The 72,089-nt window shown below is 34.6% G+C and overlaps 2 protein-coding genes across 3 annotated transcripts in view; both read right to left on the bottom strand.

The window, feature by feature from the left end:
- The window catches only part of LOC139891550 (nuclear pore complex protein NUP98A), an 8,658-nt gene extending 1,489 nt beyond the window's left edge, over positions 1 to 7,169 (bottom strand). The window contains exons 1-12 of one of the 2 annotated variants that reach the window (XM_071874525.1): positions 7,070 to 7,169; positions 6,786 to 6,862; positions 6,618 to 6,699; positions 4,493 to 4,795; positions 3,109 to 3,717; positions 2,402 to 2,629; positions 1,362 to 1,999; positions 1,060 to 1,135; positions 936 to 978; positions 706 to 844; positions 208 to 324; positions 1 to 95 (exon numbers count right to left, since the gene is read on the bottom strand). The exon at positions 1 to 95 is cut by the window's left edge and continues 74 nt beyond it. In XM_071874525.1, the coding sequence (XP_071730626.1) occupies positions 1 to 95; positions 208 to 324; positions 706 to 844; positions 936 to 978; positions 1,060 to 1,135; positions 1,362 to 1,999; positions 2,402 to 2,629; positions 3,109 to 3,717; positions 4,493 to 4,795; positions 6,618 to 6,636 (2,267 nt within the window). In that variant the 5' untranslated portion in view covers positions 6,637 to 6,699; positions 6,786 to 6,862; positions 7,070 to 7,169. The remainder of the gene's footprint in view (positions 96 to 207; positions 325 to 705; positions 845 to 935; positions 979 to 1,059; positions 1,136 to 1,361; positions 2,000 to 2,401; positions 2,630 to 3,108; positions 3,718 to 4,492; positions 4,796 to 6,617; positions 6,700 to 6,785; positions 6,863 to 7,069) is intronic. The other variant, XM_071874526.1, reaches the window with a different exon arrangement.
- Positions 7,170 to 48,129: 40,960 nt separating this feature from the next.
- On the bottom strand, positions 48,130 to 48,872 carry LOC139888407 (uncharacterized). Its single transcript, XM_071871416.1, has 2 exons — positions 48,749 to 48,872; positions 48,130 to 48,695 (listed from the first exon to the last, which is right to left on the bottom strand). Exons 1-2 carry the CDS (start codon positions 48,870 to 48,872, stop codon positions 48,130 to 48,132), a joined length of 690 nt encoding a protein of 229 aa, XP_071727517.1.
- Positions 48,873 to 72,089: the final 23,217 nt, after the last annotated feature.

Below are 72,089 nucleotides of genomic sequence, written 5' to 3'. Positions count from 1 at the left end.
CGAATCACGAGAGCCCTCGGATTCTCCCTGGGAATAAAAAGAGCGTCTGCTTTGGGTGTGCTGGTAGTATCTTCCTCATCACTGAAAAATGAAACCTGCATAACCAATCGCGTTATTAAAAATTGATTATTTGTCCTGAAAACAAATTTTGCTCATGAAAAAAGGGATGATGAATTTGAATCCTAGTTTAATAGAGGCAAGGTTCACCTTAGGACCATCATTTTTCGGATTATATTTCCTTGCAGGCAACCTAATCCGCCTTTGAGAAAGATGTCGAGAAGTCAACACAGATGATATCCTCATGGGCGCAGGCTTGTCAACAACCTATAGGAACAAATATTGTTAAACAAAACGCAAAATTCAGGGAGTTTGGTTGCTGTTTCGAAGCTCAAGTTATTGGCAATTACAGCTGCTACTTGTTGGATGATTTAGAGGGTCAGGAATTGCATTCTTTTTAATGACTCGTCTGCCAAAAAAAGTAATATTGTAGATACCAATGTATTTCTTTCATTTTTAATGTTATGCTACTGTTCCACAACAACAAAAATATTTTGAAAAAAAAAAAAAACTAAATTAAAATTGTACTGGATGTGAACCTGTAAAAAGGTGTCTGAGGTGTTAAAAAGTTTAAACAAACATAAGATATAGAAAATTGGGCACAGCTCAAAACAAGTAGCTGTAGTTAACTTATTAAAACATACTTACCGGCAGGCTAGAAATTCCATATTGAATTGAAGGTGCATTTCCCGCGCGACCAATTGACATCTGAGGCATTGCTGGCAGGGTTCCAAAAGGATTGGTAATAGACTGCGCTTGTGCAAGTGCAGGGCTCTGATTGGCAGACCTGTCACATAAAGGATAAAGATGGTTTGAGAATTTACATATGAAATTAAATGTCGAGGTAAAAACGTAATAGAACGGTAGGTGCAACATACGGTTGTCCAAAATTATTCTGCCCAAAAATGTTTGATGTGCCACCTGAGAAGAATGGTCAGGAATATAAGAATATGGATGAAAAGCTAATGAATGAATCTAAGAAAATGAAATGAATTGGATTACCTGCTGGTGCTCCAAAACCAAATCCACCAGAATTTTGAGTTGGTTGAGCGGATTGAAAAGGCATTGAAAGGGATGGCTACATAAAAAAACCAACATGAAACACCAGTCGAATAAGAAACTTAAAATATCAACATCCATGTCATCAATTCGTAACAAAATAAGCGTATTCAGAAAAAAATCAGTTGTCCAGAAACGGGCATAACCAAAAATGAAAAAAGTAAACCTTGAACACGATGACAGGCATTCAAATAGATTTAAAAAGTAACACGCATATTTAACTAACAGTAACAGAAGGAACTCACAGTTGTCTGATTAAATCCCATGCTTGTACTTGGGGTGCTTGAAAACAAGTTTCCTCCAAAAGCGCTTGTTTGACCAAAAGCCGGAGTACTCTGCCCGAAGGCTGGGGCAGCCTGCCCAAAAGCTGGGGCAGCCTGCCCGAAAGCTGAGGTAGCCTGCCCAAAAGGCGAGCTAGTTTGTCCTAGAGAGGGTGTGCTTGACTGGAACAAGGGGGATGGTTGAGTATTGCCAAAGTTTAAGCCGCTAGCAAACGATGAACTTGCTCCTTGAGCTTGAGTTGTACCAAATAATGATGATGATCCGAAAGTTGATGTATTGGGTGTACCAAAAAGGGAAGCAGAAGTTGAAGATCCAAAACCAGGAGTTGAACCAAAAACAGATGGTGTCGGTGATGGTGTTGAGCCAAAGGGGTTAGACGTTGCAGTACCAAAGGGCGAAGAACCAAGAGCGGGAGTTGAGCTCCCAAACGCTGGAGTACTAAAAGTTGATGTCTTAGGGGCAAATGGGTTGGTAGATGTAGTCGAAGAAAAGGGATTTGCAGGCTGACTAAATGAAGGTGATGCAGAAAAAGGGTTTGCCTGTGTGTTGTTAGTATTAAAGCCCATTCCACCAGAAGACTGAGCTGCAGGATTTGGGCCCCCTGAAACATAGATTAAAAAAATTTAGTATAAATTAATTAATCGGGAAATGATGACAGGTTAATTAAACGCAAATTCAAGAATTAATCGGATTGCACTTTTTATACATTGAAATAATTTCAAAATTATATGTGTGAATATAAAAGAAAACCATAAACATAAACTTTACCATGATTGTCCAAAAACATAAACATAATCATTCATTTGTTCAAAAACTCAGAATTTTTTTAGTTTAAGTTCATGTAAAATGTTGACTACTTTCGACTTTGACCAACCAATTCGATTTAGACCAATTAACCGACATTGACCGATAAATTAAACGAATTTTCGAAAATCAGATCGGTCCATTCTTAAAAAGAGGTAATCAGGGTTTTTAACAACAGTGAACACCACAATAACATTACCTTTATCTCCTAGTTGATAGTCCTCCCATCTAAGTTCTTCGTGACTTTTTTCTTTGTATGCAGGCATGGCTGATATTGATTCCAATTTTCCGGCAGCCTGTGTACCGCTACCACTGTCTGCCTCCGGTGTTTGAGAATAAGGAGTTACTCTAGTTCCCCCACGCTGGCCTCCAAAAGACGATTGTCCGAAACCGGGGCTCCCAAACGCTGGTGTTGTAGTCTGAGCTCCTGCATTTTTTGTAGAAACAAATTGTCGGAAAATGAAAATTTTCATTGACCAGTAAAAAAACACGAGTTTCCTCCTTTGATGCCACAAACCAAGGTTGCCAAAATCGCTACTCGGGACTACTCGGTCGGGACTTTTTAGGGAGTACTCGGCAACTCGAGGAGTATTCGGATGTTGACCAAGTTTAATTTTGAAAGATTTTGACTGAGTTTCGACCTATTTTGACAGAGTTTTGACCAATTTTGGCCTAGTCTCCGCGTTTTGACCGAATTTTGACTGATTTTCCGAGTAATCCCAAGTTCTAGGCGAGTTTGACCGAGTTTTTAACGAGTTGACCAAATTTGACCAAGTTTGACAGAGTACTCCCCGAGTTGCAAAGACCGAGTACTCGCTGAGTAATTCCGAGTTCTGCAACACTGCCACAAACAAATTATTATGTAAAGAATTGAGACTTCTAACACAACCGGAGAAAATAGAGTACCAAACGGAGAACTTTGAGCCCCAAAGGGTGTGGTGGCAGTACCGAACGGGGTGCTTCCAAATGCTGGCGTTGATTGACCAAATGCTGGGCTTGAACCAAAATTGAAAGGAGAGCTAGTAGCACCAAAAGCAGGCGTAGGTGAAGAGCCAAATGCTGGTGTACTTGATGCACCAAATGCAGGAGTACTTGAAGCACCAAACGCTGGTGTACTTGATGCACCAAATGCGGGGGTGCTTGATGAACCAAAGGCTGGAGTGCTTGATCCAAAAACAGATGAGTTAGAAACACCAAACGCAGAGCCTGTGTTCCCAAATGTTGGTGTCGTTGTAGAACCAAAAGCCGGTGTGCTTGTAGCACCAAAAGCGGGGGTGCTTGTAGAACCGAAAGCAGGGGTGCTTGTAGAACCGAATGCGGAAGTGGTTGTAGAACCGAATGTTGGTGTGCTAGGAGCACCAAAAGCAGGTTGACTAGAAGCTCCAAATGGTGACGAACCAAATAAATTGCTTCCAAAAGCAGGTTGTGATTGTTGAAATGAGCTTCCAAAAGGACTTGATGGAGTAGTGGATCCAAATCCACCAAATGCAGGTTTTTGCCCAAATACAGATGATCCTGTAATAATGTGAATTAAACAAAATGAGTAATATTCCACATAAGAAGAAATAAAAGAGAAAAATGTTAAGTGACCATACACAACAATAAGAAAACTAACAAATGAATGTGCATAATCAACAGATGACAATACTACAAGAAGAAAAAATAATAAAAAAAAAAAAAAAAAAAACTGCGTCATACTATTCAAGATGCGTCGATTACACCTTGAGAAGAAAAAAAAACTACACTTTACAAGCTCATGAAAAAAAAAAAAAAAAAAAAACTTCAGCATTAAATAATATTGAGCGAAGAAAATCTTAAAGTAAATTGAAAATTGGAGAAGTCAAGGTTATGTTTCCTACATCTGAAGTTGGTATAAGGAAGATTTTACGATATGCTAATAAAAAGGGAAGAAGATGCAAAATGCATCAGTTGATCCATAGGAGTCACACTCAAGCAACATAGGAATGCATATGACAAAAGCTACCTTGAGTCTTTACTTGCTTACTGATCTCATGTACTAAACAAAGACCATTATAAAACAAAACAGAAATATTGACTATAACTTGAAGGGGCCATACAACAATACCAGATATCCTCTCTCGTAATTTGAACTATTAAAATATACCTAATGTTGTTACTAGCAACCTCTGTTTTTAACTACACCAAAACATCTGTGCAACATACTCAAATATTCTTCACATAACCAGCGTTGATATTAATAACGAAGTTAAATCTACATTGAGTACACTATTTGAGATGTAAACGTATAAACTTTCATAGCTGTGCTTACCACCAAACGCTGGGCTTGATGAAGCCCCAAACGCTGGGCTTGCTGAAGCTCCAAAAGCAGGCGTCGAACTCCCAAAAGCAGGAGCTGATGATGCACCAAAAACTGTTGAGGATCCTATCGGTGAGGAAGCTTGGGTACCAAATACACCAGTTGAAGTGCCACCAAAAATAGAACCTCCTGTTTGAGCACCAAAGGGAGATGTGCTCCCAAATGGTTTTTGAGCAAATGGATTGTTATTTGCATTATTGGTCTGACCAAAAACTGATGGGGACCCAAACGGGCTATTAGATGACTGCCCAAATGCTGTTACAAACAATCAGAAACAATTCGTTAAATTAGTTGCTGACAATGCAAACACAAAAAAGAGAAAATGCAAGTTTTAAGAATCAGGCATCCATCACAGCGCAATCAAGAACAAAGATTATTCAGTCAGCAAGATACAACATGGCATGCATGTCAAGAAGTGCGCTTCATATGCCCACATTCGATATTGCTAACTAATAATCATGCTTAAATCGTATAAATCATTGTGCAGTAATATTCAGAGATGGTATTTGTTAATCTTTTCTTCATTCAAACATGTAAACGGAAAAGGTTATCTCTATTCAGAAGATCATTTCTTCATTTCATATACATATATTTGTCAGCAATAGTTTCAAGCCTTCACTTGCTTTATATAGGCTCCACTCTTATGAATTTGTATGCTATTACTTGGCTCCTAAGGGTTTGCATGAAAATACAATATAATATTTGATAAGTCTTTCAATAATAATTTGCAACGATCTCTTAGCATGGAGAGTGCCACTACTAAAAGATCTGCAAGTCTCAAAGAGGCTAACTACCCTTAACGTACATTGCAACAAGTGCCTTGTGTGTATCCTCGATAAGGGAAGCTCAGTTAGCATTTTAGCTGTTGAGCCAATATTACACCAAACTCAAGTCTAAAATTGACATTAACTGAGTTGGCTTGGGTCAAGGTTGCCGTATTTTGTAACCAGCTCAGCTTATTATTAGCCCTGGGTAAAACCAACAAATGTACCTTTGGTTTTGATTCTATTTCCTAACTGTATATATTCCAACAAAATACAATCCCTAACCTTACTTATCCTCGTATTTAGGTTAATAAGTAGTGATACAGTCAACAACGCATCTCATGGGCCCCAAATACATTCAAGTAGCACCCAAGGTTGTAAAACTCGCGACTCGGGGAGAACTCGGAAGGATGTTTTTGAGGGGTTCTGGGCGACTCGGGGAGAACTCGGATGTTGACTTTCGTTGACTTTTTAGTTTTTAGTATATTTTATATATATTTAAGTTTATAATATTATTTATTAACTTATATAGCTCATATATGTTATTCTCATCCCATTTATTTATATTTTTAACTCTTTCTTCCTTGACTCAAATTCCGGTAAATAACTTCCAGTTTCAGCCATCAAAATTCATTTTTTAGCCCCCAAGAATATGAAAAAGGTGAGAAACAAAAAAAAAAAATGTAATTTTTGAAGGTTTGACCGGTGTTGACTGAGTTGACCGAGTTTTGACCGAGTTTGTGGCCGATTTCTCGTTTCCTCCGATCTGCCGATTTCTCACCGAGTACTCGGCCGAGTCGGCCGAGTTTTGCAACACTGATGGCACCTACTACAGAGATTAACATATAGTAATCGTACCCCTCCAAACCACTTTTAAATATTCACCAGCAAACAAATGCAGATGACATTTTATAATGTTAATCTGCACGACACCAAATTAGTGAAAAATTCAAAACTTCAACCGACATGACAATACAATTTATGATGAACTTATGAAGTTTTGATTGAATAATTGCAGACTAACGACTCTTGAATAGAAATCGGAAATAAAGCATAATACTCCATAACTAAGTACACCGCTGCAACATTTTCCTATAATTATCATAATGTACGACACTTTCACAACAAAGGAAAAAAAAAATTTACTCCGTAATTGAAAGCATAAATACAAATGGTGTTTATCGGAGATGTCCAACTAGAGAAATGTAACAAATGTGCATAAAACCGCAAATATAACAAATGTTATATTAGTGTTCAAAATAAGTAAATATAACAAATGTGCATATATAATCATCAAGTCAAAAAATACTTACGGTTACTAGCACCAAACATTGTTCCTTCCTCCTTATTAGTCTTCAAAATACAAGTCCAACAATAAGCTCCTGATCTCAAACTCTGAAAAAATATTATATTATATACACGTAAATTACAAATCATATTAGATACAAATAACTTCATACAGATAAAAACAAAATACTTACAAATTACGCCCTGACAGAAAACAGGCATAAGCTTGCAAATTCGTATCCACTATGCAATTTCAAACAGCTTCCAGCGTCTATGAGAATTCAAATTCAAAGTATTCATTCATTAAATCAACAATTAAAATGGATAAAAAATCATTAAAGCTAGGGTTAATAATTAAATTAACAACGAACTTAATACGAATTGCTAATAAATAATAGGTAGTAATAAATAGATATAGAAATAAAAGATGAATATATACGTATGTATGTAGATATATAATCTAGGGTTAGGATTGTACCTATAGATGCGGATTGAAGACGAAGATCGTGGATCTGTCGCCAAAGAGGATAGAGACAGAAGCGATTGTCTGTATAGGTCACACTGGTAGGGAGGGGTATACACAACCATTTAACCAAGATTATAACATTTAATTCAGTTTTTAGCCGTAAAGCTAGACGGGTCAAGGTAAAATTAGCTTAACCCATCCGCTATTGTTAATACAGTACAAATTTTGGATTAATTAATTAACAACTTAAAAAACTAAAAAAATTTATGATGATGATGTCGTATTATATATTAATTTAATAATTAGAAAATAATACGAAATCTTTTATAAAAAAAATATTAATTTCTCTTAAATTGTAATTTTAATTTTCTAAAAAAATTAAAAGGCATAATTATTATTATTATTAAAATATAAATACTCAACTTTAAGCGAACTTTATTATTATTGTTTACTTTTAATATAATAATTATAATTATAATTATAATTATTATATTATTAATATTCAAATATAGATTCTTTTTACGAAATTAATTACGTTACATATGTATGCGACAATACATGTCTCTATATATTTGTAAAAACAATGACAAGTTTCTCAGTCAAACGGGTCATTAAAATAAATGACTTTAGCATTTACATTCACTTAATACATAAAACATGTTATTAAATTGTTTCGTTTAAACAAACCCGTGATTTCAGGGGTCATTTCACCAGTATCTATCTATATCTATACTATATACTATGGTATACGTTAAAAAAAAACCTTAATTAAGATATCCTAATTTTCAACTCCTAATCTCAACCATTAGATCAAAGGATTTACCACAATCTACTCCTAACCTACACCATTGGATTTAGTTATAACTCAATAACAGTTACGCTAAACACAACTATACCTACAATACCTCGTATGAAAACACGGGCATAAACATAACACAGGAAAAACCAAGAATGCAAAACCTCGCTACAATCGCCTCTTGGTCGACATTCACAATTGAAAGAGCAAATCGAGAGCATAGAGATTTGATGAAGCATTAAGGTTCGCAATTCAAGGAGGAATCAGACTTCAACATGTATCTATTCCACTATAAATTGGAAATTAGGGTTACGGATCAGGGTTCGCACATGTTGAATCGATTTCCTCATATCTTTATGAATTAGAAAATTGAAAGCAGAGAATTGACGAAGAATTATGGTTTGCGATTCAGAGTATTGATGAAGCGAATGAGATTCTTCTATCTCATATTAGCAAATCGAGAGAAGACCTCTAAATTAAATTATGGATTGATATTCAAAAAAATTAATGGAAATTGGAAGAGGTATTACATCTTTTACATTATATGTTTGACTATTTCTACATTTTTTACTCAAACTCTCATTTTACATCTTTAACATTATGCTTTTAACTCTTTCCGTAAGAACCGTATTATGGATGGTATCACTACTAATTCCTTTTGTTGTCTAATACAAGTTGTGTCTATACAAATGAAGCTTACATATAGGGGCATCAAATAACAAAGAGGGGCGAGGGACGAAAACATGGATGATCGTTTAAGTGGTACATTTATGGTTTTAGTATATATGTAATGCAGTTGCCATTGTTTACCAAATTTAGATAATCTTTGTTAATTGCGATTTAGTTCCTTTTTTATCAGTGCATTTACTTTGTGTTTTTTATACCGTCAAGGTTTTAATCTGTTAGTTTTAATCGATGAAGATGAAGATTTATGTTGCTGCTATTCTCTTATTTAATCTGAAGATGAATTAGATTGTCCCCAAAAAAATTTGTTCCATTTTTTGACAATGATGGTTTATTTCACCACCTACTATGGACAAATTGTTAGTAGAGGCCCCATGTTAAAATTTCGAAGATTATGGCCCAAAACAAATTCTTAATGGACAAATTGCTTACGGTTTTAGTTAGGGATTTTACTGAGGGTGATTCAGGGTGAAACAGAAAAAAGGAAGAGATGGAAGCAGCGTAATGAATGATAATTAACATTTAATGGTGATGAATTGGGAAGCAGCGTGATCTTGGACCCGTATTTATTCCTCAATACGCAAGTGGCAACCTAATTCGGTCAAATTCATTTCTTTTCTTCTTTTTTTTTTTGTTTCAAGGTGTGTATAAATTCTTGCCAAGATGGAGGCTATTTATCAATGATACATGACACTGAAATGGATTCATCCATTTTCAAGTCACGTTAAGCAAACTGTCCAAAAAATCCTAAGGATTTCATGGAATTACTCCATTACCGGCCTTTTGTCAACCATCTTGTAATTATTAAAATTACTAACTAAGAGCTTCTTGCTAGAAGCATCTTCGACCATATACTTGGCCTCCAACAAATCAGGGGATTCCTTAGCCGACCCAACCAAATGATAAACATCAAATAAGATATCAGACATATCATTCAAGATGTAGGCACGACAAATGAAATCGTCATTTTTCCCACTTGCTTCTCTTCCGGGTTTGTTCCAACCTTTCATTTTCCACTTCTTCGGGCATAGGGGTTGGTAGAACATACACAACCTTCAAGGTTTGTCAAGAGAAATCTCATCTTTTTTGGCATCTTCTAAAATCCACTCCTTCAAACTTCTTAAGTTTGCAAACTTGGAAGTCATTTCATTCACATATTCACTGGCCATGACTTTTACAAATACTTGATTAGAATGTTATATAAATATGTAGGGTTGAGAATACGATCACTCGATTTGTTCTTTGAATCATGTGGACACTTTCATAAGCAAGTATTTCGACCCAATTAGCCACGGATTACACGAAGTCTTGATTGGGATAAGACATAGAGTATACTATCGTCTTGGCTAAAAGATAATAATCACGGGCAATTGTAGAATGTATTATCTAGATATTGGGAGTAGAAAGTGTGTGTAAATATTCAAAATGTCTAACCCATTTCCAAAAATTGAGTTTCTTATTTATAATGGGCGAAAAGGTGCAACCGAAGTGTTGCAACCTTTAGAAATGACCATGTTGAAATAGTATACCTCTTGGGAACCAACACCCTTCAGATGTTGCTAAATTACGCTAAGAAACATGTACAAACCCTGCCTATACTACCACGAATAATTGTGAAACGTTTGGTGAACCAATGCAACTATTTAGTCAAGATTCGAACATGTTTGATGTTGATGTTGCAGACAGGCTTACAGCGTAGCGCTCCAACAAGTTGCGCGGCTCGTAAATCCATGGCTTGCTCCCTGGTTCCAGTAAATGCCTTATGGCGCGACGCGCCACCAATCTGCACGGCGCGTAGATGTGCTTCATGCCCTGGCAGTACGTTTAAACACTATACACCTTATTCCAATTTAACCAAATTCATTTCCAGCTCCCACAATTCATCTAACCCTTTACAAATACGTACTCTACACTTCACCAAATTCGTTTTAGAGTATCAATGAATTGTTAACACTTTCTATATATTAAATCTAATTCCACTAAAATATTCGTTGGATCACACTAAAATCACCAACAGGTGGGTTAGCTAGGAATCAACATGGGTGAGAAAACTTCTCAATGAAGAGATCCTTAAATGCCCGAGATGACAGATACATGTTTTTTTTTTTTTTGTATTCTGTAAATGTAAATCCTTTGGTCTCTTTTTTAATCTTGAGCACTAGTATTACAGTTTCTGGCTTATACAGTATTTGTAACGACCCCAAAATCATTTAACCAAAATCGACACATTTTTTTTTAAATCAAACGTTGATGTCAGCCCTCTAGGCGCGGCGCGCCTCTCCCAGCCGCGGCGCGGCACGAGGAGAGCTGAAGATCAGCCACACACAAGAATTCTGTTAACGATTTACACTGTTTCTCGCGGTGCGGCCAAGCCACCCGTAGCGCGGCTAAGCCACCCGCGATGCGGCCTCAACTGAGGTCTGATTCTGTTTTCGACATAATATACAGGACCCCAATTTTTACAATCTTTAAACAATAAGAGTTTTATTAATTACGCAAAGTCATATCAACACATTAAACGTTTTATCGCAACCCTTGGTACACGAATGACCCATTATACAAAATACGGGTTAAGACTCAATAACCCAACCCGATACCAAGAGCATAATCCCAGGGACTACCAAATCCCCAATCCGCATCCAAATATCCAAAAGCTAATCCTCCAAGCTTAAGCAATGTCTATCAACCCTAGTCTAGCGACTAGGTAACTCCGCATCAATGATACCTATAAAAAGGTAAACAACGAGAGGGGTAAGCATAAAGCTTAGTGAATGCAATAAGTATACATATACATATATAATCTACTTACTTGCATACACTTACACAAATACCGCATACGAGCTAGCAATTCAACAACCATGCAATCACAATGCATAAACAAAATATCCGCAATTCACAATAAGCTAGCATCGCCAATAGCATATAGTTCATAATTTAATATGCTAATACAAAACTCACACAACCATGGTTAACCAATAGTACAAGGGAATGGTGCTCGCGAAGGACCATCGGTGTTCACAACATCCATTAGTGTACTTAACACCGCGTATCACTAACCCCCGGGTGGCATCTTAACACATTGATACTTCACCACGGGTGGCATCTTAACACATTGATACTTCACCCGTCAAACTTCCCGGAGTGGTGTCTTAACACTTCGACACTTCACTCGTCATATATCACAGAGTGGTGTCTTAACACTTCGACACTTCACTCGTCCCGTGAAATGTGGTGTCTTAACACTTCGACACTTCACATCTCACGCTACACAAATAAATACATCATATATATACACATATAATTATTCCACTCACCTTGGAACGCCCGCACAAGTCATGTATAACATGATCTCCACCCTCATATCCGAGCAAGCAACCACCTATATCACACATAGGTACAATATGCACATAAATAACAATTCTTTAAAAGAGAACCCGGCACTCACATCCCTTAGTCGAGGGATCTCACCTTGCTCGTTTGACCCGCCATTTATCTCCTAATGAGCTCAACCCAATTACCACTTCGGGTGGTAATTCAAACCCACACTAATAAGTACAAGTTAACCCAATTTGTACTTTACACAAACTAGACCAATCTAGATCCCGACACTAGATTACTACTTAAGTAGTGATCATTTCAAACACCATTTAAACCAAAATTACAACATGTACAATATTGACCCATATTGTACTTGACCACATTTGACTTATATTAAAAACACCCCTTTGAATCAAAATTCACTTCTCATAAGCGGTTACTTCCAAAAACGCCATTTAACACTTAACAGAAGTGTTTAAACATCCATTTGACCAAAACTAGTGTCATTACCAAATTCGACCCAAACAACACCACAACAACAACAATAACCAATCCCACAAAAGTGGGGTATGGGAGAGGTGGGTGAAGACAATCATTCCTCGTACCCTAGATTAGAAGGAAGTCATTACTCCACCCGCGAGTATAGAACCCGCGCCTAGATAAGGTCGTCCCTCTCTCTACTCTAGAGCAAAAGAGATTGCTTCCAAAAGGACCTCCGGCCAGAAATACTCATAAAAACGAAATAGGTAGGGCAAATGATACGTACCTGTAAGAGTTATGTGCGCCTAGCAAGATGCAACCATGCTGATGTGGTAGCATGGGGGTACGTGATAGTACTATATTTTACTACGAAATACGTTACAAATTACACAAGTTTTAATTATTTATTTACAAATGGGATATACCTAAACCTTGCTACAACACTATAGGCAGTGTACCTAATCGTACAGTAGTGTAGTTTTTAGTAAGTCCGGTTCGTTCCACAGGGAGCGGGCTTATTGCACACTATATTTTTAAACAATTATATTTGTACAAAATATATTATATTAATAATATATAAAAGGGGGTTTTTACCGTTTAATGACCGGTTTATCGATTTTAAAACTTTAGTCGCAGTTAAAACCGAATGTAAAATAAATATAACTTAATTTAAAACGTAAAATAAATAACGATAATGAAATTTCGATAAATAAAAGTGCGATAATTAAAAGTGCAATTAAATACAATAACAATAAATAAAAGTGCAATAATTAGAAGTGCAATTAAATATGAAAATAAAGGAATTATGCTTATTTAAACTTCCATAATCATGATGTTTGACGTGTTGATTTTAGTTTTATGCCCATGGGTTAATTGTCCTTTGTCCTGGATTATTTAATATGTCCATACAGATTTGTCCATAATAGTCCATCAGTCATAAATATAAAGAGCGAAAGCCTTCGTCAAATTATTCTTATTCCCGAAGTCAAATATTCCAACTAATTGGGGATTCGAATTGTAACAAGGTTTTAATACTTTGTTTATGAATACACCAGGTTATCGACTGCGTGTAAACCAAGGTTTTACTACTTTGTTAACAATTACACCAATTACCCTTGAATGTAATTCACCCCTGTTTCAACAAGTCTATTAACTATTAATCCAGTTCCGTGTCCGGTAAAATGAATAATTATTGGTATTTATAGATATCCCGCCCACCGTACCCAGTCAAGCGTATGTGGTTATATATAAATACGTCAAATTATAAGTTTGTATATTAAATTAACAAGGTATTGTTTAGTTAATATAAAACCCATTAATAGCCCATAGTCTAATTTCCACAAGTGTCGTTCTTTTATCCAAACCCCAATTATGGTACAAAGCCCAATTACCCAATTTTAATATTTTTAGCCCAACATCATGATTACTTCGGTATTAAATAAGCATAATAATAACTTAAGTACGAGACATTAATTTAAAAAGGAGAACATAACTTACATTGAGTATTTATCGCGTAGTGTTACACGGACAGAATTTCGACTTCAAAAACCCGTAAAATAACCTTTACATAACCCGAACTAATCTAATATAAAACTAACCTATACTATATATATATATATATATATATATATATATATATATATATATATATATATATATATATATATATATATATATATATTATATATTTATTTATTATTTATTACAGAGTATTATTATTATTATTTATTATATTTTTACTCAGCAGAATGCATGGCCTTTTATAGGCGTTTTGATTTCTGACAGCTCCGATAGTCGTGGAGTTTTAAGCCTGCAAACTCCACGAGTCGTGGAGTTTGAAAATCCAGCTCACATAATTTTGGAACCTTGCTTGTCGACATAATTTATATATAAATATAAAATATAAATAATTAATATAATTATTTATATATTATATTATATTCTTGTGCATAGTAGACTTGTAATTTTTAGTCCGTTGCGTCGGGCGTTGATAGTTGACTCATGTCCCGATTCCGGATTTTCGAACGTCCTTGCGTACTATTTTATATCGTGTACTTTGCGTTTTGTAACTTGTACTCTTGTCATTTTTAGACGTTTCTCATCAATAAATTGAACCTTTTGAATTGTATCTTGTACATTTGAGCTTTTTGGACGTTTGTGTCTTCAAATCTTCATTTTCGCCTTTTGTCTTCGCACTTATTTAATATAAACGATTACAACTTACAATAGGAAAATTACAACTAAATAATTTACATATTGGGAGGATATTGCTACTAAATATATGTTCATTTGGAGCACTATCAAATATCCCCACACTTGAACGTTGCTTGTCCTCAAGCAATACAGAACTTGAAATTAAATCACACGAATCACTTCTTTATTTTTCACACTTTATACATCAGTGATTTTGATACGGCGGTATAAACAATGATAGTAACGATGTGATTTACAGTCCCACATGACTATGAAAATGTAGATCCTTAAGGAAACATTTGATCTTTTTGAAAATTTAATCTAGCTTTTACCCTAGATAAGTTTTCCGGAATAACCCTTCACCGGTGTTGCAAAATATTTTTGTGGGTTTCAGATTTGAAAATTTTAGCTCAAAACTTATGGTTTTGTGTCACCCACTTGCTAACCTTGTATTAGGAAAGCAACACGTCCAGTTTACTTGTCCCGTATATTACCTTTCGGTAAACTACCGTCCGGTTGTAAAGGAAAGCGATGAACAAGCAACTGTTAAGGCAATGTCCCGTGACTTGCTTTTGATTATGGTCTATAATGTGTCGGACGCAATTACTATCCTTTGTAGGAGCAATAGTAAAGCTCACCCTTATAATTTTCTGGTCTGGCACAAGGTCCTGTCTTTGACCATGCTATGCAACCACCGTTCTTACGGTTGACACCCGATTTGGTTCAGGTGACCTAATGAATTCCAGGTGAATTCCTAGGATTTTACGTTCAATGGTAATGAACGCATTGAAAATAGGTTTTCAGAAAACAAATCGGTTTGTAATTTTGATCAAAATATTTTCTCGTTCAAGCTCGAGTTTAGATATCATTGAATTTCATGAGTTTGTAATTCTCAATCTTTAAGGTCAATCTCAAGGATTGAGTAATATCAGGCTTAAAAGCTGATTTTTAATCTTTAAGGAGATTATCCTTTCTGGGGATCTGATTCATTAGTCTTATCAAGCTAATTTGCACGGTGTCCCCCATTGTACGAGATAAATCCTTCTCATGGTTAGGATAAATCTGACCACTTGGCGACCCTGTTTGATGCTGAGGTCCGTGGATTTCCTGCTGATTTTAGTGATGACTTTTCTAGATTTTTCGTCAACCTACAGCTGGTCTGGACGACAACTTCTTGACCTAAATCAAGAAGCGCGTGTCTTTTTCGGAAGACTTTACTTCCTTTTAATGATGGAATTGATTCATCGTGTAGATCCATCTTTTCTTTTCTTTCATCGGGTAAAATAGTTAATTTAGTCCAAAACAAAAGCACCTGTAATAAACTTTACAGAAACATGTGCTAGATAGTTTTTAATTGAATAACTAGGTACATTCTCCCCACACTTAGTTTCTTTCTTTGCCTTTTTATTCTTAAATAAATAAATTTAAGCGTTTTAGGGTGTTTCTCAATTTATGTCCTTTCCGAGGTAACGATAATTTCGGTATTAACACCTAATTTTCACCGTTCATAAATATATATAAACATGATTTTAAATTCATTTAGTTGAAAATTTTTCAAATTTTCATAAAATTTGGCGTATAAACCCGAGAGAATTTATAACCCTTCCCCACACTTGAGAGCATGCAATGCCCTCATTTGCATGAAATCAGACTCTAATTATAAATTCATGAGGGTGATTAGTGTAGAAAAGTGATTGAAAATACCCAGTTTGTAATTACAAAGCTCGTCAAATGATAGATGGCGCGCCTCATCGTTCATTCCTTCTTGTTTTATCACACATATTTTTCTTCAAAAACGGTTGCTTTTCTGAACTGTTTGCTAATCTTTGAATATACGTATTTTACCCTAAATTATCATGCATTTTTATTAATGAGTTATGCACTAACCCGAACCCCGAATTTAACGTTAAGTGGGGTTAGACTTCCCCACACTTAGCTGACGACATGTGAAGTCGGTAGAATGAGTTTCACGAATTAGAGTAGTGAGCCAGTTATTTACATCTCGGGTGGTGTATAATATATCAATGGGTTTAAAGTTTAGACTCGCCCGATTGTCACTACTTAATTCTTTTTTTAAGTGTAGCTTTTAGTAAATGGATATGTCTCTTTTCTGGTTTTTGGTCAAATGGATCGATATACACTGACATACTTATTTCTATAGGGTGGACAATTCCTAATATTTCCTTCCTTTTATTCTCAGGATCAAAGTTTTCACCTCTATTACCCAATTGGGTGAAATTCGAGGTGTCATTATCTATTACAGCTCGTAGTTCATTTCCGGTGGATGACTCGTCTATTGAGAATATTGGGTTGGAAGGTTGTGGAATGGTGAAGTTCGGTTTGGCCTCGGGGGTAAAATTTTCAACGTTATCGTATTCCCAAGAGTACCAATTTGTCACCCTTACTTCTTCTTTATCCATTGATGGATCGATGATTTCGTCTGTAGAGGCTAATGTGTTGATATGTTGTGAAATTGGTAAGACTGAATAAAAAGTATCATCGGGATAGTTGGTGATTTCGGAGCTCTCGAATTCATCAAAATTCGATGATATGAGATTTTCTTGCACACGACTCCTCAGATCAACAGGTGTGTAGTCTGATAGAGTTTCAGCTTGCCGGTTTACAAACTCTCTCATTTGTTCATTTTGAGCATTGAGTTCTTCGAGTTTGATTTTCATATTGTCTAATAAATTTTCAGACACGTAATTTTCCTCGTCTACTGGTTGTTGAGTTTGGAAATATTCTTGGGAATAATCCCAATTTGAATTGTATTCTTCATAATCATTCCATTCAGGTTCCGTGGGTGCGTAATTTTCCATAGGAACGTAATAATAACATTCCCATGTTGAGTGATAATCTCCACAGATTTCACAACCAGTTATTGTTTCGTCATTCGTGATCCAAGATTGACCGAATGAATTGTCATCAACACCCGTTTGAGGGTATTGATTTAATTGATTTTGGATATCAAAAAGAGTTTCCATAGCCTTGTTTTCAAAATTTTCCATTTTATTGCGATGGCCAAATTTTAGCTACAATGTGGTGCATTTACTAATTATCCTATTAGTTATAAAAATAGAAAAACTTATATAAGTTGTCCAATTAATAGACTTTTCTGCTTTTGCCCACGTTTCGAATAGCCAAAAGATGCAGCAGGGAGCCAGAACCCTTTAAATCGGAAGCTCACAACTCAGCCACTAACAAATCCAATTATTACTACGAAGCAGAAAATTGTCAACGTCCATTAATTTAACCACTTAAATAATTTTTCTTTCCGTTTGAGATATTAGATAAGAAATAGAGAAAATTTCTAAGTCCTAAAAACTAAAGCGTCGAGAAATAAGAAAGAAAAAGAATGCGCATCGAAAAACGTCGAAAAATAAAAATAAGAAAGTAGCGAGTCGTGACTTAAAAGGCACTAAAATTTTAAAATCGTCGCAAAATTCTAAAGCACCTAAATCTTAGTCTAAAGAAATAGCACTTAAGGGATTTAACGGCAAAGCCTAAAAATCTAAAAATAAAAATAAGCTACGGCAAAATACTAGAACTTAAAACTAGCTACGAACAATAAAGATACAAATATTACACTAAAAAAAATACAAAATATAAAAATAAACTTAAAGTTGTAAAAAGTACAATTTTTATAAAAATATTATTTTTATATTTTTATTTTATAAAAGTATTAATTTTTATATATAATAAAACTAATTAAAAGTAATTATTACAAATTTAATTAAAACTAAAAATTAAATATTAAATTAATTAAACCTAATTAGGGTTTTAAAATAATAATAATTAATATTATTCCGTAATAAATGCGAAGTAGGGTTCCTGGGTACGCCTGTCAGGGTGGCTCCGCGAGTCATGGAGTTTTAATCCTGCAAACTCCGCGAGTCGTGGAGTTTGAAAAACGTGTTTTTTTTTTTTAACTTTTATATTGTTTTTCTAAAAATATATATAAATATATTTATACAAAAATAAATTAAAAATATAGCGTTTCGCCGAGTCCCCGGCAGCGGCGCCAAAAACTTGATATGGTAGCGTGGGGGTACGTGATAGTACTATATTTTACTACGAAATACGTTACAAATTACACAAGTTTTAATTAGTTATTTACAAATGGGATATACCTAAACCTTGCTACAACACTATAGGCAGTGTACCTAATCGTACAGTAGTGTAGTTTTTAGTAAGTCCGGTTCATTCCACAGGGAGCGGGCTTATTGCACACTATATTTTTAAACAATTATATTTGTACAAAATATATTATATTAATAATATATAAAAGGGGGTTTTTACCGTTTAATGACCGGTTTATCGATTTTAAAACTTTAGTCGCAGTTAAAACCGAATGTAAAATAAATATAACTTAATTTAAAACGTAAAATAAATAACGATAATGAAATTTCGATAAATAAAAGTGCGATAATTAAAAAGTACGATAATTAAAAGTGCAATTAAATACAATAACAATAAATAAAAGTGCAATAATTAGAAGTGCAATTAAATATGAAAATAAAGGAATTATGCTTATTTAAACTTCCATAATCATGATGTTTGACGTGTTGATTTTAGTTTTATGCCCATGGGTTAATTGTCCTTTGTCCTGGATTATTTAATATGTCCATACGGATTTGTCCATAATAGTCCATCAGTCATAAATATAAAGAGCGAAAGCCTTCGTCAAATTATTCTTATTCCCGAAGTCAAATATTCCAACTAATTGGGGATTCGAATTGTAACAAGGTTTTAATACTTTGTTTAATGAATACACCAGGTTATCGACTGCGTGTAAACCAAGGTTTTACTACTTTGTTAACAATTACACCAATTACCCTTGAATGTAATTCACCCCTGTTTCAACAAGTCTATTAACTATTAATCCAGTTCCGTGTCCGGTAAAATGAATAATTATTGGTATTTATAGATATCCCGCCCACCGTACCCAGTCAAGCGTATGTGGTTATATATAAATACGTCAAATTATAAGTTTGTATATTAAATTAATAAGGTATTGTTTAGTTAATATAAAACCCATTAATAGCCCATAGTCTAATTTCCACAAGTGTCGTTCTTTTATCCAAACCCCAATTATGGTAAAAAGCCCAATTACCCAATTTTAATATTTTTAGCCCAACATCATGATTACTTCGGTATTAAATAAGCATAATAATAACTTAAGTACGAGACATTAATTTAAAAAGGAGAACATAACTTACATTGAGTATTTATCGCGTAGTGTTACACGGACAGAATTTCGACTTCAAAAACCCGTAAAATAACCTTTACATAACCCGAACTAATCTAATATAAAACTAACATATATATATATATATATATATATATATATATATATATATATATATTTATTTCTTTATTATTTATTACAGAGTATTATTATTATTATTTATTATATTTTTACTCGGCAGAATGCATGGCCTTTTATAGGCGTTTTGATTTCTGACAGCTCCGCGAGTCGTGGAGTTTTAAGCCTGCAAACTCCGCGAGTTGTGGAGTTTGAAAATCCAGCTCACATAATTTTGGAACCTTGCTTGTCGACATAATTTATATATAAATATAAAATATAAATAATTAATATAATTATTTATATATTATATTATATTCTTGTGCATAGTAGACTTGTAATTTTTAGTCCGTTGCGTCGGGCGTTGATAGTTGACTCATGTCCCGATTCCGGATTTTCGAACGTCCTTGCGTACTATTTTATATCGTGTACTTTGCGTTTTGTAACTTGTACTCTTGTCATTTTTAGACGTTTCTCATCAATAAATTGAACCTTTTGAATTGTATCTTGTACATTTGAGCTTTTTGGACGTTTGTGTCTTCAAATCTTCATTTTCGCCTTTTGCCTTCGCACTTATTTAATATAAACGATTACAACTTACAATAGGAAAATTACAACTAAATAATTTACATATTGGGAGGATATTGCTACTAAATATATGTTCATTTGAAGCATTATCACATACACAGTAATCAAAAAGAGAACACATATAGCAGTAATGCACAACAGTAGGGCAAATAGCATGGATCATATAGAGCACATAACCATTTAATCTCAAGTAGACATACAGACAAACAAAATAACTACATATATATGTGTATATATATATAAATATATATATTTATATATATACACACACACACACACAAATATATATATATATATATATATATATATATATATATATATATATATATATATATATATATATATATATATATATATATAAACCCGCACCACACATAAGCCTGGATAAAAACACATGCTTAAACATATAAACATATAGAAACATTCGTAGATGTATATACCTAGGTACAGATACAAGACAGACAAACACCAAAACATGCACTTAGATACCTAGATACATATATAGATACAAACATATGCATTGGTACATATATATAGCCTAAAAACAAATAAATAGATAAATGGGCAGTGTAGCTATAGAATATCTAGTTATAGTTATATATGTAGTAGTATAATAAAAGTATCTAAAAAAAAAAACTCACTCAATTATTCTAATTCTACTCCTCCACAGGCTCCTATCAGAAGTCATGTCCTCCGTCAGTAGAAGCTCTTTCAAGTCCAGTTTTAATCTATCCTCTACGTTTAGGTCTACCCCTTCTCCTTACGCCGTCAACGGTGAGGGTCTCGACTCTCCTAACTGGGGCTAAAAGTGGGCACCTCCTAACATGCCCGAACCATCTAAGTCGTCCTTCCCTAAGTTTGTCGATGATGTTCCCAACTTCCAATTTCTTCCTAAAAACTCCATTTGGTATCATATCTATCATGGTCCTACCACACGTCCATCTAAGCATCCTCATTTCTGCCACCTCCATTCTCCCCTTTTGGGCCTTCATCATTAGCCAACACTTCGATCCGTACAACATGGCTGGTCTGATTGCCACCTTAAAGAATTTCCCTTTCAGCTTAAGGGGAACCTTCTTGTCGCACATCACCCCTTTCGCAGCCCTCCACTTCAACCATCCTACTCGTATACGATGCGTCACGTCCTCATCTATCCTTCCTGCATTGTGAAGCATCGAGCCTAAATATCTAAAGGACCATTGCGGGGGTAAAATCTGATCCCCAATTCGGATATCCACTATATCGTCGCATTCCTCTTCACTCTTCTTGAAATCGCATCTAAGATACTCCGATTTAAGTCTGCTAATTCGTAGGCCATTTGATTCTAAGGCGATGGCCATAGGAATGGGCGCATCATGACATCGTAAGATGTCTCGCCCGAATGAATTGGTTGGTCCTAGAAATGTTAGAAAAAGTGTACGAAAAGAGTAATAAGAAGTGAAAAGGACAGAGACACTTCCCAACCAGAAAGTAAAGTTACCATAGGAGATGGCTGACCCAACAAAAGAAGGACATTGATGATGACCTGACTGACATTGATCTATACAAAAAGGAAGCACGAAAAAGAAATGCCAAGTTCATGATCAAATACGACAAAAAGAGGGCAAAGTTGTATGCTGAGCGTGCAGACAGAATTAAACGAATGACTCTAGAAGAAATGAAAGATTATCTTGCATCTACTGGCTCAGGGGGAGGAGTTAAAGCTGATATTTTTATGAAATGGTTAGATGCTGTGTTAGAAACCAGCTCATCTCCTCGACCAACATCCACTGCTCAGCCAGCTACACAGCAACAACCAGCAGAAACAATCAATCTTGACGATGATGATACTCAGGGGGAGCATCTTGCTATTGTTCCCTATCTGTCTCCACAAGAACCAGTATCAACACAAGAACCATCAGCTGAACCCAAGCCTATTGACAAACAAAGGGTGAAATCCACTCCAAGGGATAACCAGCCCCTCAGGAAAGGACCCCTATTTGAGGTAGCTGATGAAGATACTGTAACAGATGTGCCAGCTGATACTAATCAATCAGCTGGTACTGAAGACTCAGCAAGGAGTGCTGAGAAAGAAGACCCAGCTGGAAGTGTGCTGCTGGGTGACACAAGCGTTGAAGACCCAGCCAAGGTGGTTGAGCTGGGTGCTAAACCAGATGATGATACGGTTGATCCTGCTGACTTTACTGTATGGGGTAGAGAAGATCACTTATTTGTTCAATCTCCTATCTCTCCTCGGACCCTCACTTATTTTAATAGAACAAAGGATAACTGTGTCAATCAATTCTCAGTAAGTTCATCTGGCATAGATGAATCAAACATGTATCCTCCATTTTTCCCAAAACGTCATGGTAAACACAGAACCTGGGAAGATGATTAAGTTGCCCATAGTGAGCCGAATTTTTTCAGAAGGAATCCAGATGAAAGAGAAGCTTACAGGCTGGAGATCACTGTTCCAGAATTGCTTGAGCAAAGACAAGCAGAGCTTAATGAAAGAATACGCCAAGTCAGATTGATGCATCATCCTCTTGATCAGCCACTCTACATCGCTGCCTTGAACTTTGGCATTGATATTGGTGTATATTTGAATAACAGTGGTCGAAAGCTCTCCACTGATAAGGAGAAAGCACAATTTCATGAAGCTCATCAGCTGGGTATGGATCTAAAAGAGTATCAGGTTGCTCTAAGAACTGAAGATGGAAGAAAAATGATTGAAGCAGTCAGATCTTTAAAAATTAACCACACTGATTATCTACTAGGCTTAGTGGCAGAACAGCAAAGAAGAGAGGCTGCTGATACTGAACTTACTGAGAGATTAAGTCTTCAGGAAATAGAAGACAAGTTGGCTGCCGAGAAAAAGGAAGAGGCTGAGTCCCTCAAACTAATTCAAGCCATTGTCAAAGAACAGGATAAGGCACTTAATGAGAAGGAAGCTGCTGAGAAAGCACCTGCTAATGCTCCTATAAAACCTGTCAGTACTATTGAAGTTCCTGATCATTATTACAGGAGCAGATATGGCGATGTAATGAATAGAAGATCAAATCCCAGCAGGATCATCAAAGTGAACAGAGGGTCAAAAAGAGCCTTCAACGTTATAAGGGAGAATAATGTTCAAGAAAGGATTAACTATGATGAGTTAAGATCCCTTGGATTTAGTGAATAGATGGAGATACTGGAGTATTTTATTGGCAAAGGTGATAGTGCCATCAAAAAGACAATTAAATCTGAACTCCAACAGCTCTTCAACAAAGCCACGAAGTTTGGGAATGCACCAGCAGTAGATGTAGAAGAGTTTCTTTCTCAAAAATTTAAAAGACATCAATCTACTGGTGAAGGACCAACCGGAAAAGGCCCCATCATTCTACCTCCTTCTATCCCTGTTTTTGACCCTGCTGAGATACCTATTCTGTTCTATGAATCCTGGAGAATCAAACAAGAGGAGCTATCAGCCTTCTGTTAAGCTCATCTTGGAAATCCGAAACTAATACAATATCGTCGGCGAAAAACAGGCACCATGGGATGTTGTCTTGTATCCCATTAGTCAACTCGTCTAGGATCAAAGCGAAAAGATAAGGGCTAAGGGCAGATCCTTAATGTAAACCTACCTCTACAGGAAAAAACTCTGTATTTCCTACCGTCGTACGTACACGAGTCTTTGCCCCCTCGTACATATCTCTAATAGATCTTATAAATCTACTTGGGACACCCTTAACATTAAGAGTCTTCCAAATCAGCTCACGCGGGACACAATCATAAGCTTTTTCCAAGTTTAAGAACGCCATGTATAGGTTCTTTTGTTTTTCCCTATACTTCTACATAAGGCTTCTGATATTGCTCTAAACATACATATTATTCGACGCAATATCACTTATATTTCATAGGTTTTTACCATCTACAAAGACATTCAATGAGCATTTCACGAGAAAAACGATAAAAGTAGACAAGAGCTTGCTATTCGAAGAAACGACGATAAAACGATAGTTTTAACCAAATTTATATCAAGAAACGTTTATCCGAATGAAAGTACAAGATAATTGAAGAAAAGAGTTCAAATGAAAAGTGCCAAGTCAATTTAACGTCAACACGGGATCAACGTAGAACAAACGAAAAAGAAAAATAAAGAAAACTGCCATTATCTCTTACGCGAATCGTGTAGAGTCACACGAAACGCGTAGTAATTTAGCATTACGCGAATCGTGTGACCTCTACACGAAACGCGTAATGTTAGGCCGAATTTAATCATTCATCAGATAAGGGCGGCTGCTTTTTGGAGATAAAAACTAATTCTTTTGATAAATGGTGTACATCAAGGAATCAACCAACAGATCACCTACTATTTCCATGTTAAATACGGAGTACGTTCAGAGTTGAAGGTGTACAGAAAATATTAGACAACAACACATACAACAATTACTATAGTTAAATATATTGTCATTTTATTACTCTGTAAAATTAGTTTAAATTATTTAGGGGGTATTGTTCGTGATTAAGGGTGTTATTGTACGCGTGAAAGGGGTGTTATTATTGTAATTTTCCTACCGTTTGAAGTTAATGAAAGTGAAGATATTTTAGTAAGTTTACTCTGTTAAAATTATCGTTGTTATTATGTTTGCATATCTATATTTTTATGTTTACCCTAGTGTAATGAATAGCTAAATTTCCCTAGTGTTTGCTTAAATGTAGAGCCCCTAGTGAAATGGATTGTTACCATTTGTAAAAGTTAAAAATGTAACTTTAGTATTTTTAATATTGAGCCTAGTTAAAAGAACCATTTTTATGTAATTAGGTATTTAACCCTTGCCACTTAATTTATTAAATTTAAATAACGAAAGTTGTTTTTATTTACATAAATTAAGCTTCAACATTAAAAATGATCTAGACGAATTTATGGATAAGTTATTAACACCAATTTAGAAATAAACTTCGGTGGTTTGGGTGATATCAATAAATTATATGACAATGAAATTATAAAAAGGGAAGCCGTTATAATTTGGGTATTGGCGAAAGTCAAAACAAGGCTAGGTCTCAATTTAAATACTTGGGGAATAGTAGCTTTCTAAATAAAATCCGATGAAAATTAGATTTGATTTAGTTAGTCGTAACCTTATATTTATTCGAAAGAAAAATGTAAAGTTTATTACTAAAACATTTTAATAGGGCTTAAACTCAAAACAATCCATGGACCTAGGGGTGACACATTTAAGTAAACACTCCCATTTATCCCATTATTATTTCTTGTAAACGTATTATTATCATTATTTACGAATTATTATTTTAAAATATAAAAACAATACATAAAAACATTTAAATCCGTAACAGACTGTTTGTCACAGTTTATATATCATACGCGAATCGTGTATGGTATACGCGAAACGCGTATGCCTGTAAATCAAACTGTACGATCAGAATCACACAATTCGCGTAGGTTTTAAATTATACGCGATACGCGTATAAATACGCGAAACGCGTATGTACAAGACACGGCTACAGTACCAGTTAGGGCAAAATTAGGGTTTTAGTTATTTTAATTATTATATTTAAGTTATTATTACATAATTTATATTACTTATTATAAAATACTTTAATGCATGTTTTAACCTTATAATTAGTGTTAATTAAAAGTTTATAATTTATAATTAGTTTGTAATTAGTTAAATTACTATTCCTAATAATTTATATTAATATAATTAAAACTTGTCATTTAGTTAATTTAAATAAGTTTATATTATAATTACTCAAAACAAAATTCTAAACATATAGTTTTATTAAAAGTTACTATTTTACTAATTACCATCTAGTAATATAATTAATGCATCATAATTAGCATAATTTCATTTAGTTCCTTTTTAAGTTATTTATTGTAATCTTGTAATTTTATTTATGAAGTAAATTAGTTAAGTTATTTTCTGTTACTGTTATATTATAAATTCCTAATCCAAAACCCCCTTTAATTAAGTTTGACATCAAAGACTATTAAAAACCATTAAACACTCCATCTCCCTGTGGAACGAATCGGATTTACCAACAAACTAAACTACATGAATAGGACTAGTTGCCTATATATGTGTGAAATTAACCTGAATTCAATAAAATACCACATATACAATAAATCAATTCGTGTAACAAAACAACTCAAATCCGTTCATAAATAAAGGTTACGATCCAGCACATCAACTTTTTGGCGCCGCTGCCGGGGAGGTTGGCAGTTAAATAAATAGATAATTTTTCTGATTCGTAGTAGTAGTTGGATTTGTACGTGGACCGGGTTGTTGGATCACCAATTTTATTGGTCAATAGAAGGATCCTGCCTCTCTGCTGCATCTTTTGGCTATTCGAAACGTGGGCAAAATCAGAAGGAAAATCTGTTTGTTTAAGGGTTTTTATCATTGTTTTTATGTTATTCGATACTCTCGAGGAAATTCATTTCCAAGAAAGTTCAAAGTTTTTGAATAAATCCTTTAATTCTTTGTACAATTTCCCAAATTGTATGATCCGTTCAATCCTAAACTCGTTAAACTTAATCCGGAACCTCAAAGAATTAATAAAGGACAAAAACAACAAAAAGAAATAGGAAGTACTAGTAATTTTAAAACACCGAAAAACACTAAAAAAGAGAAACAAATAGGTAACCCTAGATAAACCTTTAGTGAAGTGATCTCATAATAGAAATTAATGTATGAACTTACGTTCCTCCAACGCTGAATTAACTCCTTCACATCCTGAACCCGAAAGAAAATTTCACGAACGCTTAAGAGCTCAAGAAGTAGAATCTCTTGCTAAAAATTTAGAGTCACTTTTCTTAGAATCCGACTCTGAACCAATAATTCAACCAATCATAGAGCCGATTATTAAAGAAGAAGAAGAAATGGCTGATACAAATCAAACGATGGAAGCATTAATGAAGGCCACAAGAAAAGGTCAAGGCCACGCAATCATCCAACCCACGATGAGTGATGGCTTTGAAATAAAAGGTCAATTTTTACACATGGTGACTAATACATGTCAATTCGGTGGAGCCCCAAATGAGGATGCTAACGAGCATCTTCGTAAGTTTGTAAGCATTTGCAAGCTTTTCAAAATCAAAGATGTCACCGATGAAGTTGCATGTTTAAAAATCTTTCCATGGTCCTTAAAAGATGATGCAAGAGATTGGCTAGACTCATTACCAGAAGGTTATATTGAAAACTGGAATGATATGATGGATAAGTTTTTGTCAGAATTCTTTCCTGCTTCAAAAGCAGCAAAATTACAAAGTGACATAAATCACTTTAAACAAAAGCCTAATGAAACTCTTTATGAAGCTTGGACCCGATTCAATAAAATGCTTCGAATATGTCCTCAACACGGGTTGAATACATTCCAAAAGGTCCAAATATTCTATAAAGGAGTCAATGTGGCAACTAGAAAAGATATAGATGTTGCAGCCGGAGGTTCGATCATGAAGAAAACACCTGAAGACGCTCACACAATCATTGCTGATTTAGCTTCCCATTCCCATAATTGGCATCAAGAAATAGAATTCTCTAGATCATCAAATGTTGCTAGTATTGAAAGCAATGATGAAATTGCTTCTTTAAAAGTTCAAATAGCAAATCAAGCACGGCAAATCGAGAAAGTAACCAAGGAAATGCATGCTATCAGAGTAGGATGTGAACTGTGCCAAGGTCCCCATCTTACTAGAGATTGTGATCAAAGTACATTGGAAGAGCAAGAAAATTTCTTAGGTTACTTACGAAAAGGTGAAATGAACTTCAGTGATTTTCCAGCTATAGAAGCAAACAACCAAAAATATCCTCCTATAAACAGCTATCAAGTAGGAGGACCTTCAGGATCAAATAATAATAACTATCAAAATAATAATAACTATCAAGGAGGAAATCCAGGTTACCAAAATAACCGGAATTTCCCAAATCAAAATCAAAGAAATCCGCCACCAGGTTATAATAACCGAAATCAACCTCAACGAAATTATCAAAATAATTTCCAACACAATCAGCCACAACCACTAGCACTTATGCAACCACAACCATTAGCAATTATGCAACCTCAACCTGAGAGGAAATCTGGTTTAGAAGATCTCTTAAGAGATTTTATGGTTAAGCACGAGCAAAATGCAGAGCTCCAAACTCAGCAAATCCGAAATCAACAAGCCACAATACAAAACTTAGAAAGGAATGTTGGAAGGATATCACAGTTACTATCAGAGAGACCACCAGGTACTCTCCCCTCAAATACTCAAGTGAATCCCAAAAACCCCCAAACAAGGAACGAGCATGTAAATGCTATAACTACTAGAAGTGGTTTAACTACTAAACCGGAGACTCTTAAGTCCCCGGAAGTTCCTTTATGTCCTTCTGTTTTACAAATTCCGGTTGATGAAAATGAGCAAGTTGACAAAGAACAAGAGAAAGATGATCCACCTGAGGTCATACCAAAGAAAAGTGAAGAACCAACAGTAAAGGTGCATAAGGAACCTATTCCATACCCAAAAGCATTAAAAAAGGACAGACTCGCAAGGCGATATGAGAAATTTGCGGACATGATTAAGCAAATTAGCATTAACATGCCACTCGCGGAGGTTCTTAGGGATATGCCCAATTACGGGAAGTTTTTAAAGGATCTCATATCCTCTAAGGGTAAATACCACGACGTTTCTGCCACATTCATCCATGAGGAATGTTCGGCCATCTTAAAGAAACAAAATGTACCTCCAAAATTAGGAGACCCTGGTAGTTTTATCATACCATGTATGATGGGTGATTCGGTGGTGTACGATGCACTAGCCGACCTAGGTGTGTAGCGACCCCGACAAATCGTCAAGTGACGGCGTCGGCTACGTGGGTCCCATTACCTGATTATAAGTCTTTAAGATAACGTTTGACCAAAATATGTCGCCTTCATTTCAAAATAAAGATTGTTTCAAAGTTTACAAGAATTGTTCAACCAAAAGTTAAGTTACAACGTTATAAGTACGATTGAAATCTAGGCGACACGGTTTAAAGTAAAGTCAAAAGACGCTCCATGAAAAGCATGTATACTCGACATCCAATGCAAGTATCAAATAATGAGCGGAAGCATGTATCACATATCGTGCAAGACCTGAGAAAAACATAGAAATCTGTCAACGAAAACGTTGGTGAAATCATAGGTTTAGTAAGTAAATTGTATTGAACCACAAGGTTCTTTAAGAATTGCTCAACCAAAATCGTTCACATTCCAAAATAGTATTTGTATCACGAGCACCCAATTATCAAGGCTTAACCGAATCTTCCCTCTGAATTTTGAATTTAGTGTTAGAACTTACACTATACATTGTTGAAATTATATTTCATTCACTAACGGTAGCGAACCGTCTGAATGAGGGTTTGTTAAACCCGTATGGCCACACAACATAATTACACGCTTACACTTACACCCTGCAAGTGGAACTAATGATAATTGGATTGAGGACTTTTGTTCAAACTCGTATGCATCCTTGTATTCGTATTTGTTCACAATGTAAAAGCATGAAAAGTAAATAAGTATGAAATGTATGTGTTTCTCAGCCCACGATGTAAAGAATAAAAGTGATTAAAAAAAGTGGGACTATGATCTCACCTTGAGTGCAAGAGTTAATAAAGTACTTCAACAAGTAAACGCGTGCAAGGACAAGGCTAGTCTTGACCTAAACATATAGGTTATATCAATAACGGTAAACACAACCAGTCAAAGATGTTCAATTAGTCCTATGGCTCGTTACGACTCGATTATATTAACATGTGAATCAACTAGTCAAGTTTCATGCAAGATACAAGTAAATAATCATGTTAGAAAGGTTGCATAAGTATTTGGTTAAGTTTGACAAAAAGTCAAAATTGGTCGGGTCAAAGTCAACGGAAAAGTCAACATGTTCGGGTCGGGTCTCGGACAAATTTTCTATGCTAGTTATTCATATATAAGCATGTTAAAACAAGTTGAAAGTGAATTGGAGGTCTAGAACATCCCAAACATTTTTCGTGAAACGACCAACCAAAACAGCCCCTGGCAGGCAAATGGGACGGCGTCCCAAATGCCTGGACGGCGTCCCAGTGTGAAAGGCTGGACGGCGTCCCAGGGTGTAGACGGCGTCCCACTTTAAAGACCTGGACGGCGTCCCAGGGTTTTAGACGGCGTCCAGAAGGCTTTCCAGGAACTGTTTTGCTGAAACACAAGTGCACGAACCAAAAACCAAACAATCACAATCTATGATCCGCAAACAATTAGAACAAGTATTTTATATCACCGGGAAGGTATTTTGACAAGGAAAACACCTAGACACAATTCATCAAGTAATTCAACACTTACACACCCCAAAACCGCATTTAAACGTTCATAATCAAAGTTCAAGTTCTAAATATGCATTTCATGATTCGGGCATCCGTTTTACATGTATGATATGCCGTTTCGAAGGTAATCAAACACACATTGCAACAAAACACTTAACAACAATATCTCATAGCATTTGACGCATCAAAAGTTCATGTAAAGCTTATTAAACCCTAATCCAAGTTCACAAAATCACTAATCATGTTCTTGGAGTTTCCTTAATCAACCTATACATCAAAATGAAACTAATGATACTAGTAACACTTTTAAAACATGCACTTTAACAATCTAACAACATTTGATCATCCAAAATCAAGGATTTAGCAAGAAATTTTCATAATGAACTAGTTACACCGAAAACAACGAATCGAGCATACAAATTACATACACGACATCACAATGAGCCATAGACACTAATTAACATACTTTTAAGTCAAGAACACAAATTTAAAGAAAACTAGTGTTTTAGAAATGTTACCCAAAATCGAAGTAGTTAGCATCAAATCGAAGAGGATGAAGAGAGGATCACGAATATGTAATTTGTTTTGATGTTTGATTGCTTGAATGGAAATAGATGATGAATTTAGTGAATGGGTGTTTTGAGTTCAAAAATGGTGGAGAGAAAAGAAGGAAGAAAGTGGGAGGTGAAATGAGTGGATAAGAGGAGGTGTTGACCATTTGACCTAGTCAAATGTTTGGCACCTTGGCGAAACTAGTCCCTCAAGTTTGTTGTCGGGTGCGGGAATTAACCAAACGAAATATTTTAAAACGTTAGAGTAAACGAGTGATGTTATAATTAAATAACGAGAATATTATGAACGTTAGTTAACGAAAGATGCCAAATTAAATGATGAAAGATATTATTTAAAAAAAATAAAAAGACGGTGTTAAAATAAATTTAACGGAAAAACGCGGGATGTTACATTATCCACACCTCAAAAGAAATTTCGTCCTGAAATTTAGTTGGAAGTAATAGTCGATGTCTCTTACTCGAGACCTAGTGTAGTAACTCTACGAATGATTGGAGGTACTTTCTTGGACATTCCACGAATCCGGATAGTCGGGGTGTTACGTTGTATTAGGGCTTGGTTTTACGATCCACAAGTTCAGCCGGTTTTTCCTATGAGGAGGAGTTTGTCATCAATAGTTGGTGCATCTAGAAGGATTGCACGTTCCTGTTCCGCAGGACACGTTTCTAAATTTGTTACACGAAATGTAGGGTAAACGGAAACTTAATTGAGTCGAAAGTTCTAAACGGTAGGGAGCGGTTCCAATGCGCCCCAAGGTTTCAAAAGGATCAATGTTGCGGATATAACCTTCCTCGATTCCCCAAATGGATTACACCTTTCCAAGGTGTAGTTTCTCAATATTACGCGGTCACACTCTGGGACTTTGTGAGGTTTTCATCTAAGTTTGGTATAACCCTTATGGCAACTACGGGTCGTCTCGAGCCCTTCTCGGACTTGAATGATCTCAATTGTTGTTTCTTGATGAAGTTCAGATTTCGGTGTTTGCTTGCCACATGCGTTGGTCCAACGAATAGGGGTATGACATTTGCGGTCATATAGGGTTTCGGAAGTGCGGCGTTAGTACAAGAACGGTAACTATCGTAGTATGAGGGATCAACTAAAAGCGATAATGCGAGTTTGAAACATGTCCTTCCAGGATGTAAATCGTTCGTTTGCTCGGTTCGTCGGTTTGTGAGAGATACGTGGTACTCATGTCTAAGCGGGTTCCCAAGGTTTCTTGCAAAACTAGAAGCGATACGAGTATTTTGATCCGAGGTAATTGGCATTGGCAATGGTACACCATATTAGAAAAAGAATTCCTTAAGATATGTTTGAACAAGTTAGTTAGGGCTCAAAAATGTTCGTTAGGACTATTCACCCTCGTGGCGAATACTAATGTAATATGAAGAGTTTCTCTATCCATTGAGAAATGTTACAAAAGTTTCCTTATACGGAAGTGCGAGCGATAAAGATAGGAGCGAAATGAGAACTTTGAATAGGATGAGCTTACATCTCGAGGTTGCCATAACGTGCCTCTAGTTGTCAAAAGTTGAAGTCTGAAAGAGAAACGAGATAGTACACGTAGTTGTATAGTTCGGGGTTGAATAATAGTTGGCCGATTATCAGAAACACAAGGGCGTTAAGTCAAAGAAGAGTGAAGTATCGTTGGATTGTGTGTTATCTTAAATTCCAGTAATATCAGACGGTAACGGTGAAATATCAGAGGTGTGTAGTGTGGTACGTGATGACGAGAAAATTGATCGGATCCACAATTTAGTATTCGACTTCTTCGTGCAAAATAACGAATTTAACTAGAAATGTTGGTGTGAAGACTCACGCTCAAGGCTCGAACACGGAGAGGTTTATAGTTTTTCCTTAGTGAGTTAACGAGTTTAAAAGTCGTGTAACACGAGAAAAGTCAGAAATGAATCTTCGGTAGTAACAGACGAGATCTAAGATTTTACGAATACAAGTCTGAGTGGGGAGAGTTTCCTGATTACATGTGGCTTGATTTCGAGATTGATTGAAATGCCTTGACCATTAACATTATGGTCTAGAAAATTGGACTTCGTTCAACAGAAATTCTCACTTGGAGAATTTGGTATAGAGTTGCTCTTTTCTCAAAAGTTCGAGCGTAAGATGGTGATGTTGTTCGTTTTCCTTCTTTACTTGAATAAGTTAAGATGTCATCTATAAATACGATAACAGATTTGTCTAGATAAGTTTGCATACGTGGTTTAGGAGGTTTATGGATACGGACGAGCCTTGGATAAATCGAATGGTACTAAGAGGGATTTACAACTAACGTTGCGAGTTCGGAAAAGACTCAGGAGACATTGTCTCCCTTAACCCCCAATTGATGATATCCGGAACGGAGGTCGTTTTGGAATACACACGGGATTCATGCAAGAAATCATGAGGTCATGGATGCGAGGGAGAGGGTATCGGTTTCCAACCGAAAATTACCCAGTTCACAATAATCTATACAAGACGATGGGGAAACATTTTTTTTTTTTTTTATTTTTATTTTTTATTTTTTTTTTATTTTTTTTTATTTTTTTTTATTTTTTTTTTTTTACGAATAGGTTCCGAGCTCCCTAGTTCTATAGGTGTCAAGTCAAAAGTCTTAATGTATATCCTCCAATAAAATTTATAGGCACACAATATTTTCCGTTGGTCACTTAAATTGCCTAAGTAGTGTCTAGGGGAAAAAGGTGGAGTGCAAAGGGTACGAGTCAAAGTCTTGTTTATAAAACGTCTAACGGTAACCGAATCGAATAAACATGAAACGTGAGAATTTCGAGAAGAAACATACCCGTGACTAGTCCATCGTCGTCTCGGGCATCCTAGGCGTTGATGTTGAAAGTTTAACGGCGTGCGTTGGGGTTGATTTTCTTATTTGGGCACGCACTCCAAAAATGACCCGGTTGGCCACATTCAAAACAAACACCCGTCTTGGGTGCATTGGGCTCCTTTTGAGCGACGGGAGCGGTATTCCTACAATCGTGGGCTACATGGCCACTTCTTTGACACTTCAAGCAAAATGGTTTGCCACAATCGCCTAAATGATGTTTGTAGCACTCGTTACAATACGGTAGGTGTCCGGTATAACCTTTCTTGCCGTTGGGGATGAAGGGCTTCTTGGCGAGGTTGTTGTAATTGCTTGATTGGGGGGCTTCCCATTTTCTTTTGTTGTCACCCGACTTATCCTCGGCTTTAGGTGCCGGCACTTCAATCTCATCCACTGTTTCAATCAATTGACGGGCCATATTCAAAGCCTCTTGGTGGTTAGCGGGTTTGGATGACATTACTCCTTGTTTGATGCTCTTGGGGAGACCATCCATGTAAAGTTCAACCCTTAAAGATTCGGGGTTCACAAGATTTGGGCACATCAAAGCAAGTTCGGAGAATCGTTGATTATAGGCCTTAAGGTCGTTCCCGACCGCTTTCAGAGCTCTTAGCTCTTGTTCGAGCCTTCGGGTTTCTTCGCGAGGAAAATATTCGGTGATCATCTTTCCTCTTAAGTCGGCCCAAGAGAGAGCGTGGGCTTCGTGGATACCCACCGATTGTACATACGTATTCCACCATGTGAGAGCGATACCGGCGAAGGTGTGAGTGGAAAATCTGACCTTGTCTTGGTCTCGACAACCGCTTATGCTAAAGACGGCTTCCGTTTGCTCAAACCATCGGGTGAGCACAACCGGTCCCCCGGTTCCATCAAAAGTGTGAGGTTTGCACCCCATGAAATTCTTATAGGAGCATCCTTCGTTGGAATTTCCGGCTCCATTGCTGTTGTTGTGATGATTGTTGTTATTGTTGTTGTTGGAGGAGTGACCGGCCATGGCCGCATCCACGGCAGTGGCTATCATACGTTGGAGGGCTTGTTCAGGAGTTTCGGGAGGAGCGCGTCGACGAGCCATTGTTCCTTCATGACACAAGAATATCGTTGGTTAGTATTTTCAACAATACTAACCGGAGTATGGAATAAGGATAGAGAGAAAATTTTCCTTGACTCGCCCTAAATTCTTTATGTTATAATGTCGGAACGTCCATGTGAATCACCGTAATATAATCCCGGAAATTATATTACCCTGATTCTCATGTGCATTTAACATTACTTCATAAAGTCAAGGTGGCGCGTCAACAAAATTTATCAACGTAAGATCAAGATCGAATACGAGTTAGATATGATAGAAGAGTTCGAGTATAAATGCACAAATAGTCAAGTAATTCCTACTTCAGTCTATATGCCGGTTGTAGTCTAGATTCACCTATGTACCCTATGACTCGGGGTGGACACAAATGAACTCTAAATCCCTACAACCAAGGCTCTGATACCACTTGTAGCGACCCCGACAAATCGTCAAGTGACGGCGTCAGCTACGTGGGTCCCATTACCTGATTATAAGTCTTTAAGATAACGTTTGACCAAAATATGTCGCCTTCATTTCAAAATAAAGATTGTTTCAAAGTTTACAAGAATTGTTCAACCAAAAGTTAAGTTACAACGTTATAAGTACGATTGAAATCTAGGCGACACGGTTTAAAGTAAAGTCAAAAGACGCTCCATGAAAAGCATGTATACTCGACATCCAATGCAAGTATCAAATAATGAGCGGAAGCATGTATCACATATCGTGCAAGACCTGAGAAAAACATAGAAATCTGTCAACGAAAACGTTGGTGAAATCATAGGTTTAGTAAGTAAATTGTATTGAACCACAAGGTTCTTTAAGAATTGCTCAACCAAAATCGTTCACATTCCAAAATAGTATTTGTATCACGAGCACCCAATTATCAAGGCTTAACCGAATCTTCCCTCTGAATTTTGAATTTAGTGTTAGAACTTACACTATACATTGTTGAAATTATATTTCATTCACTAACGGTAGCGAACCGTCTGAATGAGGGTTTGTTAAACCCGTATGGCCACACAACATAATTACACGCTTACACTTACACCCTGCAAGTGGAACTAATGATAATTGGATTGAGGACTTTTGTTCAAACTCGTATGCATCCTTGTATTCGTATTTGTTCACAATGTAAAAGCATGAAAAGTAAATAAGTATGAAATGTATGTGTTTCTCAGCCCACGATGTAAAGAATAAAAGTGATTAAAAAAAGTGGGACTATGATCTCACCTTGAGTGCAAGAGTTAATAAAGTACTTCAACAAGTAAACGCGTGCAAGGACAAGGCTAGTCTTGACCTAAACATATAGGTTATATCAATAACGGTAAACACAACCAGTCAAAGATGTTCAATTAGTCCTATGGCTCGTTACGACTCGATTATATTAACATGTGAATCAACTAGTCAAGTTTCATGCAAGATACAAGTAAATAATCATGTTAGAAAGGTTGCATAAGTATTTGGTTAAGTTTGACAAAAAGTCAAAATTGGTCGGGTCAAAGTCAACGGAAAAGTCAACATGTTCGGGTCGGGTCTCGGACAAATTTTCTATGCTAGTTATTCATATATAAGCATGTTAAAACAAGTTGAAAGTGAATTGGAGGTCTAGAACATCCCAAACATTTTTCGTGAAACGACCAACCAAAACAGCCCTTGGCAGGCAAATGGGACGGCGTCCCAAATGCCTGGACGGCGTCCCAGTGTGAAAGGCTGGACGGCGTCCCAGGGTGTAGACGGCGTCCCACTTTAAAGACCTGGACGGCGTCCCAGGGTTTTAGACGGCGTCCAGAAGGCTTTCCAGGAACTGTTTTGCTGAAACACAAGTGCACGAACCAAAAACCAAACAATCACAATCTATGATCCGCAAACAATTAGAACAAGTATTTTATATCACCGGGAAGGTATTTTGACAAGGAAAACACCTAGACACAATTCATCAAGTAATTCAACACTTACACACCCCAAAACCGCATTTAAACGTTCATAATCAAAGTTCAAGTTCTAAATATGCATTTCATGATTCGGGCATCCGTTTTACATGTATGATATGCCGTTTCGAAGGTAATCAAACACACATTGCAACAAAACACTTAACAACAATATCTCATAGCATTTGACGCATCAAAAGTTCATGTAAAGCTTATTAAACCCTAATCCAAGTTCACAAAATCACTAATCATGTTCTTGGAGTTTCCTTAATCAACCTATACATCAAAATGAAACTAATGATACTAGTAACACTTTTAAAACATGCACTTTAACAATCTAACAACATTTGATCATCCAAAATCAAGGATTTAGCAAGAAATTTTCATAATGAACTAGTTACACCGAAAACAACGAATCGAGCATACAAATTACATACACGACATCACAATGAGCCATAGACACTAATTAACATACTTTTAAGTCAAGAACACAAATTTAAAGAAAACTAGTGTTTTAGAAATGTTACCCAAAATCGAAGTAGTTAGCATCAAATCGAAGAGGATGAAGAGAGGATCACGAATATGTAATTTGTTTTGATGTTTGATTGCTTGAATGGAAATAGATGATGAATTTAGTGAATGGGTGTTTTGAGTTCAAAAATGGTGGAGAGAAAAGAAGGAAGAAAGTGGGAGGTGAAATGAGTGAATAAGAGGAGGTGTTGACCATTTGACCTAGTCAAATGTTTGGCACCTTGGCGAAACTAGTCCCTCAAGTTTGTTGTCGGGTGCGGGAATTAACCAAACGAAATATTTTAAAACGTTAGAGTAAACGAGTGATGTTATAATTAAATAACGAGAATATTATGAACGTTAGTTAACGAAAGATGCCAAATTAAATGATGAAAGATATTATTTAAAAAAAATAAAAAGACGGTGTTAAAATAAATTTAACGGAAAAACGCGGGATGTTACAAGGTGCAAGTGTTAACTTAATGCCTTACTCGTTATATTTAAAACTTGACTTAGGAGACTTAAAACCAACCCGAATGGGTATTCGATTAGTAAACCAATCATTTGATACTCCCATAGGTATAGCCAAGGATATACTTGTAAAAGTTGTCTCACTTATCTTTCCCGTCGACTTTGTTATTCTAGAAATGCAAGAGGACACAAAAGTTCCTATCATTTTAGGACGTCCTTTCCTAAACACTACAGATGCTATCATTAATGTCCAAAAAGAACAATTGAGTCTAGGTGTGGGAAACGAGAGAATAATTTGTCACATTGACAAAGCCATGAAAAGACCCACTTCTACCGATGACTCTTGTTTTCAAATTGATGTTATAGATCTTTGTGTCGAGAATGAATTGAAGGAGCTACTTGAAATTGATATCCCGGAGTTAGCCCCAGTAAGTGAGAATGAATACTTCAATATTGATAAAGATTTTGATGAGTTGATGAAGGTGGTCACGGATGACGAGACCATAATAGAAGAAATTCCCATGGAAGAGGAATCGTTTGAGGAAATCAAAAATGAAGATAGATTTCGTATAAAAAATTCCTTAGAAGAACCACCCGTACTAGAGCTTAAAGAGCTACCCAAACACTTGGAGTATGCTTATCTCGAAGGTACATCTAAATTACCAGTAATTATTTCTTCACATCTTTCAGATAATGAGAAGGATAAGCTAATTTCTGTATTAAAAACCCATAAAAAGGCTATAGCCTGGAAAACAACCGACATTCCGGGAATAAACCCGTCTTATTGTACACATAAAATTCTCCTTGAGAATGACTACAAACCCGTAGTATAAAGACAACGCAGGCTAAATCCCAACATGAAAGAGGTTGTTAAAAAGGAGGTCGTCAAGCTTCTTGACGCCGGGTTAATCTACCCCATCTCCGATAGTCCATGGGTTAGTCCAGTACAAGTAGTACCCAAAAAGGGGGGTACAACCGTTATATTAAATGAAAAGGACGAACTCGTCCCAACTAGAACAGTTACCGGCTGGAGAGTCTGTATTGATTACAGACGTCTAAATGATGCCACTAGAAAGGATCATTTCCCGTTACCTTTTATTGATCAAATGCTTGAACGATTAGCGGGAAAAGAATATTATTGCTTTTTAGACGGTTTCTCCGGTTACTTCCAAATTCCAATTGATCCCAACGACCAAGAAAAGACCACATTCACTTGTCCTTTCGGTACCTTTGCCTATCGCCGCATGCCGTTTGGTTTATGCAATGCGCCCGAAACCTTTCAAAGGTGCATGATGGCAATCTTTGATGACATGGTAGAGGATTGTATGGAAGTCTTCATGGACGACTTTTCCGTATTTGGAGACTCCTTTGAATCGTGTCTTTTCAACCTTGAACGTATGCTTATCCGATGTGAGAAAGCAAACTTGGTCCTAAATTGGGAAAAATGCCACTTCATGGTGAAAGAGGGCATTGTACTTGGTCACAAAATATCTCGTGCAGGAATAGAGGTAGATAAAGCTAAAATTGAAGTTATCTCTAAGCTACCTAAACCATCAAATGTTAAAGCAATTAGAAGCTTTCTTGGTCACGCAGGATTCTATAGGCGATTTATCAAAGATTTTTCTAAAATCGCCCGCCCATTGACCAAACTTCTTGAAAAGGATGCTCCATTTGACTTCGATTCTAATTGCGAGAATGCATTCTCGATTCTAAAGTCAAAACTCACACAAGCTCCCATTATGGTATCTCCAGATTGGAGTATGCCATTTGAGCTAATGTGTGACGCAAGCGACTATGCTTTAGGTGCTGTTTTAGGACAACGTCCCGATAATCATTTTCTTCCGATTTATTATGCAAGTAAAACTCTAACGGGAGCCCAAATTAATTATACCACCACGGAAAAAGAACTCCTAGCGGTTGTTTATGCATTTGATAAATTTCGGTCATATTTGGTGTTGTCCAAGACCATTGTTTACACGGACCATTCGGCACTTAGGTATTTATTCTCGAAACTAGATGCAAAACATCGTCTCATACGTTGGGTTCTTTTACTTCAAGAATTTGACATTGAGATACGTGACAAGAAAGGAGCTGAGAATCTAGCTGCCGATCATTTATCCCGACTTGAAAACCCTGAATTAGATAAACTTGATGACACAATCATCAAGGACACATTTCCTGACGAATCTCTAATGAGGGTTGAAAAAGAATCTGAAATCCCATGGTTTGCCCATTTTGCAAACTATCTTGCTTCAGGCATTCTACAAAAAGGACTTACTTATCAGCAAAAGAAGAAATTCTTTGCGGATTTAAAGTCTTATTTCTGGGAATACCCAGACCTATTTCGTGTTGGTGCGGATCAAATAATTCGCCGTTGTGTGTACGGACAAGAAGCTCAACAAATTCTTGAGCATTGCCATCAAGGGCCAACCGGCGGTCATTTCGGACCAAACCACACTGCAAGAAAAATCCTTGAATCGGGCTTTTATTGGCCCACGATCTTTAAAGATGCCCATGATTTCGTTCGGACTTGTAACGCATGCCAACGAACGGGTAACATCACGAAAAAGGATGAGATGCCTCAAACCGGCATCCAAGTTTGTGAAATCTTTGACATTTGGGGAATCGATTTCATGGGACCCTTTTCAAGTTCACATAAGTGCAAGTACATACTAGTAGCCGTTGACTATGTATCCAAGTGGGCTGAAGCAAAAGCTTTGCCTACAAATGATGCTAGGGTGGTGGTAAACTTCTTGAAAAATCTCTTCTCACGCTTTGGAATCCCAAAAGCACTCATATCCGACCGAGGAACACATTTTACCAACAACCTTCTTGAAAAGGTGTTGAAGAAGTATGGCGTAACTCATCGTTTCTCTACTCCGTACCACCCGCAAACAAGTGGTCAAGTGGAGAACACGAATCGTGCCTTAAAACGCATACTTGAGAAGACGGTTAATAACAACCCTAAAATCTGGCAACGCAAGTTAGATGGCGCGTTGTGGGCTTTTAGGACTGCGTATAAAACACCAATAGGTACCACACCATTTAGACTTGTATACGGTAAAGCGTGTCATCTACCTGTTGAAGTTGAACACAAGGCGTACTGGGCTATGAGAGAATGTAATACTGACCTTGTACAAGCCGGAGAAAATAGGTTATCACAACTTAACGAACTAGATGAATTAAGATTACAAGCCTACGAAAATTCTAAAACATATAAAGAAAAAACTAAAGTATGGCACGATGCACGATTAAAAAAGAAAGAATTTGAACAAGGGGATAAAGTATTGGTATTCCAATCACGTTTCAAGTTTTCACCTGGTAAACTTAGATCCCGATGGAATGGGCCATATATAATAAAACAGGTTTTTCCATCTGGATATGCAGAGTTGTATGGTAAAGACGGTGGAACTTTCAAAGTGAACGGACACAGACTCAAGTTATACTTTGAAGAAATCAATACTACGGAAAGAGATGAAACCACCTTCTACCCTAAGGACAAATAAATTCAGGGTAACTCTAAGGTTTTAAACTCCATTCTCGATTTTTATTCTTATCTTTAAGAGTGGGGTTAGATTGGTCTTTCCCTAGCAGACCCTAAAGAACTAGTCTTCTCCCTCCATTCTACCTTTTTAATTTCTTTTTGTTTTTATTGTGTAATTTCAAGATGCGCAGTCAGTATATCTATAACCATTTCATTTTAAAGTGCGATAAGATTTTACCGAGGGATGTGGTGTTAGATATTAAGAAAAGATGCGATAAGGCGAGGAAAGAAGAAAGACAGAAACCAAATGAGACAAACTATGCAAGAGGAAAATCTAAATCAGCTAAAAGGCGTAGAGCACGTCATTTGGGTAAATGTGTGAAATGTGGAAAACCGACTCACTCCGGAGATTGCCCAAAGAACCAAACGGACTCTAATTACGAGTACGTAACCTTATGCCGAGAAGGGCCTTTAAAATGTGCAGAAGAAAACCTCTTAAACCAGCTAGGTTACGCCTACGAAGCAATGGGGAGCGAAATAATGCGACTCCACTACGAGGCGAGCCAACGAGGCTTCACTCTTTAAATCTTTTTCTCGCCAATTGTGTGTTTGTGCATTTTTGTGTGTAATGTTTTGGTGTGTTTGGTTTGTTTTTGTTTGTTGTATGTTCTATTAAAACGGTCTACCATTTAAAAGTGATGAACCTTGAGTTCAATATGTTTTCATTAAAAACGATAAATGTTAAGTGTTACAACTGAATTATCGTTTTTCAAATTGCACGAAATTTCTTATTGGATTCATAAGATATCTGTTAAATAGTAAACCACGAAAACAAAATAAAAAAAAAAAAAAAATCCTTTCTACTAAATTGAAGGTGAAACGCCTTGAGTTTAACTTGTTTCTTTGAAAATGAAAATGTTTAGGTGTCACAACTGAATTTTCATTCTTCAAATTGCACAAAAATTTTTTTGTTGTTGTTAAAAGTCTACAGTAGATTGCAAAATATATCTTTTTATCAATAACCGTAAAAATATATAACTTGTAAATCTTTGTCGTGGATAATGATAGGTTTGACGACCGAATTTATCTCTACCTAATCGATAGGAAACAAAGTTTTAAGTTTGAAAATTAGTTGATCTAGGGGTATACAAAAAAATAATATAGAGTGTATTTTAATTTGTGTAATTTTTATTTTTCATGTACTTGTTTTAAAATTAAAAATGTTAATAATTTTAACACAAAAATAGAGTGTTTTTATTTTATTTTAAATTTGTTTTCGAAAAACATTAAAAACTTTAACTTTTAATGGATTGAATTTTATAAATTGAAATTATTAAAACATGTATTGAAATTAAAAATTTATAAACGGATTAAGATCAGGTCTAACAACCGAATTTCCGTTACAAATATAAATTTATAAAAGATATTTTTAAATTCAATTGATTTTAAGTTATATAAAAAAAAAAATACAGACAAAGCATACGCGAATCGTGTAGACCTACACGAAACGCGTGGAATACAAAGCTTACGCGAATCGCGTAGACCTACGCGAAACACGTAAGGTCAAAAATAGCTGAACATAACAGATCGAGCAGCAGACAGTTTTCACACTCCCATCATATCCCCGCAAGCTTACGCACCCTCAGCCTTTCCATCATATCCCCCATGGCAGACACCCAATGACCCTCTACCTCCACCCTATGACCATAACGCCGCCATAGCCGCGAGTCAGGATGCATATAGGCATTTCTACGAGGAACAACGCCTAAACGAGCAACGGCAGTGACAGCAACAGGAGGAGGGCGAACGAGGAGGACCATTTTGGAGCCCATTTGACTAGTTCTATTGTTTTAAACATTTTTATTTTTATGGTGTGTAATAACATTATTGTATGGTGTGTTTTAATACTTTTATATTTCTTATGTTTTATTATATATTAGCAAGAAAGTAGTGTGGGGTAAAATTGTTTTGTACGATTGATGTACAACCCCATGTTTTGTGTGCTTTTACATGGTTTTGACAGGTACAGAAGAAAATGCAATTAGACAAAACGAAACATCGAATTACATTGTGATACAAACGTTGGATAAAATCATAGGTAAAACAATTTGAAAATCCAAATCGGTTAACAAAGGAAGTTCCAAATATTCTACACTTTTTGTCCTCTCAAATTTATACATTTTTATCTGATTTTATGTAATGAGGGCATTACATAATCTTAAGTGTGGGGTGGGAATATATAAATTCTCGAGAACTTATAAGTTATTGGTTTTTATGAAAATTTGAAAATCTTTAAACAAATATAACAAATAAATTTTTAAGGTAACTACGAGCGATTAAAGCATAGGTGTCAAAAACCGAAATTATCGTCTCAATACATTAAAAACGCATAAGTTTATTTGTTTAAAACCTATAAAAGAAAACCAAGTATAACAAGAATTTATAAAACCTTATGTTGAGAACCATATATCACATGTTTCTATGAAGTTATTGCAGATATCATTGCTTTGGAACGTATAAACCTGAATATTCCATTATTACGAGTAATAGAGGATGAATCAAGTCCATCCCGTAAGGAAGTAAAGTCTTCCAAATTGACACACTTGCTAACTTATGTTAGAAGATGTAGTCCAGAACAGCTGTAGGTTGACGAAAAATCTTGTAAAGTCATCCCTAAGATCGGCTGGAAATCCACCTAACCTCAGCATCAAACAGGGTTTTTGGTGGTCAGACTTATCCTAACCATGAGAAGGATATTTTTCGTACAATGGGGGGGGCACAATGCAAATTAGCTTTTAAGACTAATGAATCTAATCCCCAGATGGATGATCTCCGTAAAGATCAACTGCATCTATGTTTGACCGCGGTCAACATACATATGCCATAACAAATTGAGGTGTGCAAACTCATGGTTCACCGATGATATTTGGACACGATATAATTTTGTTCTAAAACTTATGCTATTTTATGAATTATATTTGTGTAAAACCATTTTTTGGACATTCGGCTTCAAGTTCCATGATACTACAATCATGGGGGCGAATAGCTTGCTAATCGCCGACTGAGACTTCGGTTTTCAGTTACCCTCAACCGGAATTTGAGGTTAAAACCGGAAAACGTGTCTAGTGTAAAAACTAGCATGACATTTTATAAAATCATAAAACGTTTTCACAAGGTCCAATTTTCCCTAAGGATCCAAATTTTTAAACCCTAATCACGAGTTTCATGTTTGTTTCTGTTGTCAGAATTTCGTTTCGTGTGGTGTGCGTATGATCCAATAAATACTGTGTTGTGTAATATATTTCATATAGCGTGTGTTTCATTTCGTGTAGTGTGATCTAATGTTCGATAATAAAGATATATATAATGTTCTAATTCTGTTCAAGGATGTAATTGCTTGAGGACAAGCAACGTTCAAGTGTGGGGTATTTTGATATTGCTCTAAACATACATATTATTCGACGCAATATCACTTATATTTCATAGGTTTTTACCATCTACAAAGACATTCAATGAGCATTTCACGAGAAAAACGATAAAAGTAGACAAGAGCTTGCTATTCGAAGAAACGACGATAAAACGATAGTTTTAACCAAATTTATATCAAGAAACATTTATCCGAATGAAAGTACAAGATAATTGAAGAAAAGAGTTCAAATGAAAAGTGCCAAGTCAATTTAACGTCAACACGGGATCAACATAGAACAAACGAAAAAGAAAAATAAAGAAAACTGCCATTATCTCTTACGCGAAACGCGTAGTAATTTAGCCTTACGCGAATCGTGTGACCTCTACACGAAACGCATAATGTTAGGCCGAATTTAATCATTCATCAGATAAGGGCGGCTGCTTTTTGGAGATAAAAACTAATTCTTTTGATAAATGGTGTACAGCAAGGAATCAACCAACAGATCACCTACTATTTCCATGTTAAATACGGAGTACGTTCAGAGTTGAAGGTGTACAGAAAATATTAGACAACAACACATACAACAATTACTATAGTTAAATATATTGTCATTTTATTACTCTGTAAAATTAGTTTAAATTATTTAGGGGGTATTGTTCGTGATTAAGGGTGTTATTGTACGCGTGAAAGGGGTGTTATTATTGTAATTTTCCTACCGTTTGAAGTTAATGAAAGTGAAGATATTTTAGTAAGTTTACTCTGTTAAAATTATCGTTGTTATTATGTTTGCATATCTATATTTTTATGTTTACCCTAGTGTAATGAATAGCTAAATTTCCCTAGTGTTTGCTTAAATGTAGAGCCCCTAGCGAAATGGATTATTACCATTTGTAAAAGTTAAAAATGTAACTTTAGTATTTTTAATATTGAGCCTAGTTAAAAGAACCATTTTTATGTAATTAGGTATTTAACCCTTGCCACTTAATTTATTAAATTTAAATAACGAAAGTTGTTTTTATTTACATAAATTAAGCTTCAACATTAAAAATGATCTAGACGAATTTATGGATAAGTTATTAACACCAATTTAGAAATAAACTTCGGTGGTTTGGGTGATATCAATAAATTATATGACAATGAAATTATAAAAAGGGAAGCCGTTATAATTTGGGTATTGGCGAAAGTCAAAACAAGGCTAGGCCTCAATTTAAATACTTGGGGAATAGTAGCTTTCTAAATAAAATCCGATGAAAATTAGATTTGATTAAGTTAGTCGTAACCTTATATTTATTCGAAAGAAAAATGTAAAGTTTATTACTAAAACATTTTAATAGGGCTTAAACTCAAAACAATCCATGGACCTAGGGGTGACACATTTAAGTAAACACTCCCATTTATCCCATTATTATTTCTTGTAAACGTATTATTATCATTATTTATGAATTATTATTTTAAAATATAAAAACAATACATAAAAACATTTAAATCCGTAACAGACTGTTTGTCACAGTTTATATATCATACGCGAATCGTGTATGGTATACGCGAAACGCGTATGCCTGTAAATCAAACTGTACGATCAGAATCACACAATTCGCGTAGGTTTTAAATTATACGCGATACGCGTATAAATACGCGAAACGCGTATGTACAAGACACGGCTACAGTACCAGTTAGGGCAAAATTAGGGTTTTAGTTATTTTAATTATTATATTTAAGTTATTATTACATAATTTATATTACTTATTATAAAATACTTTAATACATGTTTTAACCTTATAATTAGTGTTAATTAAAAGTTTATAATTTATAATTAGTTTGTAATTAGTTAAATTACTATTCCTAATAATTTATATTAATATAATTAAAACTTGTCATTTAGTTAATTTAAATAAGTTTATATTATAATTACTCAAAACAAAATTCTAAACATATAGTTTTATTAAAAGTTACTATTTTACTAATTACCATCTAGTAATATAATTAATGCATCATAATTAGCATAATTTCATTTAGTTCCTTTTTAAGTTATTTATTGTAATCTTGTAATTTTATTTATGAAGTAAATTAGTTAAGTTATTTTCTGTTACTGTTATATTATAAATTCCTAATCCAAAACCCCCTTTAATTAAGTTTGACATCAAAGACTATTAAAAACCATTAAACACTCCATCTCCCTGTGGAACGAATCGGATTTACCAACAAACTAAACTACATGAATAGGACTAGTTGCCTATATATGTGTGAAATCAACCTGAATTCAATAAAATACCACATATACAATAAATCAATTCGTGTAACAAAACAACTCAAATCCGTTCATAAATAAAGGTTACGATCCAGCACATCAGCTTCTAACTATGTGAATCGCTTCCATCGACGAGCGTCCTGGAATGAAACCGAATTGGTTCTCTGAAACCTTTGTCTCGCGTCGGAGCCTCGTCTCCATCACTCTTTCCCAAAGCTTCATAGTATGACTAGGTAACTTTATGCCTCTATATTTACCACATATTTGCGCATCTCCTTTGTTCTTGTAAATGGGAATAACCTCACCGAGTCTCCATTCCATAGGCATATTTGCTCTTCTAAACGTCGTGTTGAAAAGGTTTGTCAACCATCTAACCCCATCGCCTCCTAGGCACTTCCACGCCTCAATCGGAATTTGGTTCGGTCCTACTGCTTTGTTTCTCCCCATCTTTCGTAAGGCCAATCTAACTTTCTCCCGGTTAATCCTCGTGCAGAAACAGTTTTTTTGAAGCTCCCGAACCTCGTGGGGTTCATCGTTCCGCTCTGGTCTTTCCCTACCGAAAAGGGATGCAAAATATTCTTCCTATCTTTTCCTAATAAGATCTTCTCTCACTATACTCTGACCCGCTACATCCTTAATATATTTGATGTTACCTAAGTCCCTGCTTCTTCGCTCTCTAGCTTTGGCTATCCTATATATGTCATTAGCTCCCTCTTTAGAGTCTAGTTTCCTATATCAATCTTCATATGCTTTGTCTTTTGCAATTGCTACGGCCTTCTTTGCTTCTCTTTTAGCTTCTTTATATCTTTCTTCTACCCTAATTCTCTCTTCAGGTGACCCTTCTCCAAGAGTAATGAGCTCCCTAAACCTCGCCTGCTTTAACGCGACTTTCGTTTAGACATCGTCACTAAGCCACCACGACTCTCTTCTACTCTTGTGGGCTCTCGATGACCCTATAGCCATTCCTAAGGTCTCTTTTGCCACATCTCTGATAGTGGATGCCATGCGATTCCATATCTGGTCTGCATCAGTAGGGTCAGCGTTATCCCCTTCTACACTCAATCTATCAACAACATTCGCTCTAAAAGTCTCCGCGTTCGCTCCATAGAGGTTCTTCCAAAGGATTCTAGGTTGTACAACCCTAACCCTCCTGCCAACCCTTCCCCTAGTGACTAGGTCCATGACCAGCAATCTGTGCTGGGAGGAGCACGTCAAAGCTGGAAGGACCTTACAGTCCCTACAGGTCCTAAGTTCCCCTTTACGAAGAAGCAAAAAGTCAATCTGGGTGCTACGACCCCCGCTATGGAAAGTGGCTAGCTGAGCATCCCTCTTCTTAAAGAAAGAGTTTGCTACCACCAACTCGTGGGCAATGTCAAACTCAAGAATTGAGTGCCCCTCTTCATTTTTAGGACCAAACCCAAAGCCCCCAAGGGCTCCCTCATAACCTTCTGCCTCCACTCCTATATGTCCATTCAGGTCACCACCTATAATCAGTCGATGGTCAGTTGGGCACCCCTCACCACCTTATCTAACGATTCCCAGAAACTCTTCTTTTCCGCATTACCTAAACCCACATGAGGTGCGTATGCACTAATGATCGTGAAAGTCTCCTCCTTAATAATTAAACTAACCGACATAATTCTATCGGTAAACCTGCCCACGTCAACAATGTTATCTTTATGTATTTTTCCTAAGAAGATACCAACCCCGTTCCGTGCTATCCTAGAACCCGAGTACCACTACTTATAGTCCTGAATCTCTATCACCTCTTCACCCTTCCATCTAGTCTCTTGAACACACACTATGTCTACATTACTCTTAAGAAAGGTATCAACGAGCTCAATCCTCTTACCAGTCAAGGTTCCTATATTCCAACTACCCACTCTAATCTTACCATGGGTGGCTATCCTACAACCTCCTCAACATACCCATTTTGACATAAGTCCCAAAAACGCCCAAAAATCACTAACGGCTAGTGATTATATTTCCAAAACACCAATTAATACCTAAATCAAGTATTTACACACTTGATTCACCAAAACTTGACTAAAAACTTATTTTGACACCAAAACAAAGTCAACACCCAATTTGACTAGCAAACATATTCTTAAGAACATCAAAATCACTAACAAACTTACAACCTAGTGATGTAACACCCAAACCATGACAAATACTTCCAAATTCGCCATTAAACCCTAAACCCACAATAATCGGGTTTACTTACACATTACATACAACAAAACCCCCAATTTAATGAGAAATAGGGTTTATAACCCAACACTAACTCAAACCCTAACACAAAACAAGAATCAAACACTTAAATTCGAATTCGAGACTTATCACTACAATCAAAACGTAGCTAAGAGCAAGAGGACCAACTTTAATTCTTGCGCTTTCACCCGATTCGAGCTTCTTCTTCCTCGATTGAGCTCTCTCTCTAAAAATGGGTTTCTCTCATGTGACGACCCGGAAATTTCCGACCAAATTTAAACTTAACCTTTATATGTTTCCAACACGATAAGCAGAATTTATAATGTTGAATCTCAAAAAGTTTGGAACTACATTCATGTTATCAATTACCCTTTGACCGTGTTCGACGATTCACGAACAATTATATGTATATAGATATGTATATATAATATATAATATTAACTAAAAACATTAACAAAGTATTAGATATATGATACTTTACATGAACGTATTTGTTTCGATATATTTATCGACATAATTAAGAGATAATATCAAATGATTGAATTATCAGATACAATATGATATGATTACGGGCCTATGTTATGAGGTCCACTGTGATTTAAGAAATCTATTCTTTTTGACAACATTCGGAAAATGGTAAAGTGATTTATAAGTAAGAACAAATGTGTCAATTAACGGGAACTAGACAAGGGTTACTGGAAATTCCTGTTTAATATTCAAGGCATGTTTTATAATATTTTCCTCGTGACCTTGATAAGATAACTATGTTAACTTTCATTTTATTTAATATGAAAGTAAGAACGTGGAGTGTAAATAACTTAGATGTTGGATATCGACAAGTTAAGTAACCCGACATTTTTCATTAAGATGATTTCATACGTTTATTTAACCTTTGGACTTTATCCCATGCTTCACCAACAGGCTGTAATTTAAAAACTTGAAACCTATTATGAATATATATAATTCTACTTTTCTAAAATGTTTTATGATATAACGATTTAAATTAATATTATATATATTTATACGCGTATTATACGTACATAGTTTTATACTTTTACTATACTTTAACTTTACCTTTACTTTACTTTTACTTTACTTTAACTTTAATAATTCATACTTTAATAATTCACTTTAATAATTCATACTTTAATAATTCACTTTAATAATTCATACTTTAATAATTCACTTTAATAATTCATACTTTAATAATTCACTTTAATAATTCAAAAATCTATTATAAATAGAATTCAATAGGTTTCATTATTTCATAGAAACTTGAAAATATATTTCTCTAAACTCTCTCAATCGAATTACATATATATTTACTTAGTATTATTTCAAGATATTATTAGTATACATAAAATACTACGACGGAGTTATATTCAGACGATTTCAAAATAAGTTTTCAAACGGGATAGAGCTAAGGAAATTATGGGTTATAGCTATGGAGGTTATGGGTATTGTTCGAGGGTATTGCTCGTGAGGTCAACCTAACGTTTATCATTTTCGTTGCGTCTACGTACTTTCCTGCAATATTGAATCACAATATTGATATGTGAGCATTCATATCTTATCTTTTATATATTAATAGTGTATCCCTGACTAGTGCTCGAGTATATATGATTATGCATGTTTGTATGCTTAGTTTCGTCGTTAAATAGTTTATAATAAATCACGAATTTGATACATATGCTACTGAGATAAGGTATATGATATGCATGTCGTTGAAAAGCTAAAGAAAAATTAATAACTTTTCATTTAGAAATTGTGTGGTTTCGATGAACGGATTAAAAGATCTGGTCAACTGAATTATCATTAATTTTAATATTATTATTAAAACGATTATTATAATTGTTATCAGTTGATGTTATTACTAAAATTATCTTTATTACTAAAAATTAATATTTTTATTGAAACTATCATTTTATTATTTTTATCATTATTATTATTATCAATATTATTTTATCAAATAAATATGCGTACAAAGATATTTTTACCACACGTAATATAATTACATTAATAATACATACCACTATATTTTTATGATATTAAGTGAATTTTATAAATTTTATTACTTGAGATATATAAAAGTATATTTTTATCATATATGAATTTTAATATAAATTTTTATTTATTAATAAATGACTTGTATTATTTAGTATAATAAGATCTGATAAATATATTTAAATATATAAAACGAATATATATAAGTTATATAATAAACATGTATAGATTTTGGAAGTCATTTTGGGTCAAGTTGACTTTTGTTGACTTTTGCATGTCGGTCTCGAGCATTAGGATTGTGATACACTACGACTTGACCTAAATTGTTAGACAGATATTGACCAACATATAAATATATATACTTAATATACGTTCGTGAATCCGAGACAAACCCTGCACTTGTTCAGTGCCGTCATATACATAATTGCTACGAAATACAGTATTGTGAGTTTCATTACTCCCTTTTTATATATATTTTTGGACTGAGAATACATGCACTGTTTTATAACTGTTTTACGAAATGGACACAAGTACTAAAAACATATTCTACGTTGAGTTGTACCACTTTTCATATTTTTCCCTTATAGCTTGGTAACTAATATTTACATGTTGTAAGAGCATGTAAGCGCGAATCCTCTTGATAGATCTATCGGGTTTGACAACCCCAACCGGGCTAGTCGCTCTAGTATCGTAAACGGTTGTATAGTACTTCATTTGGTACAGTGTAGGGAGATTTCATAATAAAGGGAATATGCCACATTAATTGTTAAGTATGGTTACCGAAGCACTCAACAACGTATAGAATACTTTTATACACTTGCGAGTGTACGAATATTTATGGAAACTGAAATCTTGTGTTCTATTACTATTACAGAAATGATTGATTATGATAAAGTAATGAACTCACCAACCTTTTGGTTGACACTTTAAAGCATGTTTATTCTCAGGTATTAAAGAAATCTTTCGCTGTGCATTAGCTCATTTTAAGGATATTACTTGGAGTCATTCATGACATACTTTGAAAGACGTTGCATTCGAGTCGTTGAGTTCATCAAGATTAATATTAAGTCAATAATAGTTGGATGTAATATGAAATGGTATGCATGCCGTCAATTTTTGATGTAAAGAAAGTTTGTCTTTTAAAAACGAATGCAATGTTTGTAAAATGTATCATATAGAGGTCAAATACCTCGCGATGTAATCAACTATTGTGATTCGTTTATTATGTATATGAACGGGTCCTTTCATCTCACTAGGGTAGTGATATCGGGCAAAAAGTCACGTTTTTACCCCCAATATTGAGCCCTAAAAACCATAAAGTTCCAAACTTTATCGCAAAAATAAATGCTTTGTCGGTTGATTTTGTAGATTAAGTAATTACAAAGGCGATGCAAGAAGAATTAAGTAAAACGGAGCTAAAACGAAGAATCTAGAGCGAAAACGGTGAAAGACAAGAAAACAAGTTACGATCCAGAAAATCAGGCTGACCTGGCAAGCCAAACGGCCTGCCAACCGGCTTGTCAGGCTCAGAAACGGCCTGTCATACGGCTTTAGCAAACGGGCCAAGCAAACGGCCTGCCTCAGCAAACGGGCTGGCCAAACGGCCTGCCAAACGGGTTGCCAAACGGCCTGCCAGCCGTTTGCAGGTAAATTTCAAGTCTATTTAAAGGGCTTTCTCCATCCATTACAACACACACTCAATTTGTAATTCATTTCATATTTTCAAGCTTTTAGTTAGTTTTTAGTAGTAGTTAGCTTAGCTTTTATTTTTCGGAGGATATCCCGGCGAGTCCCTGCGATCTCGGGCAGATTTCCTTGGCCTTTTCAGGTTTTTATCCAAAACGCTTGTCTTTTGTATTAAACATGTGTTCTTACTTTTTATGTTTAATAATACGTTCCGATATTACCATGATAGCTTAATTAATCTGTATGTTGCCATGGTTAAAGTTTGGGTTAGCGTAATTATGTTAATTTAGTACGATTACTGTTATAATACTGAACTAGGAAGTCTGATAGATTTGTATGCTAGCATCTTAAGGATTGACCAACCTAGGTTGTGATCAGGACTTGTCCACCTATATGAAATTAGCTACTTCATAGGATTAAGTGAAAGGACCCGTTCATATACATTATAAACGATTCACAATAGTTGATTACATTGCGAGGTATTTGACCTCTATATGATACATTTTACAAACATTGCATTCGTTTTTAAAAGACAAACTTTCTTTACATCAAAAATTGACAGGCATGCATACCATTTCATAATATCCACTATCCAACTATAAATTGATTTAATAATAATCTTTGATGAACTCAATGACTCGAATGCAACGTTCTTCGAAATATGCTATGAAAGACTCCAAGTAATATCTTTAAAATGAGCAAATGCACAGCGGAAGATTTCTTTAACACCTGAGAATAAACATGCTTTAAAGTGTCAACCAAAAGGTTGGTGAGTTCATTAGTTTATCATAATCATTTATTTCCATCATTTTAATAGACCACAAGAATTTCATTTTCAGTTCTCATAAATATACGTCCCATGCATAGAGACAAAAATAATCATTCATATGGTGAACACCTGGTAACCGACATTAACTAGATACATATAAGAATATCCCCTATCATTCCGGGATCCTCCTTCGGACATGATATAAATTTCGAAGTACTAAAGCATCCAGTACTTTGGATGGGGTTTGTTAGGCCCAATAGATCTATCTTTAGGATTCGCGTCAATTAGGGTGTCTGTTCCCTAATTCTTAGATTACCAGACTTAATAAAAAGGGGCATATTCGATTTTGATAATTCAACCATAGAATGTAGTTTCACGTACTTGTGTCTATTTCGTAAAACATTTATAAAAGTTGCGCATGTATTCTCAGCCCAAAAATATAAAGGGTAAAAAGGCAAATGAAACTCACCATACTGTATTTCGTAGTAAAAATACATATAACGTCATTGAACAAGTGCAAGGTTGGCCTCGGATTCACGAACCTAAATTAATTATATATATTTATATGTTGGTCAATATTTGTCTAACAAATTAGGTCAAGTCATAGTGTACCACAATCCTAATGCTCGAGACTAATATGCAAAAGTCAACAAAAGTAAATTTGACTCAAAATAATTTCCAAAAATCTATACATGATTAATATATAGTTTAAATATCGTCATTTTATATTTTTAAATATTTTTAAAAGATTTATTAGAGTAAATAATATAATTTATTTATTAATAAATAAAATTTTATATTAAATTTATATAATAAAATATACTTTTATATATATTAAGTAATAAAATTTATAGGGTTCATTTAATATCATAAAGATAATATGATAGTTATTATTAAAGTTAGTTATTACACGTAGTAAAATATGTTTGTATCACATATTTATTTGATAAAATAATATCTATAATGATAGTAAGTAAAAGTTGTATTATTTTGTAATAATAATTATTATTATAAAAATATCAATATTTATAATTACTAAGATGACATTATGATAAAACGATAATTCTAATTATGATAACTTTAATATTTACGATAATTTTTAATATTATCTTTAAAATAATAATTCTATTTAAAATAATAATAATAATGATATTTTATAGTAACAATGACATTTCTATTAAAATGATAATTTTTGTTAAAATGATAGTTTTAATACTAACGATACTTTTAATAATAATAGTAATGATAAAAATAATAAGAACGATAATTTTATCTAAATTAATATCTTATAATATTTTAATTTTATCATGATACTCTTACTCATTATTTCATAATCGTTTCGTTTAATAGCTTTTAATCGTCTTTTATATCGTGTTCATAATAATGATAATAATAGTAATCAAAATATTTAGGTGTTACAATTATTTGTTTTAATTACACTAATATTAATAATGATAGTTACTATAATATTATTAACGATAATACTAATAATTATCTTAATGATAATATAGTAATAATAATAATAACAATAACAATAACCATTTTTAAATAATGATATATATATATATTAATAATGATAATAATAATAATAATACTAATAATAATAATAATAATAATAATAATAATAATAATAATAATAATGATAATTGGATAATAATAATAATAATACTAATTATAAATTTAACGATAATAACGATAGTAATAAAAAAAAACAATTTTTAATGATAAATCCCTTTTATTGATAAAGATAATAATAATGATAATAATAAGATAAAACTAGAACGACGATAAAAACGACGATAATAATAATCATTTTTAATAAAAATATCGAAAATTCAATTGATTATAACTTCTAATCCGTTCATCGAAACCATTCGATATCTAAAGGAAAAGTTCTTAATTTTTCGCTAGCTTTCCAAGGACATGCATATCTTATACCTTATCTCAACCGCAAGTGTAACTAATTCAAGATTCAACCTAACCTGTCTAAGGGCAATATCAAAAGTACAAGCATGCATAATCCTAAATACTCGAGCACTAGTCAGGGATACACTATTAGTATGTAAAAGTTAAATTATGAGTACTCACGTATCAATATTGAAATTCAAATATTGCAGGAAAGGTACGTAGACACAACGGAAATGATAAACACTATATTGACCTCACGAGCATACCCATGAACCATACTCAATCACCTCCATAGCTATAACCCATAATTTCCTTAATCCTATCCTACTCGAAAAACAATTTCGAAATCACTCGGACAACACTCCGTCGTAATATTTTATGTATACTAATAATATCTTGAAATAATACGGAGTAAATATATATATGTAAATCGATTGAGAGAGTTTAGAGAAAAATATTTTCAAGTTTCTATGAAATAATGAAACCTATTGAATTCTATTTATAATAGATTTTTGAATTATTAAAGTGAATTTTTAAAGTATGAATTATTAAAGTGAATTATTAAAGTATGAATTATTAAAGTGAATTATTAAAGTATGAATTATTAAAGTGAATTATTAAAGTATGAATTATTAAAGTGAATTATTAAAGTTAAAGTAAAGTAAAAATAAAGTAAAGGTAAAGTTTAAGTATAGTAAAAGTATAAAACTATGTACGTATTATACGCGTATAAATATATATAATATTAATTTAATTCGTTATATATATTTAATAAAATAAAATATAAATATCATTATCTTTATCATACTAGTTAAGTAATGAGTTGTCAAAAGTGATTCTAGATATTTATAAAAGTTATATACATTTTAATAATAAAGTTCTTTTTAAACTGAAAACGTTTTTGTACGTTTGAAACTAAATAGATCAATCGAGTCTTTATGAGATTCAATCTTCCACTATCCTTTGTCTAGTTCTCAATGATTGACAATTTGTTCTTATTTATAAATTACTTTACCATTTTCCGAATATTGTTAAAATGGAAAGATTTCTCAAATCAACGTGGGCCTTTCAACAGAGACTTGTAATCATAATTTAATATATCTGATAATTCAATCATTTGATCTTATCTTCTAATTCCATTGATAAACATTTTGAAACAGATACAATCATATAAAGTATTTAATCTAATATTTTGTTTACGTTTCAAGTTATAATATATATACACATATACATATATAATCATATTCGTTTAATGGTTCGTGAATCGTTGGAACTTGGTCGAGGTTGAATGAATGTATGAACATAGTTTAAAATTCTTGAAATTTAACTTAACAAATATTGCTTATTGTGTCGGAAACATATAAAGATTAAAGTTTAAATTTGGTTGGAAATTTCCGGGTTGTCACAGTACCTACCCGTTAAAGAAATTTCGTCCCGAAATTTAAGTGGAAAGGTCGTGAATGATAATAAGTATGTTTTCATGATACATACGGGCTGAAAATTAGAGTTTTATCATCAGCGAATAATTTGGATAAACAATCCATTTATATGAAGAGTACAAATGAAGCTAACATAGAAGAGTGAAATGAGTAAGTGTAGATTCATCTTATCATTTGACGTAGATATGATTGATTCCCAGATTTCAAGGGATTTGAAGAAAATCTTCTTAATAAGATTTGACTCTCCGGTAATCAAGGAAATTAGGATCCGCTTTAAATGCGATCGTCCATTTTAATTATTCTGTCGGAGATTTTCTTATAAATTCACCTCCTTCGTTTCCTTACAACTCACACCTTCTGTTGATGCATTTTATGCAAGTCCCTAGACATCTACCCACGTCCATTGCAGGTACAACAGTTTACAGGCCACCGTGATTGCTCATTATTATCCTGTGTTTGTATGTGGTTACAGGAACTGCAGGAACGAGATTTAGATGTTTGACTATGTTAGACTTAGTCAGACGTAGAAGTGAAGCCTCACTAGTACAGCTGACAGGCTCATACGCACGGTTGATGCTGAGCTAAGTCACAATTACAACCTAAATGAGAAGACACGAGTGAGTGATCACCCGTACGGCTGATGAAGCCAACTCGTACGTGTGATGAATGAATCGTATGGGTGAGTCAACAGCAGGGGTATATAAAGTCTTATGTTCTTCATTTTAGGTTAAGCCTCTTATTTGTTACACACACTCAGATCTAGTGAGCTCCTCCGATTCTCTCTCAGTCCAAATCACCCATGTGGTGAATAATAGCTCTAGGTGTTGATCTAATCACACTTGATTTAGTTGTGGTTTGACTAAATTAATCAAAAAAAAAAAACTTAACCTATTCACTAGAGGGTTTGATTCACTTATTCTGCCATTGTGTGAGTTAAATCTGTTGATTTCTAAGTTCCTAGTCATGTTTCATCACCTTCTATTCTTTCCCCCTCAACTCATATTTTAAAGTATTCATCAATATGCTCCATCCAGCTCTGATTCTCGATATACTTCTAACTTTCATATCGGTTATTCTTCTTTTTCATCTACCGCCGGAAGAATCTATTTACTTCTACTATACTCTTGGGTTTATAGTGTTTCTAGTTCTCCCGTGTCTTTATATTGCTATATGCATCGATATATGGTTTATAATTTCTGGTTTGTCGTTGGGCTTTATATGTTCCCTTATATTTCAAAGTCTCTGCTTCTGTCTTCTATAATCATTATCATTCACAGTTAATGCTCTCTTTTATTTGCTGCAATTTATACCCCAATTTCTATTTCGGAGTTTTGTCCTTTCGTTTCTTCTTCTTGCGATTAAGCACCGCTTGTAATGGTCCAGAATTCACAGATATGAATTTCGGAATGAACATTGTTAATGTTCTAGGAAGGAAATTGTGATGGCACGATCTTGACTTGTCAAATTACTAGAATACCTTGGGAAAGGCCGAATCATCAAGAAATATTTTCTTGATATTTTAGAGGTTAAATAGAATACAAGAGTCGTATAACATGGCACATGATGATGTTATGATCTGTGAATCATCACGTTCCATTTAAAAACTCAGCATGACTTACTGTAATATAATCACATTGATCAAGTGTTATTATATTATACTAATTCATGCTTCAGTTCTCAACACTACTTCAAAATATTCCTATTTTAAACTTGAATCTTTCAGAATTTAGAAATTAAAATAGTTTCTTTTATAATGTAATACAGATAGCGCGAAGAGGTAAATGATTTCAAATAAGAAAAATTAAGAAAATATCTTCAGAAATATGGAGGATATTTATAATGAAAGATATGATGATATTTTAGAATTTCTAATATCAGAGGATGATGAAGAATATTGTCCGCAGGGGTTTAGAGTCAGGAGCAAGGTATTCGTTAATGACTTCAGCAGGTACTGAATCATTTGGATCCTTTAAAGTCAGGTTCAGTCTTTGTAATTTGTCCACAGCCTCCTTCCTACTTTGCTCAATCCGTTTTCCAGTTCCAAAACTTCTCTTTTTCTGCGCTTTGCCAGCACACTTCATCATTATCATCCAGCTTTTACCATTTAAAGTCGTTTATAGTGTTTGCTGCTTCATCATCATTTTTTCCATTTTCGGAGAACCAATTCGTAGTTCGGAGTGTTTTTCAGAAACTTCACATTCAAATTAAGTCCAGAAGATAGACGTTATATATACACATATAACTGTTGGCGCAGACATGCTGCAAGATTTCAAAATACTGATTGCTAATTCCCAATGATTCGTATGGCAATTCTCATTACAAGATGCGAATGAGTAAATGATGGGGTTTTAATGAATAATTATGATGACTTTTTGGAGAGGCTAAAGTCAAAGGGTAATGAAGTTGTTGGTACGTCTGCTAATAATATGGTGGAATGTAAAAGGTTCCCTGGTAACGATGGTGTATATCTCAAGGTTATAATAAGGTTAGTCTGACTGAAAAGTCGAAGTTGACTTGCTGGAGCTGTGACAAAACTGGCTACTTTGAATAGGAGTCGCAAAGTTATTTTTGCTAATAAATGCCAAAGAATCTGACGCGGATACGTTGTTTAAACTTGTACTTTGGTTTCAAGAGTTTTTCGGGTACATAACTGTGGGTAACATGTGGTTGGCTCATCATTCGAAGTGTCTTCAGAAATTTTCGAAGGGTTTGAACACAGATTGTAATCGTTAACATACATTTGATGTTCTAACACAGTTTTGAAGTCAAAATATAGCTTGTGAAAGATGTAATGATCTAAGAGTGATGATTTTGGTCATATCTCAAGTTAAATTTTGAGATTTCAAAATCAGAATATGTAATTAAATTTTGAATGAGTATGGTTGTTTTGATTTCTATAAAAGAATGTATATTGTTGTGAAAGTAGGGAGTATAATGGATGATTTGCTGAATCAGATTTGAAGAATGTAACATATTAATTGTGAATTTATATATCTCTCGGGTATTACCTACCCGTTAAAAAAAATTTCACAATTAATATTTTGTACAAAAGAATTTTATTACAGTCTTTATGAAAATATATATATGTATATTTTCTTCAGATGTAACATAGATTTAATGAGTTAATGTTAAATTAAACTCATTTGATTTACGGTTGAAACTAGAATTGAATAATCCATAAAGGCTTTAAAAAGTACATAACTTTTACGCAGTATTTCTTTAATGACATTGAAATTATGAATCAATACTTCGTTATTTGTTGATGTATGGTGTTCGGTTCGTGGAATTCTTGTTAATTTCACAAAGTACGAATGATGTTATCTGAAAAGTTTCGGGTACATTGATGATGAAAGTGTAAAATCAAATATATACTTGATTTATTATGAATTGGAATTTGTTGAATTGCGACAGAGATTGTAGTTAACGCTGGTTAATTTAGGGCCGAAGGACGTACATTATTGCATATTTGTAATATGAATTAACCGAGTAGTTAAGATTCACACACAATAGCTTAGCACTGAAAGATTTATTTCAATATATATATATATATATATATATATATATATATATATATATATATATATATATATATATATATATATATATATATATATATATATATATATATAATATACATATAATTTCTTCAGAGGAAATGAGTTAATTCTTCATAACTCGTTAATACAATATAAACGTTATTGATTCGTAATGATGTCCACAGTGATTCTTGAACTGACGGAGTTTGTGATGTTATCGGTGTTGTTGATTCGGATGTTGACTGTACTGACGATGCTGGTAACGCTGATGGTACTATTGATGTTGTTGGTAAAGCAAGTTTAGCTTGTTAATCACACACCATTTTTGTCAGGGTTTCTACTCTTCCTTCCATCATTTTGGTTCGCTTAACTGATTTATGGTTAGGGCTAGATTAGATAATCTCTAAGACTTTAGAGATTACATAATCGCAGCAGAATGTTTCTCCAATGAAGTTATGAATTAATACTTCGTCAGTTATTGTTGTTGGTACTCCTTGGTATCTATGGTGCGTATGACATTGATGCTCGTGGGACAGATTGTGAAGTTGAGGTTTACGACGCGGTTGTGGTTGGAGGTGGTAATGGTACTGTTGGCGTTGATGATGGTGGTACTGGTTATGCTGCTGATGCTGCTGCTGGTGTTTGTAATCTCTGCACCATATTCTCCAAAGCCACTACCCGAGCGCGAAGCTCGTTGACTTCTTCTATTACACCGGGGTGATTGTCGGTTCGGACGAGCGGATAAATAAAATCTAAAATTTGATGTAATATATAATCGTGACGAGATACTCTGGAAATGAGCGAGAAAATGGTGTTTCGGACAGGTTCGCCGGTAAGTGCTTCAGGTTCTTCATCAAGAGGGCAATGTGGTGGATGGAAGGGATCACCTTCTTCTTGTCTCCAATGATTGAGGAGGCTACGAACCCATCCCCAATTCATCCAGAATAGGTGATGACTGATTGGTTGATCTATTCCGGTCACACTGCTTTCGGAGCTTGAATGGGATTCCATTTCGGAATCTGAGTGACTTGAACTGATGACGAATTCCATTTCGTACGATTGGATAAAGGATTTTTTTTTCCGATATGAAATGATTTTGGCTAACGGATGGTATTCTAATTACATAGAATATATATATATATATATATATATATATATATATATATATATATATATATATATATATATATATATATATATATAGATCAAAAGATTTCGTAGATTACGGAGGACTTTGCGGGATATGTCAGGCAAAGTTTAAAGTAACAGATACGATAAGATATGATTTAGCAGATATGCTAAGATATGAATTTTTGTCTATACACTATTCATGCAATCAATACAACAAGACGTGTCTTAGACTAAAAATGATAAGCAGGTAATTTCCTGAGGATGATAAGTAGTTAATTTTCGACACAAAATGATAAGAAAAACTTTTGACATGCAGATACGGTCGAAGTCCAGACTCACTAATGCATCTTATCGACTTATCAGTTAGACACACTAATGCAGACTTGGTTCGCTAAGACCACCGCTCTGATACCAACTGAAAGGACCCGTTCATATACATTATAAACGATTCACAATAGTTGATTACATTGCGAGGTATTTGACCTCTATATGATACATTTTACAAACATTGCATTCGTTTTTAAAAGACAAACTTTCTTTACATCAAAAATTGACAGGCATGCATACCATTTCATAATATCCACTATCCAACTATAAATTGATTTAATAATAATCTTTGATGAACTCAATGACTCGAATGCAACGTTCTTCGAAATATGCTATGAAAGACTCCAAGTAATATCTTTAAAATGAGCAAATGCACAGCGGAAGATTTCTTTAACACCTGAGAATAAACATGCTTTAAAGTGTCAACCAAAAGGTTGGTGAGTTCATTAGTTTATCATAATCATTTATTTCCATCATTTTAATAGACCACAAGAATTTCATTTTCAGTTCTCATAAATATACGTCCCATGCATAGAGACAAAAATAATCATTCATATGGTGAACACCTGGTAACCGACATTAACTAGATACATATAAGAATATCCCCTATCATTCCGGGATCCTCCTTCGGACATGATATAAATTTCGAAGTACTAAAGCATCCGGTACTTTGGATGGGGTTTGTTAGGCCCAATAGATCTATCTTTAGGATTCGCGTCAATTAGGGTGTCTGTTCCCTAATTCTTAGATTACCAGACTTAATAAAAAGGGGCATATTCGATTTCGATAATTCAACCATAGAATGTAGTTTCACGTACTTGTGTCTATTTCGTAAAACATTTATAAAAGTTGCGCATGTATTCTCAGCCCAAAAATATAAAGGGTAAAAAGGCAAATGAAACTCACCATACTGTATTTCGTAGTAAAAATACATATAACGTCATTGAACAAGTGCAAGGTTGGCCTCGGATTCACGAACCTAAATTAATTATATATATTTATATGTTGGTCAATATTTGTCTAACAAATTAGGTCAAGTCATAGTGTACCACAATCCTAATGCTCGAGACTAATATGCAAAAGTCAACAAAAGTAAATTTGACTCAAAATAATTTCCAAAAATCTATACATGATTAATATATAGTTTAAATATCGTCATTTTATATTTTTAAAAGATTTATTAGAGTAAATAATATAATTTATTTATTAATAAATAAAATTTTATATTAAATTTATATAATAAAATATATACTTTTATATATATTAAGTAATAAAATTTATATGGTTCATTTAATATCATAAAGATAATATGATAGGTATTATTAAAGTAAGTTATTACACGTAGTAAAATATGTTTGTATCACATATTTATTTGATAAAATAATATCTATAATGATAGTAAGTAAAAGTTGTATTATTTTGTAATAATAATTATTATTATAAAAATATCAATATTTATAATTACTAAGATGACATTATGATAAAACGATAATTCTAATTATGATAACTTTAATATTTACGATAATTTTTAATATTATCTTTAAAATAATAATTCTATTTAAAATAATAATAATAATGATATTTTATAGTAACAATGACATTTCTATTAAATTGATAATTTTTGTTAAAATGATAGTTTTAATACTAACGATACTTTTAATAATAATAGTAATGATAAAAATAATAAGAACGATAATTTTATCTAAATTAATATCTTATAATATTTTAATTTTATCATGATACTCTTACTCATTATTTCCTAATCGTTTCGTTTAATAGCTTTTAATCGTCTTTTATATCGTGTTCATAATAATGATAATAATAGTAATCAAAATATTTAGGTGTTACAATTATTTGTTTTAATTACACTAATATTAATAATGATAGTTACTATAATATTATTAACCATAATACTAATAATTATCTTAATGATAATATAGTAATAATAATAATAACAATAACAATAACTATTTTTAAATAATGATATATATATATTAATAATGATAATAATAATAATAATACTAATAATAATAATAATAATAATAATAATAATAATAATAATAATAATAATAATAATAATAATAATAATAATAATGATAATTGGATAATAATAATAATAATACTAATTATAACTTTAACGATAATAACGATAGTAATAAAAAAAAACAATTTTTAATGATAAATTCCATTTATTGATAAAGATAATAATAATGATAATAATAAGATAAAACTAGAACGACGATAAAAACGACGATAATAATAATCATTTTTAATAAAAATATCAAAAATTCAATTGATTATAACTTCTAATCCGTTCATCGAAACCATTCGATATCTAAAGGAAAAGTTCTTAATTTTTCGCTCGCTTTCCAAGGACATGCATATCTTATACCTTATCTCAACCGCAAGTGTAACTAATTCAAGATTCAACCTAACCTGTCTAAGGGCAATATCAAAAGTACAAGCATGCATAATCCTAAATACTCGAGGACTAGTCAGGGATACACTATTAGTATGTAAAAGTTAAATTATGAGTACTCACGTATCAATATTGAGATTCAATATTGCAGGAAAGGTACGTAGACGCAACGGAAATGATAAACACTATATTGACCTCACGAGCATACCCATGAACCATACTCAATCACCTCCATAGCTATAACCCATAATTTCCTTAATCCTATCCTACTCGAAAAACAATTTCGAAATCACTCGGACAACACTCCGTCGTAATATTTTATGTATACTAATAATATCTTGAAATAATACGGAGTAAATATATATATGTAAATCGATTGAGAGAGTTTAGAGAAAAATATTTTCAAGTTTCTATGAAATAATGAAACCTATTGAATTCTATTTATAATAGATTTTTGAATTATTAAAGTGAATTATTAAAGTATGAATTATTAAAGTGAATTATTAAAGTATGAATTATTAAAGTGAATTATTAAAGTATGAATTATTAAAGTGAATTATTAAAGTATGAATTATTAAAGTATGAATTATTAAAGTGAATTATTAAAGTTAAAGTAAAGTAAAAATAAAGTAAAGGTAAAGTTTAAGTATAGTAAAAGTATAAAACTATGTACGTATTATACGCGTATAAATATATATAATATTAATTTAATTCATTATATATATTTAATAAAATAAAATATAAATATCGTTATCTTTATCATACTAGTTAAGTAATGAGTTGTCAAAAGTGATTCTAGATATTTATAAAAGTTATATACGTTTTAATAATAAAGTTCTTTTTAAACTGAAAATGTTTTTGTACGTTTGAAACTAAATAGATCAATCGAGTCTTTATGAGATTCAATCTTCCACTATCCTTTGTCTAGTTCTCAATGATTGACAATTTGTTCTTATTTATAAATTACTTTACCATTTTCCGAATATTGTTAAAATGGAAAGATTTCTCAAATCAACGTGGGCCTTTCAACAGAGACTTGTAATCATAATTTAATATATCTGATAATTCAATCATTTAATCTTATCTTCTAATTCCATTGATAAACATTTTGAAACAGATACAATCATATAAAGTATTTAATCTAATATTTTGTTTACGTTTCAAGTTATAATATATATACACATATACATATATAATCATATTCGTTTAATGGTTCGTGAATCGTTGGAACTTGGTCGAGGTTGAATGAATGTATGAACATAGTTTAAAATTCTTGAAATTTAACTTAACAAATATTGCTTATTGTGTCGGAAACATATAAAGATTAAAGTTTAAATTTGGTTGGAAATTTCCAGGTTGTCACATTAAGACCCCTGGTTATACTGTATCTGAAGATTCTATGAACTCGGTATGGTCGGAGTTCCCGAGAGGCATCTAATGCACTTTTAGGACACGGAACTTAGGAATTGAGACATGAATGACCTAGTATGCCTATTGACTGTTCCGAAGAGACCTCTTAGGAGCTGTTAAGATCTAGTTAGTGCCTACACTGTGTGACCCAAGCCTATTGCATGATCTTGTTTGATTGTTGCCTTAGGTCTTAGTCATATCAACTGTTTAGGTATTCATTAGGTTTCTATCTGCTTTACTACTAGTATATTAACTGTGATGCTGTATAATGCTTGAATTGTTATTATCTCATTAGTATGATGAAATGGTTGTTAGTTTTCATTTAAGGTTTTGCCAACTTAAACAGACGGATTCCTTCCGTTTGTGATCAGTGTTCAATCAACACGGCACATTGTTATTCAGTTACCTAAACTGATAACAAGGGTTAGGATTAGAGCTTAACTCACTAACAAACCTAGTGCTTTACTGAGGATAACTTCCGAGGTATTGTTACCTTTTAATTATACGACCAAGTGACATACTTCTCACTGCTCAAAGAGAACTCCGAGAGTTCAGAGACAAGTAGGTCTGTGTAATTGGCTCATCCAACCAGATCTACATCATTCCGAGCATAGTTTTAACATAAGCATAATTACCTTTCCCTAACACAATACTGATATCTTGGTCAACATTTCCCTGATCTGCATACTTCGGATATCTGTTGAGTCCCCAAAATAATTAAGGATAATTATGACAAAACTGTAGTTTATTTACACTAAAATGTTACGTGCAGCCAGCACAAGTTTGTTTATGTACTGTCAGCTAATATAGCTGTGTCGAGTGTGTAGTATGCTGGCTGATCTACCAGCACAAGGTAGAGTGTATTCTTCGAATCAGCACAGGATGAGTACTCAGCTAATTAACAATATCAAGTGACTCAGCATATGAAGAACCAGTAAATCTGGATAGCAGCATACAACACAAGACAGCCATGCTCCATTACAAGCATGGTAGTTTCCCAGAGTGGTCTACATCAACGCACTATTCAACAGAATTCGAAGACAAAGTTGAACAGAAAAGGACAGGAGTCGGCGGCTGACAAGTGACCTTACAAGACCACGTGGGAATGCAAAAGTGGAACGCATGTGTAGACATATGTTATACTTTATTCATACCAAGGGAACACAACATTCTATTTGTTTAAAACAAATGGTAGTGCCAAACCGAATTGGTGTGTTCCTGCAAATAGCTACCTAAGAGGAAAGAAGGAGAACACACCTTCTGACACAATTGTCCCCACAAGTACAAGGCATCCTATGTACTAGTGGACAATAGATTAATTACACGGACAATAGGACTACTATATAATTGTTGTATTCACTGTTGTATCAACTAGTGGTGTGAGTTTTATTATTTAGAGTCCTAAACGTGTAATAGCTTTTAGTTTACCTCTTAGCTATAATCTAGGTAATCTGTATCAACCAACTATCATTCCGCCAAGGATAGTTGTAATTCTTTGTGATTTAATCAATAAAGAATAACCGTTGAAAATTACCTGTGACTCTATCTAATTTGCATGCTTGAATACATAATCGAGTTTAACTGTTTAGTTAATTGAAAAGAAATTGTATTCACCCCCCTCTACAATACTCCTGTTGTTATTAAGGGACCAACAACTGGTATCAGAGCTTCAGTCTTGATAATTAATATCTTGGATCTGAATTCTCTCATGGCTGCATATTCCAATACAGCTTACCTTGAAAATGGCTCATCTAATAGACCACCCAAATTTGATGAAGAAGAGTATGAAACTTGGAAGGCAAGATTCATGCTTCACCTTGAGTCTATTGACCCACTCATGCCTGATATTTCCACAAATGGTCCATTTGTTCCTACTGAGACTATTGGCAGTGTACCAGCGACTGCTGACACTCCTGCTGTTCCTAGCAGAGAGGTTATTCTCACTCCTTCTAGATGGGATGCTGAGGATAAACGTCGTGTTGGACTTGACCCTAAGATCAGAACCCTGTTAGCTATAACTTTACCTGACACATTGTTCAAACTAATTAAGGGAAAAGAAAATGCTAAGTTTATGTTGGACTATTTAGACGTTACCTATGAGGGTATGGGTGAGGTAAGACAGAACAAAATGATAGCTTTGAAAAAAGAATATGAAATGTTCTTTGCCTACAAGAATGAAACTGTTAAGCAAACCTTCATTAGGTTTAACTCTCTAATTGCTGACCTGAATACCTTGAATGTCACGTATACAGAATTTGAACAAGTAAACAAATTCATTAACTCACTGCCTGCTAAATGGAAACCTGTAACTGACCCATTAAGAACCACTCAGACCTTAAAAAACTTTAACCTGTCTTCTCTCTATAGCTCCTTATGGAACCATGAGAAGGCAGAAGCTAAATTTGAACTTAACTTTAAAGAAAACTTTAGGTCTGCCCCCACCACTTCAAAATCATCTAAAACTGATGATACTGCTCTTATTGCTACTGCTAAAAAGAAAGCTCAAAAGGCTTTACTGGTTCAAAAGCTGCTGGCAAAAGAAGAGACAGCTGAGAGTGATGCGGATAGTGGTACTGGGTCTGAAGAATGCAGTGATGATGAAAGTGATGTAGAAGGGTTTGCTGAAGGTATGGCCTTGCTGGCTAGGTAGTTCAAAAGGTTCAATCGTAATAGAACCAACAAGTCATACAAAGGGAGTAAGAAACCAAGTGCTAGGTTTAGCAGCAAATCAGTCAAAGGTCCTAAATCTGAGTGTTATAATTGTGGGAAGGTTGGACACTTTGCAGCTGAGTGCATGTCCAGGAAACCTCCAACTTCACATGCTAACTCTTTCTCTAAAGCTGATAAGTACAAGAACAAGTACAAAGCTATGAAAGCTCAGATGAAGGAAAGTGCTAAGACTGATAAGAAGGGTAAAAAGCCAGAAAAGGTTCTAGTTGCTGAGCATCATGATTGGGATGAAACCAGCTCATCGTCTTCCTCTGATAGTGATACTGATGATGATGGTGCTGGTTATGCTCAAGAAAAGAAGCTGTGTTTAATGGCCAAGGAGGTCAAGGAGTCTGATGAGGATGATAGTGGTAGCAAGTTTCTAATGAGGTATGGCCTTGCTGGCTTGGTAGCAAGATTCTCCTCAATGGAAAACTGAATTGATGTATAAGGTTGATAATTTTCGAACTTATACTGATGATGAAAAGGCCGAAATGTTTGACTACCTAAGAGTTGACTTATGTAGAGGCAGCAAACGTGAAGAAGTTTTGATATCAGAAAACAAATCTTTAAATGAGAAACTTAAATGCAAAAATGATGAAATTAAAATCTTGAAAGATGATATTTCAAAACTCGAAAAACAAAATTTTGCTTTAAAGTCTCTTCACGTTGAGGCAGCAGAAGTCAAGAACCAGCTGGATAATCTTAAAAAGGTTGTCGCTTCATGGTGTACATCTGCTCAACGCACAGCAAAGTGTGTTAACGAGCAGGTGCCTGCCCAAGTTGAAGCTTTCTTTGCTGGTGACTATGCTGCTGCTGCTGCTATTGCAGAGGTTACTTTCATGGACCCAATTCTTGAAACAGATCCTGAAGCTGTCTTGCCAAATACTTTTGCCAAGATAGTTAAAGGTAAAAAGGTCTTGACGAATAAATTTGTTAGACCTGCTACTGTGTCCCCACCACCTGCCATGAAAGAGATTTTGGAGGATGAGGTTAGAGCAAGAGAAGCCAGTACCTCAATTGATGAGACTACTGACCCCTCAAGCATCTACTACATGACTCCAAAAGAAAGACGTATAAAAAGGGAAATCACTAAAAATAATCTTAGAAAAGTTAAATCTACTGATTCCCCTTCGTGTTCGAGTTCCAATTGTGCTGTGCCAGCTGATGACAAACTTACTGGTCAACCAGTAGCTGCAGACAAGCCATTCAAACGTAATACTGGCAAGTCCAAGGCAGCAGGAAAAACATCTTCTAGTTCATCAGCTTCAGTTGACAAGCCAGTAACTTCCCACACTGGCCCGTCAAATGATAAAGGCAAAGCAATACGTCATGACTATGGTACTGGTTCCAAGAAGAAAGCTGCCCTTAAGGGAAAAGCAAAAGTGGACTCCAATGAAGAGCTGTCTATCACTAAGATTATGATAGTCAAGCTTGATCAGCTTATTGAGGCAGTTACCAAACATCGCCCCGATCCCCTTTACAATGTGTATGACCCATCACCGATACCAAATGTGAGAAAATGCTACAAATGTGGCAGCAAGTTTCACTTAGACAACAGGTGTCCTTTTACCCTAACCCCGTCTGTTGATGCTTCTTCAAGCAAACTAGCAGACAGGAAGAGATCATCAAAGATGACCCTTCCAGAACCCATCCTTGGATGGGTTCCCAAAAAGAACTAATCTCTTAGCTACTGTGCAGGGCATTCAAAACAAGCAAATCTGGTATCTCGATAGTGGATGTTCGAGACATATGACCGGATGTAAGTCCCTGCTAATGGACTATCAAGAAAAGGATGGTCCAGTTGTTTCGTATGGAGATAATTCGTTGGGTTACACAAAGGGTTTTGGTACTTTGACTAATGGGAATGTCACATTCTCAAATGTTGCATATGTAGTTGGGCTTAAACATAATTTACTCAGCATAAGCCAACTGACAAGCAAGAACAAGATAGTCCAATTCAGAAAGAAAATTGGCACTATTTTTGATAAGACAGGGAAGCCACTGCTGACTGCAAAACGTCATGAAAACATGTATCAAATTGACATGAACACAGCTGTCACAACAACTGATACTTGTTTCTATTCAAAGGGAGCAGACAACCTGAAATGGTTATGGCACAAGAGACTCTCACATCTCAACTGCAAAGATATTCACAAATTATCCAGTAGAAGTTTGGTGTCTGGGCTACCCACCATGTCTTATGTAAAGGACAGACTGTGTCCTGGTTGTGAAAAAGGAAAGCATCACCATGCCTCATTCAAATCAAATAAAATCTCATCTATTGAGAAACCATTTCATTTACTTCATATGGATCTTTTTGGTCCTGTTAATGTGGCCAGCTGTAGTGGGAAGAAGTATACACTGGTTATTGTTGATGAATATTCCAGATACACCTGGGTATTCTTTTTGAAGCAAAAGAGTGAAGCTGCTGATGAAATTATCAATTTTATCAAACGAATAGAGCTTTTGAATGGGCAGCTGGTGAAACAGCTAAGAAGTGATCATGGTACAGAATTCAGAAATGCAACTTTAGAAGAATTTTGTGCTGACAAAGGTATTTCACAAAACTTTTCTGCTGTGAGAACACCTCAGCAAAATGGTGTTGCAGAAAGAAGAAACAGAACTCTCATTGAAGCAGCAAGATCTATGTTAGCTGAGTCTGGGTTGAAAAATTCATATTGGGCAGAAGCTGTGAATACTGCGTGTTTTACCCAGAATAGATTTCTTATAGTGAAAAGACATCAGAAAACTGCTTATGAAGTTCTCAAAGGTAGAAGACCCTCAATTTCATTTCTTCATGTATTTGGCAGTCCCTGTTACATTCTCAATAATAGGGATCAGCTGGGCAAATTTGATGACAAGGTTGATGAAGGTATATTCTTAGGATATTCCAACATGTCAAAGGCATATAGGGTTTTCAACAAGAGAAGGGGTTGTTTTGAAGAATCCATTAATGTTACATTTGATGAAACTGCTCCTTCTCCATCTTCTGATTATGAAGATGAAGAGCTACTGTTTGAAGAGCCTACTCAGCCAGCTCTAGATGATGAAGAACCAGCAGCACAACCCTCGCCTATTCATGCTGCTGGGTTCTATGATGATGAGATGGAACACTCTGTTCCATCTGTGTCTAAACCAGGTGGACCTACTGGCTCTACTGAAGTCTTACAATTTGAGCATAGGTCTACTGGTTCTGAAGGATCACAAGCTGATACTGGTTACACTAATAATGAACAGCTGTCTCCAACTGCTGTTCATACTTCCGAACCAGCTGATGATCAAGATGCTGTGTGTTCCACGAC

Source organism: Rutidosis leptorrhynchoides, chromosome 2, assembly GCF_046630445.1.
Source record: "Rutidosis leptorrhynchoides isolate AG116_Rl617_1_P2 chromosome 2, CSIRO_AGI_Rlap_v1, whole genome shotgun sequence".
In the NCBI taxonomy this organism is placed as follows: Eukaryota; Viridiplantae; Streptophyta; class Magnoliopsida; order Asterales; family Asteraceae; genus Rutidosis; species Rutidosis leptorrhynchoides.
The sequence above is the reverse complement of the archived record's forward strand: the minus strand, read 5'-3'. Positions and strand labels throughout refer to the sequence as shown.

Bases quoted from the DNA above. Each gene is read 5' to 3' on its own strand.
- LOC139888407 (XM_071871416.1), bottom strand. From the start codon at position 48,872: ATGTCGGTTAGTTTAATTATTAAGGAGGAGACTTTCACGATCATTAGT. The intron at 48,696-48,748 runs GTGCCCAACTGA...ATGGACATATAG, and splicing joins GTTAGATAAGGTGGTGAGGG to GAGTGGAGGCAGAAGGTTAT.